The sequence below is a fragment of the Leucoraja erinacea genome, chromosome 3 (assembly GCF_028641065.1).
Source record: "Leucoraja erinacea ecotype New England chromosome 3, Leri_hhj_1, whole genome shotgun sequence".
Taxonomy (NCBI): domain Eukaryota; kingdom Metazoa; phylum Chordata; class Chondrichthyes; order Rajiformes; family Rajidae; genus Leucoraja; species Leucoraja erinaceus.
The window spans coordinates 3561429-3633517 of NC_073379.1; the positions used below are offsets into that span (position 1 = coordinate 3561429).

At 44.2% G+C, this 72089-nt stretch overlaps 1 protein-coding gene across 4 annotated transcripts; it reads right to left on the reverse strand.

Annotated features, from left to right (window-relative positions):
- Positions 1-1686: 1686 nt before the first annotated feature.
- On the reverse strand, positions 1687-39457 carry wdr41 (WD repeat domain 41). 4 transcript variants are annotated; one of them, XM_055631520.1, is made up of 14 exons: positions 39088-39457; positions 26000-26056; positions 25473-25510; positions 22045-22093; positions 20200-20331; positions 18433-18495; positions 14075-14186; positions 12635-12697; positions 12292-12399; positions 9569-9759; positions 9064-9185; positions 4842-4924; positions 2815-2948; positions 1687-2222 (listed from the first exon to the last, which is right to left on the reverse strand). In XM_055631520.1, the coding sequence occupies exons 2-14, from the start codon at positions 26045-26047 to the stop codon at positions 2085-2087; spliced, it is 1281 nt and encodes a 426-aa protein (XP_055487495.1). In that variant the 5' UTR covers positions 26048-26056; positions 39088-39457; the 3' UTR covers positions 1687-2084. The 4 variants fall into 4 exon arrangements, with proteins under 4 accessions (XP_055487495.1, XP_055487501.1, XP_055487509.1 ...); XM_055631526.1 differs by having other exon boundaries at positions 25473-25532; positions 39088-39456; XM_055631534.1 differs by having other exon boundaries at positions 25417-25510; positions 39088-39455.
- Positions 39458-72089: the final 32632 nt, after the last annotated feature.

Here is a 72089-nt window from a genome sequence, read left to right on the forward strand (position 1 = left end):
GTCCTGTTTATATCAGCAGGTCGATGGTGGAGAGGGTCAAGGGCTTCAAATTCCTGGCCGTGCATATTTCTGAAGATCTCTCCTGGTCCGAGAACACTGATGCAATTATAAAGAAAGCACATCAGTACTTCCTGAGAAGATTACGAGAGTCGGTATGTCAAGGAGGACTCTCTCTAACTTCTACAGGTGCACAGTAGAGAGCATGCTGACCGGTTGCATCGTGGCTTGGTTCGGCAACTTGAGAGCCCTGGAGAGGAAAAGACTACAAAAAGTAGTAAACACTGCCCAGTCCATCATCGGCTCTGACCTCCCTTCCATCGAGGGGATCTATCGCAGTCGCTGCCTCAAAAAGGCTGGCAGCATCATCAAAGACCCACACCATTCTGGCCACACACTCATCTCCCCGCTACCGTCAGGTAGAAGGTAAAGGAGCCTGAAGACTGCAACAACCAGGTTCAGGAATAGCTACTTCCCCACAGCCATCAGGCTATTGAGCTCAACTGGAACAAATCTCTGAACATTAAGACCATTATCTGTTTATTTGCACTTTATCTGCTTCTTTATTGATGTGTGTTTATATTTATATAATGGCATATGGACTCACTGATATCTTCTGTATTCATGCCTACTATATTGTGCTGAAGCAAAGCAAGAATTTCATTGTCCTATCTGCGATACATGACAATAAACTCTCTTGAACTTGAACTCAGAAGGCAGTGGAGGTCAATTCTCTGGATTTAAAAAACATTGCAACAGGTACATGGATAGGATAGGTTTAGAGGGTTATGAGCCAAATGCAGGCAGCGGCGTCCTGTGTAGATGGGACATGTTGGTTGGTGTAGGCGTTGGACCGAAGGTCCCGTTTCCACACTGTATCACTCTATAACCCCAATTTATAATTTACAGATGCCAATTAACCTACAAACCTGTATGTCTTTGAAGTGTGGGAGGAAACCAGAGCACCCGGAGATAACCCACGCGGTCAAAGGGAGAATGTACAAACTCCATACCTATAGTCAGGATAAACCCAGGTCTCTGGCACTGTAAGGCAAATCTACCGCTGTGCCACTGTGCCACAATAGGTGCAGGAGTAGGCTATTTGGCCCTTTGAGCCACCACCACCATTCAATGTGATCATGGCTGATCATCCCTAATCACTACCCCGTTCCTGCCTTCTCCCCATATCCCGACTGTTATTTTTAAGAGCCCTATCTAGCTCTCTTGAAAGCATCCCGAGAACCTACCCCCACCGCCCTCTGAGGCAGAGAATTCCACAGACTCACCACCCTGTGAGAAAAAGTGTTTCCTCGCCTCAGTTCTAAATGGCTTACTCCTTATTCTTAAACTGTGGCCCCTGGTTCTGGACTCCCCCAACATTGGAAACGTGTTTCCTGCCTCTAGCGTGTCCAAGCCCTTGACAATCTTATATGTTTCAATAAGATTCCCTCTCATCCTTCTAAACTCCAGAGTGTACAAGCCCAGCTGCTCCATTCGCTCAGCATATGACAGTCCCACCATCCCAGGGAATTAACCTTGTAATTCCCTTGTGCTGCCCTTTTCCCCCATTAAGAGCAAATGCTAACAATTGATTTATACACATCAGCATCAGATTAAGCACTCAAAAAAAATTGCTGTGGGGTGAATATTGTCACTGTGTGGAATTAGCAATTTTGAAAGAAAATGTTCTAATTTTGAAAGCACCTTTATTTAACATTATTTTACAATCTCAAATCAACAGAGACGGTGGGGGGAGGGGGCAGTGTCACAATAAGGTGTTTTTGACAAATGTTTAAAATACAAAAACTAATTTTATGATGAAAGCCTGGGTTTTATTGCCAGTTTCTTTCGATAAATAATTTTCATTCTGTGATGTTTGCAGTGCCAGGTTAATATAACGTAAAACGGGTAATCTTTGCAGAAAATGTACATACATTTATGGATATACATAACCAGTCAACAAGCAGCACATTGGGAGGTCCTTAAAACTATTAGCAATATCAGTAATTTACAGAAATATACGTTCCACAGGTCACTTAGAGACATCGTATAACATTCATTTCATCTGCTTCATAATTATCTCAAGATCACACATCATCTTGTTCTAATTTGTGGAATAATGCCTTGCTCCTTAACTGCGATTCCTTCTCTCCATCCTTCCATAAAATGATGAGATGGTCTGTCGAACAAGTTACTATTCCATGGTCTTTAGAATGTAGGAACATCTGGGCAATGACAAAACAAAAACTATTTATGAAGCGATAGATCAAACTGTTTGGATTGGAGCAAGTTAATGGGAGACAGCTATTCATTCCAACTGAATGGAGCAATTTAAAATCATGTCACAATAGAATTAAGTGCTTCTCTTCACTTCAGTATAAACATTGATATCCAGTTGGAATATACGCTCAGAATTACTGAATATATAGAGTGGTCCAGATCTTGCTGTTGTGAAGCGGTTAAATGGTTAAACTGACAATAACCTACGATTGCAACATATGCATAGTTTACTGCAGAACTGTCAATGATTCCTCACTCCAGTAGAAGTTACAAAGGGTTATGGTGATCTCATTGAATGGCAGAAGGGATTAGTTTAATTTGATACCATTTTTAATAAGGACATTATGGCTCAAAGGACCTGTTCCTGTGCTGTACTGTTCTTTGTTCTTGATTCTTACATTTGCTGTTCCTCAGCATCCCAACCCTCCCTCGGTATCAGTTCAGAGACAAACTGAACCATTATAAGCTTCATTTTCAAGATAGTATGGGCAATAGTTGGGATCAAAGAAGAAATGGTCACTCTGCACAGATACTCACTTGCACTGCTCCTGAATGACCGATCAAATCACCAGTTAACTCCAATGTCTTCAACACAGAACAGTCCAACTTGCGTTTTGCCATTTGGGTTTGCTGTTTGTTTGGCTTCCCAATTCCCCACATACTAAAAATCCCTAAAACCAAACAGATATGTTATCAATCTCATTATGCTATGAACTAAATCAATAAATGGATCATGAAAACTAACACAACTTTCTCTCACTTTATTGCCAGTTTCTTTCGATAAATAATTTTCATTCTGTGATGATTGATCTCATGCCCAGCTTCCCTTGATCTACTAAAGGCCCTGTCCCACCGTACAACGTAATTCAAGAATTGCCCTAAGTTTTCCCCCCCCCCGATTCAAACTTGGAGAATGTCCATAGCGGGTCCGTAGGAGTTCGTGGATGTCTCGTAGCGGCTCGTAATGCTAACGGTAGTTACTCAGGAAGTCCGGTAAACTCATGACGTTTTTTCAACACTACAAAAATGTCCACGAGCAAAAAAATACTTGTGATGAAAAAAATTGTTACTTTTTACTCGTACGAGCCGCTACGAGACATCCATGAACTCCTATGGACATTCTCCGAGTTCGAATCAGGGGAAAACTCGGGAGAACTCTTGAATTACAGTGGGGCAGGCCCTTTATTCTCTGCAAGCTTGATGTCATTCAAAACTAGGCTACCCTTATCCTATCTTGCACCGTCCTTTTCACCCATCAGTCCCACACTTGCTAACACAGGTTCTTGCAAACCCGCAAGTCAACTTTAAAATTCTTATCAAATTTGCCCCAATCTTGACTCACTTTTGCTTTCGACCTGTCTGGACCTTTAATCCTGAGCGATATCTCCAATCCTTCAAATATTGTCTATTGTTTATCTATGACCTCTTGGAAACTTAAAATTGCTCCACCATTGGCATTTGAATGTGAATTGTGTACATGGTGTAGCCTGGGACAATGTGATGGAGTCCCTACATTTGCATTCATACTAAATGGGAGCATCCTAAAGCAGCTCACCAATTAGACTTGCTTATTTTCAGGCAGGGAAGCAGCAGGGGATAAGTGCTGTCTGCAGCACGGATGGTATTGTCTGTTCTGTCATCATGTTAAATTAAAAAGTATAGAAAAATGTGTAGGAAGGAACTGCAGATGCTAGTTTTTACTGAAGATAGACACAAATTGCTGGAGTAACTCAGCGGGTCAGGCAGTATATCTGGAGTAAAAGGATGAGTGATGTTTTGAATTGGAATCCTTCAGACTGAAAGTAGAGGAAGAGGGGAAACTGGAGGTAGGAAAAGGTCCAAATAAGAAAAATATACATTTTGTTGGTAGGCACTTGCAATGTGCCTGGCAACAGTCAAGTCATCCCGAGAATTACAAGGTTAATTCCCGGGATGGTGGGACTGTCATATGCTGAGCGAATGGAGCAGCTGGGCTTGTACACTCGGGAGTTTAGAAGAATGAGAGGGGATCTCATTGAAACATATAAGATTGTTAAGGGCTTGGACACGCTAGAGGCAGGAAACATGTTCCCGATGTTGGGGAGTCCAGAACCAGGGGCCACAGTTTATGAATAAGGAGTAAGCCATTTAGAACGGAGACGAGGAAACACTTTTTCTCACAGAGAGTGGTGAGTCTGTGGAATTCTCAGTCTCAGAGGGTGGTGGAGGCGGGTTCTCTGGATGCTTTCAAGGGAGAGCTAGATAGGGCTCTTAAAAATATGGGGATATGGGGAGAAGGCAGGAACGAGGTACTGATTGGGGATGATCAGCCATGATCACATTGAATGGCGGTGCTGGCTCGAAGGGCCAAATGGCCTACTCCTGCACCCACTGTCGATTGTCAATCCCTTATGCAACAAGTATAACATTCAAGGAAACCTAGAGCTAAGCAGGACTACAAGCTCTCTCGGTGGACCAACTCTTGGAGAGGTGTTCCTGACCAGGCATTAATTATTAAGTCATGCTTGTATCCAGATAATTATTTCTTTATCTGATAATGTATACAAATGTTAAGGTGAACCAACCTGAAGTAGCAGGCTCTGCTGGAGGAAGTTCTTGCAATTCCCAGAGGCGAACACTGCCGTCAACAGAGCAGGAGACCAACTGTCTGCAAAATGTAGTGATATTCAGACATTATTTTCAGAATATAGACAACAAATAGCTGTGACCTGATCGCACAGAGAAAAAAAGACCTCATTGTTAATTGTGAAAAAACTAATAATTCCACTTAGGACAAGGCTTTGGTTTAACAAAATGTATATTAAATATAACACAAAATCCTGCTCAAAGCTTTTCTCAGTCAAAGAAAACACTTTGGTTGATAAAATATTTGAGATATTCATATTATTCATTGGTATAGTTTAAAATAGACGTCAATAGACAATAGGTACAGGAATAGGACATTCGGCCCCTTCGAGCCAGCACTGCCATTCAATGAGATCATGGCTGATCATCCCCAATCAGTACCCCGTTCCTGCCTTCTCCCAATATCCCCTAACTCCACTATCGTTAAGACCCCTATCTCTCTCTTGAAAGTATCCAGAGAAGCAGAGAATTCCAGACTCACAACTCTCTGTGAGAAAAAGTGTTTTCTTGTCTCCGTTCTAAATGGCTTACCCCTTATTCTTCAACTGTGGCCCCTGATTCTGGACTCCCCCAACATCGGGAACATGTTTCCTGCCTCTAGCATGTCCAAACCCTTAATAATCGTATATATTTCAATAAGGTGCCCTCTCATCCTTCTAAACTCCAGAGAATACAAGCACAGCCGCTCCATTCTCTCAGTAGGTATGTTGCAAAGCCTACCTGAAGCGTCGCTGAAAATCTGTCCCAGCCCGTGTGCGCGATTTTGGCCCCGTTTAGAGGGGGGCGGGTTTAAAACACGATTTTTCACTAGGCTGTTCAAATCGAGGATGTTCAGCCCAGTTAATTATTAACGAAAAATCGCTGGAAGATTCCGTAGCTGGAGCTATTTTTAGTTTTAGGGGCTTTCTATACTTGTTATAGTAAGTTAAAAATTAACCTCTAAACCCCCGACCGCCGGCAACTGGCCGGATCTCATACAGCGGACAACAGAAGGTAGGCTGTTTATTTTTACGTTAAAAAGGGCTTCTTAAGAACCCTTTATACAAAGTTTAATGTTGCTAGTAGCTAATTTTGGGCCCATTATATCCCGCAGTATTTTTCTGGGCATTTGAGGGTACAAATCTAGCGCAATGTGAACATTCTAAACCAGCGCGTTCACAGGATCCCAGTAGAAAGCTGATTTAAATGGACTTTACTTTACAGCAATTGAACACTAAATTCCTTCCATTTGGCATATAAATTAATGTAAATGAGATTTAAAAATCATGTTTTATTGTGAATTATTTGTGAATATTATTTGGACACTTAGGCTATTTAAAAATGTTAATCATTTATTAAGAAATGGATAGATGTTTAGATCTAGTAATTGAAGTCTGAAATTAGCTACAATTGGGTAACTAACTAATTATATGCTTTAATTTCAGGTCATCCAAGTAAGATTATTTTATATTTGTTTCAGAATGCTTCAATCTATGATAACTGAAAAATTCATTCAGTTCTCTTAATTTTTAAGAAAGTTATGGGCTTTTGACTGTCCACGATCACAGCTTTTTTGTTATGTCAATAGAAAATCAATAGGGAACAAGATGCTAATTTCCGAGTATGAAAATGGCCATAACTTTTTAAATATTTGAGATATGAAAGTGAATTAGGTGTCAAATTAAACTTATTTTTATGCTTTATCTGACGAGATAAACTGCAGACTTGATTTTTTAAATCTCAAAATTTTGTAACATTGCTACTCTCAGCATATGACAGTCCCGCCATGCCGGGAATTAACCTCGCTAAGCTACGCTGCACTCCCTCAATAGCAAGAATGTCCTTCCTCAAATTAGGGGACTAGAACTGCACACAATACTGCAGGTGTGGTCTCATAGGGCCCCATACAACTGTAGAAGGACCTCTTTGCTCCTATACTCAACTCCTCTTGTTATAAAGGCCAACATACCATTAGCTTTCTGCACTGCCTGCTAAACCAGCATGCTTACTTTCATTGAATGATGAACAAGGATCCCCAGATCCCGTTGTATTTTCCCATTTCCCAACTTGACACCATTTAGATAGTAATCTGCCTTCCTGTTTTTGCTACCAAAGTGGATAACCTCATACTTATCCACATTAAACTGCATCTGCCATGTATCTGCCCACTCACCCAACCTGTCCAAGTCACCCTGCATTCTCATAGCATCCTCCTCACAGTTCACACTGCCACCCAGCTTTGTGTCAAATGCAAGGATAAAATAAATAATTAATGGCAAGACCCTTAACAGCATCGATATGCAGAGGGATCTTGGAGTCTGTCCATAACTCGCTGGAAGTGGCAACATAAGTAGAGTGGTAAACACGGCATGAAATACACTGGTTAGGAAATTGAGTATAACAGTCAGGAAGTCATGAAGCCTTCAACACGATAGTCCCCACCAGACTTGCCGAGAAGCTGCTGGAATTGGGCTCAACACCCCACTGTGCGCCTGGGTCCTGGACTTTCTCACCGCCAGGCCCCAGATAATCAAGATGGGAGGAAATACATCAAAGTCCCTCACCCTCAGCACAGGATCCCTCCAGGATTGCGTCCTCAGCCCCATTCTGTACTCCCTGTACACACATGACTGTGTGGCTAGGTTCTGCTCCAATTCTATAATCAAGTTTGCTGACGACACTGTGGTGGTGGGCCTGATCTCCGATAACGATGAGAAGGCCTACCAGGAGGAGGTGGCTGATCTGGCACTCTGGTGTCAGGACAACAGCCTTCTATTGAATATCAAAAAAACCAAGGAGCTGATCGTGGACTTTAGGAGGGCACATCATCCGAGGACGTACACACCATTGAGGATAAATGGGGATACTGTGGATAGGGTGAGCTGCTTTAAATACCTGGGAGTTCACATCTCAGAGGATCTGACATGGACATCACACGCTGCAGCACTCGTGAGTAAGGCAAGGCAGTGCCTTTACCACCTCAGGCAATTGAGGAAATTCAGAGTGTCTCTGAGGATCCTCCAGTGCTTCTACTCAGCGGCTGTGGAAAGCATCTTGTCCGGAAACATCACAATTTGGTTTGGGAATTGCTCTGCGCAGGACAAGAAGGCTCTGCAGAGAGTGGTGCGTTCAGCCGAACGCACTATGGGAACTACACTCACCCCCCTGCAGGAACTATACATCAGAAGGTGCAACTCCAGAGCCAACAAGATCATGGGAGACCCCTTCCACCCCAACAATGGACTGTTCCAGCTGCTACGGTCAGGCAAACGCCTCCGTTGCCATGCTGTGAAAACAGAGAGGATGAGGAGTTTCTTCCCAGAGGCCATTAGGACTGTAAACTATCTCACCAGCAACTAACTTTACTGTACCATTTTACTGTTGTGTGGTGTCTTTTTTAAATTGTCTTTTTTTTTCTTTTTTTCCTCCCACAAATATGTAATATGTGAATATGTGTTTCTGTTTCATTCTGTTTTGTAGGGGGGGGGGTTTGCACAATCCGCGAGCATTGCCACTTTTCATTGCACTGCACATCTCGTATGTGTATGTGACGAATAAACTTGACTTGACTTGACGAAGCAGCTTATAGGACTTTGGTTAGGCCACATTTGGAAGCCTGTGTGCAGTTCTGGATGTCTCATTACAGGAAGGATGTGGAGGCTCATCAGCCTGGGAAGGCAGTCCGTCTAGGTGAGGGAAAACTCTGATTTAAAACCTCCACTGCCTTGTGGCCATATCCAGTTATGGAAAAGGCTCCTGGAGTAAACCTCAAGAAAATCCGGAGTCGGAGCCCCTAAGGCAGTTCGTTGTTGTCTACAACCTCGCTCTGGCAGCTCCTTCGACGGCGCTGGTGCCAAACTGTAATGGCCCTGCTGTTCCTTTGGATCGATCAGCGACGTGGAGAGGGAGGACGTGCTGCATGGTCCTCCATATGACATCACTCAGGCTTGCATCCGACCAGGATGCATCATCCATGGTCACTCATGACCGAGGGGGGCCTACTACTATTTTCTTTCACATGATACATGCCACAATTCAAGTTCATAGCTGTCTCTCTTCCACATTAGCATTGCAGATTTATTTTAATTGAAAATGGTTGTCGGTCTATCTTAAGAAACAGAACTCTATAATATTTAAGTCTCCCTATCTATAATAGATCAGCGTAAATTCAAACATGCATACCTGTTTGGCAACTTGGCAATATGCAACACTCGTGAATCATGTGCCACTTGTTGGTAGGCAATTACAGTCTTTGTCTGAAGATTATATACATAAATTCCTGTCCCAATGGCAGCAAAAATATTCTAGATAAGAAATGTAAGAATTTAAGTTCAACACACCATAACATTAACCCACAGCTCCCCCCCTGCTGTCTCCTCCCACCCTCCAGCCTTCTGGCTACTCCTCCTTTTCCCTTTCTTGTCCCCACCCACCCCCACCCCCGATCAGTCTGAAGAAGGGTTTCGGCCCGAAACGTTGCCTATTTCCTTCGCTCCATAGATGCTGCTGCACCCGCTGAGTTTCTCCAGCTTTTCTGTGTAACCCACACCATAACATTATTTAGTTTAATAGCAGAGCACTAACAAAAAAAGCATGGAATCTTTATGTAATTGTGAAATATATTTTCTGAATATTAAATGTACACAGGCATTATGTCTTGAGAGAAATATTATCTCTTCTACATTACCTCTCTATCTGCAGTCAGATGATGAATGCAGGCTTCATGCTGATACGGAGTCCGCGATATCTTTATCTCAGCTGGTTTGTCAGACTGTGAAGTAATATTCCAGAAATGGGATTCAAAACCCTTCACTGACCAGTCCAGCGCATCCCAAATTATCAGCTCACCCACATGGGATCCAGTTGCGAACGTATCATCTATTCACACATAAAATGCATCATGGTAAGGTCTCAGTGAAACCAGTGCACTAAATAATTTGGCCGCAAATTGTCTTAAGAACACTATATACATGATCTCAATTGAAACAACCAATTAAAGTAACATTTGGCCTACTTTATTTTTATTTTTATTATTCATGATGATGCACAGCAGTATTCCGACAGCACCAATGAATGGCCAACAATGGGAACACTAGCTCCACCACAGGAAATAAGGAATCTGACTTCTTCCCAAGATTCAAGCAAACAAAATTATTTCTATTTTAGTTTTGTTTAGTTTAGAGATATAGCGCGGAAACAGGCCTTCGATCCACCGAGACTGTGCCGACCCGCGATCACCCTGTACACTAACAATATCCTACACACTAGGGACAATTACTATTTTTTCATAAGGCAATTAACCTACAAACCTGTAAGTTTTTGGAATGTGGGAGGAAAACGGAGCATCCGAAGAAAACCCATGCGTTTACAGGGAGAACATACAAACTCGGTACAGACAGCACTTGTAGTCAGGATCGAACCCGGATCTCTGACACTGTAAGACAGCACTGTGCCACTGTGAAACCTCTCCAGACTACACCAGAACTCAACACTTGAATAAACACAATACCACCAGTAACATGGTAAGCTTGTAAAGACTCTTGACTAAACAAAATTAAAATGTCTTTTTTTTTTGTGGTTGATCATGACTACAAGCATTTACAAAAGTATTTCAGATATTGAGCCAGAATTCAATGGCAATCAAATCATCTTTCTAAACTGGTACACGACATGGACATGTCAAGTGATGACTATCATGTCAGTCACACCACGTTCAAAAACAGTTCTATTTGCCAGAAATGCAGCCCCACCCTACCACTGAGACTTTGCCTCTTGTTGCCTCCCCCCCCCCCTCCCTACACCAAGTTGCTAAAACTCTTAGAAGTGACTGGTAAATAGAATTCCATTTCACATTATCTGTGCACGCTCTGATAACCTCAGCTCATTAACTAGAAAAAAAGGAAAAGGATTGGGTTTTGTTTTTTTTTTAAATGCATACATTTAAATACCAAATCCTATTTTAACTCTCATGGCAAAATGCTTCGATTTCTATAGAAAGTTTTAGTTAAATGATAACATTGCGACTTGGCTTAGCTCACAAGAAGAATTGATGCACTTTATAGACACAAAGTGCTGGAGTAACTCAGTGGTCAGTTAACATCTCTGGTGAAAATGGATAGGTCTTCAGTCCCAACCCAAAACGTCACCTATCCATTTTATCCAGAGATGCTGCCTGATCCGATGAATTACTCCAGCACTTTGTGTCCATCTTTGGTATAAACCAGCATCTGCAGTTTCTTGTTATTATAATTGTTTCACTTTCATTTTTCTCTCCCTTGAAATTATCTTACTTTTTCAAGTTCTGGATGAAAGCCAAAAGAGAACAAGACAATTTTCCAGTTGCTTAACCTCATGCCAAATATTCATCTGTCATATGGATAAAGAGAGAGTTGGCAACCACATTTCTTCCTAACAGATGCTCAACAGGGGAAAGCTATAATACAGACATCATTGTAATAATGCTATTTTCCATAACTGTAGGCAAAATATAACCAACTACATCGTGAATTTGGAACATGCGACCTTGCAAGGTCAGCTGATTTCAATAACTAAAAGTCACCTGAGCATCTTTGATCTTGCAGAGGCCAATCTTGGAGGGAAAGTATGTATGTCAGAAATTTAGATTTAAAAGGTATGTATTTACAATAAGCGACTGAATAAGGAAAATTAGCCTTTATAAAAAGCTTCAATTATTGTGGATATTTGCTTGGCATTGGAGGTATCACCACAATTTAAAATGGATTCAGGTGGCCCTATGTGGGGTTAGAGGGAGCATCCTTAAAATGCAGAAGACAGCACTTCAGACAATTTAGCAATCACTTAATACAGCACTATCAAGTCAGCAAAGTCTCCACATTCTTTGTTATAATAGGACTCTTCTGGGTATTATTGAGAAAGCAGGGTTGCCCTGTGTATCCTGAAATCGGTTTGTCTCATAAGTACTTCTACCAGGACACACATCAGCCTCTGACATTCTAGAGAAAACAATTCAAATTTATTTAACCTCTCCTCATAACTAATATACTCCAATCCAGGCAACATCCCAAATGAATTTCTTCACCATCACCTCCAAACCCTACACATCTTTCTTATAGTGTGAAAACTAGAACTGTACACAATACTCCAAATGTGGCCTCACCAAAATCTTATTCAACTGCAACTCATCAACTTTCATACTCAAAGGCCCGACTGGTGAAGCAAGTATGTTGTATATTTTCAGTACTGCCCTATCCACTTGTGTTGCCACTTTCAGGAAACTATGGATTTGCAACCTAAGATCCCTCTATACACCAAGGTCTTGAGGCTCTGGGTTACATCCGGTATCCCAAATGGAGCATTGTTTGGTAGCTGAGAAAATAATCAGTGAAATCAGTCGTGATAACTCCAAATAAAATAATAAAATAAATTTACCATTTATAGAGATTAGTGCTCTAATATCATCTTCATGGTTTGATAGTCTTCGCATCTCAGTAATTTCCCAAGTGTGAGATTCTGATGATGTTACCAGTTTGAAGATAACTTAAAGAACATAGCAAAGTACAGTATTACATTAAGTAATTGAAGTAAGATTTTTGTTAATGCAGAGTAAAATCTAGTTTACACATGTATGCAGAACAAATTTTGAAATTGCTTTGATATCTTATCAATTAGTATGTCATAGAAACGTGGTTAACAGGCTGTTTTCATTGTTAATTCTTCCATTATTTGATGATTAAAATGAATGTGCTTATATAATTTCAGTAAAAAGTCATACTTAGCTCCTTCCTGATTACTGCAGCAATGTTGTTTTTTGGTAGTTCAATCATTAAACTCACATCTGTTTAAAATAAAACAGGATTTAGTCAACTTTAAACTTGTCAGGTGACAAATATAATACCGTTAACTTCATATGCACAAATCCCAACATGGCAAGAAGCAATATTCCTAGTATTCAGAAATAAATCAGAGCAGGTAGAAAAGTTAAGCTTGATAGATCATCTAGATTGGAATAGCAAACACAAAATTACATAATAAATGAGAGAACGATAGTACAAACATTAGAAGTAATAAAGTCTAATGGAGAAATGAAAGGCTAACTGCAAAGAAATAAAAGAACAGTGGCCAACAATTTTAATAAATTCAAAAAATGTCTTCACAACCAAAAACAAATTCAAATATGGGTCCAAATGTTAAGAGGAGATCTTTGTGATTGAGGCAGTGCTGCATAGGTTCACGAGATTGATCCCTGGGATGGCGGGACTGTCATATGAGGAAAGATTGAAAAGACTAGGCTTGTATTCACTGGAGTTTAGAAGGATATCAAATTATAAAAGGACTGGACAAGCTAGATGCAGGAAAAATGTTCCCAATGTTGGGCTAGTCCAGAACCAAGGTCCACAGACTTAGAATAAAGGGGAAGCCATTTAAGACTGAGGTGAGAAAAAACCTTTTCACCTAGAGTTGTGAATTTGTGGAATTCCCTGCCACATAGGGCAGTGGAGGCCAAATCACTGGATAGATTTAAGAGAGAGTTAGATAGAGCTCTAGGTGCTAGGGGAATCAAGGGATATGGGGAGAAGGCAGGCACGGGTTATTGATTGGGGACGATCTGCCATGATCACAATGAATGGCGGTGCTGGCTCGAAGGGCCGAATGGCCTCCTCCTGCCGAATATGGAAATGAAAGGGAGCCAAGTCTGGTTGAAGTGTTGATCATGCAGTGCTTAATCACATATTTCTGCATATCTTTTTGAATGTAACATGGCATTTGAAATCTCTGCAGTTGAATATTCTTGCTAATTTTAGGCCAGCAGCTGTGATGAAATTGTTCAAGAAGCCCAGTCCATCACAGGTCCTGACCTCTCCATCATCGAAGAGTCACTGCTTCAAAAAGGCAGCCAGCATTAGAGATCCACACCACCTTGGCCACGCTCTCATTTCACTCGCCATCGCAAAGGTGATAAAAGAGCATGAAAAATTTAACGTCCAGGTTCAGGAGCAGCTTCTTCCCTACAACCAACAGGCTATATTTCCCTTTTCTCTCTTTCCCTTTTCCTTGTGGGGCCCTTATTCCATGTGAAGATGACATATCTGAACTGGAAACAATTGAACTGGGAACTTCTAAAATAATCTGATCAGGAAAAGAACATAATTGTAATTTAAAAATTGGAACAAATGGAATGTCGTACAAAGTGCGGAATCTTGAAGCATAATACCTGCATCTTTAAAACAAGTTGTTTTGCAGAGCAATTCTGCACGATTATTCCAAACGCATATTTTGTCTGCTCCAGACAGCCATACATCAAGCCTTTCAATAACCTTCAGGCACTGACAAAAAACGGAAAGTTCGCAAGTACAATTAATTCATTGGCACATTGTGTATGGATCAACAGAATGTTAATCTTTTGTACAAATTCCCAGTCAAAAATATTGATATATACAAGTATTGTGGGGTACAGCAGTGTGCACATTTGTGCACAAATGTACAATGTACACAAGTAAATTCTCAACATGGAATGAACACGGTACTTGTTCAAAGAATATCTTTTTGAATCTTAATAATTTAAAATGAATGCATGGATGGATTAATATACAGATTAGAGTCATAGTGTGAAAGTATGGAAACAGGCCCTTCAGCCCAACTTTCCCACACCGGCCAACATGTCCCAACTCCACTAGGCTCACTGCCTGCGTTTTGTCTCTCCAAAACCTGTCCTACCCATGTATCTGTCCAACTGTTTCCTAAATATTGGGATAGTACCTGCCTCAACTACCTCCCCTGGCAGCTTGTTCGATACACCCACCACCCTTTGTGTGAGAAAGTCACCCCTCAGATTCCTATTAAATCTTTACCCCCAACTTAAACCTCCGTCTCTGGTCCTCAATTCACCTACTCTGGGCAAGAGCAGAATCTCTTCCCCAGAGTAGGTGAATCGAGGGCAAAAGCCATAGGTTTAAGGTGAAGGGGAAAAGATTTAATAAGAATGTGCATCTACCCGATCTATTCGTCATGATTTTATACACTTCTATAAGACCACCTGTCATCCTGCGCTCCAAGGAATAGAGGAATAGCCTACTCAACCTCTCCCTATAGCTCAGACCCTCTAGTCCTGGCAATGTCCTCATAAATATTTTCTGTACCCTTTCCAGCTTGACAACATCTTTCCTATAACGTGGTGCCTAGAACTGAATACATTATTCTAAATGCATCACCAACATTTTGTACAACCGCAACTTGACCTCCCAACTTCCATACTCAATACTCTGACTGATGAAGGCCATTGTACCAAAAGCCTTTTTGACCACCCTATCTACTTGTGACTACGCCTTCAAGGGACCACGCACCTGTACTCCTAGATCCCTCTGCTCTACACACTACCCAGAACCCTACCATTCACTGTGTAGGTATTGCCCATGTTAGACTTGCAACATCTCACATTTCTCTGTATTAAATTCCATCAACCATTCCTCAGCCCACTTGGCCCTGCTGCAATTTTTCACAACCATCTGCAAAACCACATAGTTTTGTATTATCTCCAAACTTGGTAATCTTGCCATGTATGTTCTCATCCAAATCAAAATTATCAAAACATTACAACTTTTTCACTATATATCTAGCTACACATTGTTGAAACTTTCATATTTTTCTTGACTAAATATTGACTTAAATCATCTTACAGGAGCACATTGAACAGTAACAATAGCCCATCTGTAATAATTTCCACTTTTAGCTTTACCACCAGGAAAAATTCTCATACAATTGAAATGTTTGTTGAAAAAAAAGGATCATCGTGTGATTTACACATACGAAACATAGAAAATAGGTGCAGGAAGAGGCCATTCAAAAAATGAATAAACCACTGGAAGATCTCAGCAGATCAAGCAATATCTGTGGAAGCTGGTGCAGGGTTTCGACCAGAAACGATGACCAAGCCTTTGCCTCTCCCTCTATGGCATTCGGCCCTTCGAGCCTGCACCGCCATTCAATATGATCATGGCTGATCATCCAACTCAGTATCCTGTACCTGCCTTCTCTCCATACCCCCTGATCCCTTTAGCCACAAGGGCCACATCTAACTCCCTCTTAAATATAGCCAATGAACTGGCCTCAACTACCTTCTGCGGGAGAGAATTCCAGAGATTCACCACTCTCTGTGTGAAAAAAGTTTTCCTCATCTCGGTCCTAAAAGATTTCCCCTTTATCCTTAAACTGTGACCCCTTGTTCTGGACTTCCCCAACATCGGGAACAATTTTCCTGCATCTAGTAGCAATGTTACAAAATTTTGAGATTTAAAAAATCAAGTCTGCAATTTATCCCATCAGATAAAGCATAACAATAAGTTTAATTTGACACCTAATTCACTTTCATATCTCAAGTAATAAATAAGTTATGGCCATTTTCATACTCGGAAATTAGCATTTTGTACTATTGATTTCTATAAGATCCCCCGTGGACAGTCAATCTTCTAAATTCTAGCGAGTTGAAATTCCAGTTAAAGGCTATGACCTAATCTAACTGGATGAGTCCTAGACTTTTACCCACTTGTGGCTAAACATCCTCTCCACATCCAAACTCTATCCAAGCCTTTCACTATTCTGTAAATGTTTCAATGCCCAGGTCCCCCACAAATAAAACATTCTTCTAAACATCCATTTATAGCGAGTACAGGCCCAGTGCTGTAAATTAAAGTCAATTTACTCGGCTTTCTTGGGTTCATTCTTGTAAACCTCACATCTGGACCCTCAAATCCAGAAAAATCACACGTCCGGAAGTGGCGGCGCTACCGCTATAGAAAACAGCAGGGGCTATATATGCCCATGCAAAAATAAGTCCATACCTTTAATTTTTTGCTTTATAAAACCCTTGTGTTGTTTGCGAGTTTTTTTTACTCTAACTATTTTACAAGGCCATAAAAACTAATAATACCTTTTGCGACGGGGTCTTTCACGATTTTTGGTTTTTTGCAACAGCCTTCGCGTTTTAAACCCGCCCCCTCTAAACAGCGCCAAAATCACACACAAGGGGGGGCAGATGGGGGGGGGGTTTTGAAACAGGGCTACATCTAGCCTGTCCCCCTTAAGAATTTTGTACGTTTCTATAAGATCCCCCCTCAATCTTCTAAATTCTAGCGAGTTCTTCCTTAAAGGCTATGACCTCTAGTCCTAGACTTTCCCACTTGTGGAAACATCCTCTCCACATCCTCTCTATCCAAGCCTTTCACTATTCTGCGCAATGAGGCCCCCCCTCATTCTTCTAATGGCGGAGCTGGCGAGTGCTCGAGACTCCATCGGCAGAGCCATTCAGGATCATTTGCCCCTGGGCCCTCTCTCAGCACATCCGTAAGTGGCGGTCTGGCTGGCAGGGCTGCTCGCCTGCAGCGCTTTTAGGTTGTGTTTATGTGTGGGGGGGGGGGGGGGGGGGTGACAGCTCCCTTCGGGGAGGGCGATTTTTTTTTTTGTCGTATCCCCCTTCTCTGCCTCCGTCTGCGCTGAGGCCTAATGGCGGAGCTGGCGACCTCGAGACTCCGGAGGCAGAGCCAGACAGGACTTGCCCTGGGCTCACTTCCGTAAGGGCGGTCTGGCTCAGGGCTGGAACGGCGCTCCCGTGAGGGGCTGTGACGCTCCCGTGAGGGCGACCTGGCGCGGGGCAGAGACTCTCCCGTGAAGGACTGTGGCGCTCCGTCGGGCGGCCCAGCCCGAGGGTGGAACGGCACTCCCGTCGGGGCGGCCCAGCTCGAGGGAGGAACCGCACTCACGTGAGGGCGATCCGGCTCGGGGCTGGAACGGTGCTCCGGTGGCTGGGACGGTGTTCTGGCGGCGGTGACCTGAGTCCGGGGTTCAGCCGCGGGCCAGCGGCTGCGTCCGCTGGACTGGAAGGCGGCAGCTTCGACCACCCCGGGCCGCGGTGTTTGAGCCGGCCCGCTTGCGGGGTTCGTTGAGCCGCGGGACTGTTTGTACCATCGCCCGGTGGAGTATCGCCTCAGCGCAGAGGGAGAAGAGGAGGGAAGAGACTGCAGCCCTAAGATATTTGCCTCCACCACAGTGAGGAGGTGCTTGGAGGACTCACTGTGGTGGATGTTAATTTGTGTTTATTGTTGTTTATTATTGTATTATTGTATGTATGACTGCTGGCACGAAATTTCATTCAGACCGTAAGGTCTGAATGACAATAAAGGAAATTCTGATTCTAATCCTTCCTCAAATATGGTGCCCATAATGGCTCACAATATTCCAAATGCCGCCTGACCAGCACCTTATAGAGCCTCAGCATTACTGTTTGCATTTTTGCTTCATTTCCCAGCATCTGCAGTCACTTGTGTCGCTGCTCAACTGTGTTATGTAGTGAAGTATGGTTTAATTCTCTGCGTTTTTAGGTGAAATATGGTGAAATTCTGATGATAAGATTTGCTGAATTAAAAAACAAATAAAAAGCTGGGTCTGGAATTTAAAGAATTACCAATTTTACTCAAAAATTTCATTTCAGAAAAAAATGTTAACTATTAGCAATCAACCAAAGGTAATTGGTGGAGCTTTACATCCATCAACATTAATCCAATGAAAGCTTTCCCTTACCTTAACAGAGGACTGAAAGTCTGCCAACAAATGGATTTGGCTGCCCGTGTCTAAATCCCAGATCTGGCTATATCAATAAAGGATAATCCATTTGGAATTAAAGTTCATCACCAAATTATTTGCCTTTGCCAAACAAATAGTAAATATCACATTCTTATCCTAGGGGCCCATGGATCAGATTTATTTCACCGCAAGCTACAACAGCATACTTGCAGAGTGAAACCCCAAAGAAATCTACGTCAGTGTGATCTGTCGGCACCAATGACATTGGTTTATACAAAGCTTTCCAGCACCAGAACAAAACATATAGGCATGGTTTTCATCCAATCCAGATAATAATATTTTGGATTAGCTAAAAACAAAACTACTGGAGTAACTCTGCAGGTCAGGCAGCATCTGTGGAGGGAATGGGTAGGCGACGTTTCAGCTCCGGAACTGTCATGACTAATTTGTTACAAATTCAATGTTTATAGCAAATTATTGAAGAATGCCAACAGTTTCAATGGAAGAATATTTTTTTAGATTATCTTTTCATAAACAAGCAGTACACACTACACATTTCCTCTTTTGTTAGTAGTCAGAAATGCTGGAGAAACTCAGTGGGTGAGGCAGCATCTATGCAGCGAAGGAAATAGGCAACGTTTCGGGTCGAAACCCTTCTTGCGAAATCTCCTCTTTTGTTAAGTGTGTTGCTCACACTTAATAGTGCAGAGTTACAAAAGCAGAAAGGGAATTAGCTTAAATTTGCATAGGACAATACAGAAACAAACTGCTTGGATCATCTGGTACACACTTATGCTTCCTAATATGTGCCTATATCATATGCAGGCTTTACATTTGCTTTTATTTTCTCTATTTTCTTCAAGGAGCTGTATAATTAACTTCTGGTACCTGCTCCTCCAACTGTCCATGTCTCTCTCCTTCTGGTTTACCCAAGTGCTCTCATTCACCTTCTTTCCAACCCTCCTTCCTTCCCCCACAGTCCCTATCACCTAGTTTCTTTCCCCACCCCAATCTACACATCATGCACCCGTTCCTCCCACTCGGCCCCCTGACCCCTCCCTCCACAGTTCCCATCTGACCACCATCCTTTCCATATGTAATTCAATCCTTTCTTCTCAAATTCCATCATCGGCAATCCTTTGATGTCTCCACTTATCCCCTCCTAGCCTCTCTCACGATTTCCACCCATTACTCCCCCATTGAACTCCAGCTGCCAATCAACCCCTCATCACCTGCATCCACCTATCACTTTCTAACTGTTGCCCCACCCCTCCCCACATCCTTATGCAGGTCATCTCCTCACTAATTCTTCAGTCCAGATGAACAGTCTCAACTTGAATTGTCGACTGCCCATTTGCCTCCAAGGGTGCTGTCTGGCCCGCTGGGTTCCTCCAGCAGTTAGTTTTTTTTAATCCAATCTTCTTACTACTTAAGCTATGTCTTCAGTTCGACTTCTTTCATCTCCTTCTCCTATAAACAAAATCTAACCTCCTCTCCCTCCGCTAAGACTATCCTGCTCTTGATAAACATCTGTAATATTATCATGGAACCCAAATTGAACATCAAACAATTTTATTGAAAAAATAGGTCTTAACAAATTAATGAAATATTACAATCTGGGTATGGCTCAGAGAATGAAAATCTCCTCTGCCAAGCTAGATGAACAATCAAGTCAAGTCAACTTGACTTGACTTGATTGTTCATCTAGCTTGGCAGAGGAGATTTTCACAATCATGTATTTTCCAGACCACGTTGAAAGGATACCATAACTGTCCTATCAGAAGCAGCAGTAAGAAGATGACAACTTTCTGACTGTGAATGATACGTCAATGGAATAAGAGCAATTCCTGTGATGGGTCTAGAATGGCCACGCAGCTCATGAAGTCTCTCTCCAGTCTGCAAGCACAAGATATAATCTTGGTTTATAAAATCAATTTGTGAAACCTCACTATCATTTACACAACTTTAACAATATCTCAACAATTTTAAACTGTTTAAAAAAGTTTTTTTTAAGTAATTGCTAGAAGGAGTTTATCCCGCCTGCTAAAATGAATGTCAAATGCTTAATTTTTCCCATTCACCTAAAAATTTTGATACCGGGTTTCCGAATAACTTTTGTGTTTTCCCAATAATCCAATAGCCTTTTTTTGGGGTGGGTGAACGTTTACATTCATAAATTAAGGTGAGATTTTGCCTTAAGATGTCTAAATTGCTATTTTCAAAAATTTACCTACAGGAATTTGAACAAGTATGATGTGTCTCATAATCGTATAAATATAGAGTTACATTGTAATGTTTTTTATAATCACATATTTCTCAAACTTAATGTACAAAAGGGTAATTATTTTTTGTCCTAATTTGACTTGTGGACCAAGTATTTGCCCCTGGTAACAAATACTTATTTAATAATGGTTGAAATCTTTCTAAAATTGTATATCTTTGGTACTTATGCCTAATGGCCATATTCCAAGCCCTTACTGCTGGTTAATTCACTTTTAAAGAAAAATAAATCAAAATTGACAAGATGTTAAATATAAGCAACATCTATATTTTAGAAAAAAATAAAATTTTCTAAGAAAAGTTGCTTCTCAGCCATTCCAAACTTAAGTAAGAAAACAGAATGGCAGAGAACTGCTAGCAGAATTAATCAATTAAGTGATCACAAAGCCCTTAATGTAAAGATTTAGATTAATGTAATTTACCCCAATTGCAGACACTAATTATTTTTTTTAAACAAAATATACAATAAAATAATTAAAATGTATAGCAGTCAGTTCACAACAGAAATATAAATAAGACAAAAACAAATCATTTTTTAAAAGATGCTAACATTGATTTGAAACATATCTGACCACATAGCTTAACCAAATGGCAAGTAATGAGTAAAACACACCACCTTCTGGATGCCTGTTGTATTGTGAGCTGCATGCCCCAATGTTTGCCATTAGGAATTATTCTAATACATTTCTACATCAACAACCAAGGCGTATGTAGAAATTTAACTAAGATCATAGTTTTAAATTTTCTTAAACTTGGAAGTATTTAACTTTAAGAGATGCGTAGAAAAGAACTGCAGATGCAGGTTTAAATCGAACGTAGACAAAATGCTGGAGTAACTCAGTGGGCCAGGCAGCATCTCTGGAGAGAAGAAATGGGTGACGCTTCGGGTCAAGACCCTTCTTCAGACTGACATAACAGATAATGGAGTTAAAACATTTTCTACACCCATTTTCTCACCTATTCTCTCTTGCAAATGTCATCTTACCACAGCACTGCCGCTTAGGTCTGTGATATATTGTTCCAATGACCATTATACACGTTAATGTTATCAAACTGCATCAAAAATCATTAAATTACACGTGGCAATAAACAAAATTCACACCATTAATATCTGCATATTTCACAGCTCACTGTACACCAATTTTAGGGACATATCTAATTTTCCTGGGATTTGATTTTTTTTTAATAGAAATGTTGGCTGTAACTGATAACCCCAACAAAAAAAAACTAAAATCACCAGGCCTTATTTTGTAGCTACCCGTTAAGTAAATGTTACTGCAAAATCTAAACAATATCTTGCATAACAAGATTAGTTCAGTAAATACTTACCTGAACATTCCATAAAAGCACAACTCCATCATCCCCTGCTGAGGCAAATCTGCATAAATAAAAAATAACAACATTTATTCACCTTCAATTTAATGGAAACATTTGAATAAGATAATAGAAAAATGATTACCTCTGCTAACATTACCATTCCTTCAGACTACTTTTCCGACATAGCATTTTTTATGAATAAACTTTAGGCCAAGGCAATTCACCAGGCCAAGCATCTGGGTACAGATAGGAAATGTTAAACTGGGTCCAGGATTTAGGGAAGGAAACAACATGTATTTCCCTTCCTTTTCTGGGAGATAAAAATTAAGAGTTCAGACTCAAAGAAGACACATATTTAAAGGAGAACCTTACCAGCATCAAGAACAGATTATACACATAACTGACATGAAACAGATGGATAATCTGAAGATGATAAATTGCTGGAGGAACTCAGGAGGTAAAGCAGTATCTGTGGAGGTAGAGGGATGGCCAATGTTTCGGGTCATTATGTTGCAACAGGAGTGAAAGTGTAAAAGGGTGGTAGTCACTATAAAGTAGGAGAGAGGGGGCAAGGCCAGGGCTGGCAACTGATTGAACTGGGAGAGGTGGGGGTTGATTGCCAGAGAAATGGGGGGAGTGGATGGGGTGGAGTTGGAGACAGCAACGGGTGGTTGATAGGTAGAGATAAATAACGAAGAGAGAAAAAGAGGGAGCAGATGGAGCCAGGTGGGGAGAAGGAAGGTGGAGGTAGATAGGTGCAGACAAACATGGCTGCAGATACTGAATTTTGATAAGTGAGAAAGATAATACATAGAACCAGATAAGTGATAAATGATGGGCAGATATAATAAGTTGGGCAGGTGTAGAAGACCTAGATTGTGAAGTGTGCAAGTAAATAGGCCAGGTAGGAGAGGGTAACGAGACTGGGTGAATCAGAAGGGAAGAGAAAGGAGCACATGTGATGCAGGTTATAAAAACAAATTGGAAAACTCAACCTTCATGCCACTGGCTTGCAGAAAACCCAGTCAGAATATGAAGGAGTGGTTTCTCTAGCTTGTGTTTGGCCTCATTCTGGCAGTAGAAAAGACTGAGAACAGGTCAGTGGGGAATGGAATGGAGGTTTGAAGTGGCATGCAACCAGGACCTCAAGGTGGCCATAGTAAACAGAGCACAGGTGTTATACAAAACAGCCCGTCACTCGGTCTCTGCTTCATCTCACCAATGTATAGGAAGCCACATGAGAGTGCCAAATGCAGTTGGAGGTCAGAAGAGAAGCATGTGAATATTTGCTTGGCCTGCGTGGGCTGTTTAGGTTCATGGATGGCGGTACAGGGGATAGTGCCAGGAGACACAGAGTGGTGGGTGGTAGTGATGTGAACCAGGAAGTCACACAGAGAGTAGCCCTTGCGGAAAGCAATAAAGGGTTGTGACCGAGAGGGAGGGGCACGGAGATGTGACTGGTGGTGGGATCCCATTGCTGCTGAAGGATAGTGCAGAGGTGACCATTTTGCTGCACATCTGCGCTCTGGCCATATTGACCATTGTGCTCCCGGTGGCAGGCCATTTCAACTCCTTTTCTCATTCCCACAGCAACCTGTCACCTATCCGCTCCTGCTTGACCTGATGAGTTACTCTAGTACTTTACGTTTTACTCAAGATTCCAACATCTGCAGTTCCATGTGTCTCTCTTCTGTCCTCAGCCTTTGTCAGTGCCAAGGAGTGAAGGTTGAGGATTTCAAAACAGAGGAAAAGCACTTCGTACTTGGCCTGAATAGTTTACAACCCAAATGGTATGACACTTCATTTTCCAGTTTCAGCTAACCCGAACCCTCCATGTTCCTTTTCCTCTCCTGATTCAGCTAAGTTCTCACTTTTGCAACCACTTCCCTAGTCCCTGTTCACCCAGTTTTGTTACCCTCCATCATCTGCCTATCACCCACAAAGGAGTACATTTTACCTACTGGGTCTCCTATTTCCTCTCCCAACTGATGTCGCCTAGCCCACTGAGTTCTACCAGCAGTTTGCATTTTGTTCCAGATTACACATCTTGCACTCTCTTGCCTCTCCAACAAACAGCAGAGAATCACTTGAAACACTTAACTGTCGAGCTTTTCCAGTTTTTCTCAACCAAGTGAAAGATAAATCTTCCAAATGGTCATTCCACTTTATATTGTGAAATACACCGAAATGTTGGCCACACATTGAGTAAACATTTTCCTTTTTAGTATAAAACACATGAGCATAACTCATTTTTTAATGTTTTTAGAACGAAATATTAAAGCAAATCATGTGAAACTTGATTAAAATTGCCAGATTACCCAAAATATGTTCAGAATTAAATTCTTTCATGATTTTATCCATAATTCACATCATCCTAAATATTTCTGGCACATACAGGCTCGTTGAATTATCAGTGCGTTTACTGGTGCTTCCACAGAATTATTTTCTGAACGTGTTAATGGATTTCCAAAGACGGAAGACTAAGAAACATATTACCAAAGCTTGCCCATCAGCTCAAGCTTAGTTTGCTCGCACTGGCCTTTCACCTTCATTACTTCTGACTTCATATCAGAAAGCAAATACAGGAAGAAGAAAACAGCAACTTGTTATGAAGGCTGAGACCAGATCAATTTAACTTTCCCAAAAGCAATCTGAGAAAATGGTCCGCCTGCTGATTGTGACTAGACCTAAAAGGGCAACAGAATCCACCTGTACAGTACGGTATAAATGAAGGGATCACAGAGGAACTCAAAGCATGAAACCCAGCTCGCCACAAGTTATAGTGAAGGACAGTCCCTGAAATTTACTTTCATGATATAAGTCTAATATTTCTAACAACATTTTATTTCAACTAATCTAACTTTTGGTCATGATAGTTTATGAAATTTCAAGAGCACATTAAGGTTACTCTTTTTTTTATCGGACTATTTTTGATCGGACTTTACTGGCTTTTTCTTGCACTGAACGTTTTTCCCTTATCATGTATCTGTGCACTGTGAATTGTTTGATTGTAATCATGTATTGTCTTTTAGCTGGTAGACACAAAATGCTTGAGTAAACCAGCGGGACAGGCATCATCTCTGGAGAGAAGGAATGGGTGACCTCTTTTCCCTGACTGGTTAGCACGCTTTTCACTGAACATGACAATAAATTAAAGAAATGCACCCATGTCAAATATGAAATAGCTGCAATGCCTTACATGCATTCACATATACATTACAAATCTTAACAGGTAGCAGTTACATACTTTCCCTATGATGATATTGATCCATATGTAAATTAGAAATACTAAGATTTTTCAAAGCCAATTGGAAAGATTCCAAAACTGCATTGTTTGGAAATTTCTTAACATGTACAAAAGAAACAAAGGTAATTAAATCTAACCTGGTATCATCAATCCAGACCATGAAGCGAACAATATCATTGTGACCTTTTAGTACCTGGAGCTCCGTGTAGGGATTCTGTGGTTGGTCATCTCCTAAGCATAGAATCAGTGACTTCTAAAACATTTAAAAGATAAGAATGTTTGAAAGAAAATGCTGAAATTGTAGGGCATTGTAACATTAGAATAATACATTATCAGTCTGCAGCGATATTTTGAAAAATACACAACCACAGCATAAATAGAAGATACCCAATCTTGCCAATGAAATATGTAAGCCAGAACCAAATATTAGGGAATATTCTGTTCTATATTCAAAGGGTAGAGTCAAAGAAGTCAATAAAATAAAAACCAAGATCATGGAATGATTATGCTGCCCTGACCAGTCACTTGCAATTATTTCAGGAACAGTTTTAATCAATGTAAAATGGCAGAAAATACCTTAAGGTTGAATATATTGTCCCTGTTTACGTAAAAACATGGTCAGATAAGGAATTGTAAAAATATTTTGGTTTGTAAGATATTTCTACCAATGGTCGCCTTCACGAATTTAAATTAATAATAAAGACAATGAGGAAACCTCACCTCCACTGGTTCTTGCACATCCCTTCCTCCCAGCAACCACCGCAACATATTTCAACACTGCAAGTAAAAGGGCTTTTGTTAAATAAAACCAGTTAAGGATCAACCCTCCATAGTTTCAATTAATCTCAGGCAAATTAAGAATTTCATTTGTCTGAAGAAGGGTTTCGGCCCGAAACGTCGCCTATTTCCTTCGCTCCATAGATGCTGCTGCACCCGCTGAATTTCTCCAGCTTTTTTGTGTACCTTCGATTCTCCAGCATCTGCAGTTCCTTCTTAAACACTAAGAATTTCATTGGACTGTTTTCAGTATTTATGACAATTAAACACTCACGATTCTCATGTTCAATATTCTGGTAATAGGAGAGGGATCTTAATTCAGTCATATAACCATATAACAATTACAGCACAGAAAACAGGCCATCTCGGCCCTTCAAGTCCATGCCAAACATTTATTTTTCCCTGGTCCCATCTACCTGCACTCAGACCATAACCCTCCATTCCTTTCCCATCCATATGCCTATCCAATTTATTTGTAAATGATAAAATCAAACCTGCCTCCACCACTTCCACTGGAAGCTCATTCCACACAGCTACCACTCTCTGAGAAAAGATGTTCCCCCTCATGTTACCCCTAAACTTCTGTCCCTTAATTCTCAAGTCATGTCCTCTTGTTTGAACCTTCCCTACTCTCAATGGAAAAAGCTTATCCACGTCAACTCTGTCTATCCCTCTCATCATTTTAAAGACCTCTATCAAGTCCCCCATTAACTTTCTGCGCTCCAAAGAATAAAGACCTAACTTGTTCAACCTTTCTCCGTAACGTAGTTGCTGAAACCCAGGCAACATTCTAGTAAATCTCCTCTGTACTCTCTTTATTTTGTTGACATCCTTCCTATAATTAGGCGACCAAAATTGTACACCATACTCCAGAATTGGCCTCACCAATGCCTTGTACAATTTTAACATTACATCCCAACTTCTATACTCAATGCTCTGATTTATAAAGGCCAGCACACCAAAAGCTTCTTTACCACCCTATCTACATGAGATTCCGCCTTCAGGGAACTGTGCACAGTTATTCCTAGATCCCTCTGTTCAACTGCATTCCTCAACTCACTACCATTTACCATGTACGTACTATTTTGATTTGTCCTGCCAAGATGTAGCACCTCACACTTATCAGCATTAAACTCCATCTGCCATCTTTCAGCCCACTCTTCCAAATGGCCTAAATCTCTCTGTAGACTTTGAAAATCTACTTCATTATCCACAACACCACATATCTTAGTATCATCTGCATACTTACTAATCCAATTTACCACACCATCATCCAGATCATTGATGTACATGACAAACAACATTGGACCCAACACAGATTCCTGAGGCACCCCACTAGTCACACCGGACTCCAACCTGACAAACAGCCATCCACCATTACTCTCTAGCACCTCGCATTCAGCCACTGTTGAATCCATCTTGCTACTCCACCATTAATACCCAACACTTGAACCTTCTTAACCAACCTTCCATGAGGAACCTTCTCAAAGGCCTTACTGAAGTCCATATAGACAACATCCACTGCTTTACCCTTATCAATTTCCCGAGTAACCTCTTCAAAAAATTCAAGAAGATTAGTTAAACATGACCTTCCAGGCACAAATCCATGTTGACTGTTCCTAATCAGACCCTGTTTATCCAGATGCTTATATATATTATCTCCAATTATCCTTTCCAATAATTTGCCCACCACTGACGTCAAACGAACAGGTTTATAATTGCTAGGTTTACTCTTAGAACCCTTTTGAAACAATGGAACAACATGCACATTACGCCAATCCTCCGGCACTATTCCCGTTTCTAATGACATTTGAAATATTTCTGTCATAGCCCCTGCTATTTCTACACTAACTTCCCTTAATGTCCTAGGGAATATCCTGTCAGGACCTGGAGACTTATCCACTTTTATATTTTTCAAAAGTGTCAGTAGTTCCTCTTCTTTGAATCTCATAGTTTCCATAGCTACTCTACTTGTTTCCCTTACCTCACGTAATTCAATATCCTTCTCCTTGGTGAATACCGAAGAAAATAAATTGTTCAATATCTCCCCCTCTCATTACCTCTCCAAAGTCTGTAATCTTCAAATATCAGCAACTACTGTCCGACTGATCTTGTTTGTGAATCAATGGTGGCTTTGGAAAGGCCACCAGCATAATCAAGGATGAGTCTAACCCCGGTCACTCGCTCTTCTCCCCTCTCCCATCAGACAAGAAGTTCAGAAGTTTAAAACCTCATATCTCCAGATTCAAGGACAGCTGCTTCCCAGCGGTTATTAGGCAACGGAACAGTCCTATCCAACAAAGGGCGGTCCTGACCTGCCATCTACCTCATTGGAGAACTTCGAATTATCTTTAATCGGACCTTAACTTATACTAGACGTTATTCCCTTTATCCTGTATCTGTACACTGTGGATGACTTGATTGTAACCATGTATAGTATTTTTGCTGACTAGATAGCATTCAACAAAAGAAGCTTTTCACTGTACCTCAATACACGTGACAATAATAAACTGACTAAACTAAATATTCTGTGAATACATCAGACAAAAAGAACACAATTGCCATTTCAAACCAAAGCTGATTGCAGGAAGGATTGCGATAACAAAAATAAAGATTTGTTTGCAAGACATTTTTGCAGAAGCAATATGGAAATACTCATTCTTTGCAGTGACAACAAGCAACAAGGGCTCTCTCCTTTAACATATGCCCCAGAATTGATGCTAGATGCAGCATATCAAAGGAATCTGCAAACCACACAAAATTCCCCACATGAAATTCCATCTATTAATTTTAATCATGAGACAATTGAGGGCATCCCAGACTTCAAAATACTTGCTTTAAGAAAACGAGGCTCTATATACAAGGTACTTATGCTTGGGAATTAATGAAGACGTTTAGGTAAGGGGTGGGATGGGGAATGTTCAAAAATTGAAAAATCATCCATTTACAGCCTGATACTAATAGTACATTTCCAAATTCTTTTTTTAACATTTAAAATCCACAGGTATTAATGTGAATACCTCCTGCAGAAAATCAGGAATAAGGCTAACAGAAAGAGTTTGAATTTACATATCCACTTTTCTCAGCCATCTTCTCTGGATGGAAATGGGCAGATGACATTTCAGGATTCTTCCTCAGATGTCATCTGTCTATTTCCCTCCACAGATGCAGCCTGACAAGAGATTGCAGATGCCGAAATCTTGAGTAAAAAAAAAAAAATAGCTGAGTTCCTCTAGCAGTTTAATGTAGAAACATGGAACTCCAATATGTATTATCCATGTTTTTCATTTCCATCGAGACTATTGATACACAAAGTTATATCAGTTGCAGTTTAAAACAAAGCAGTAACTGACCTAATATTAATTGTTTGCAGAAGAGAATTCCAAATTGCTGTCATCCTCTATGTTAGAATCATAGTTAGACAGCACAGAAACAGGCTCTTTGGTGGTCTGGTACCAAACAAAGAGTAATTATGCTTTGATTACATGTTTAAGAAAGAACTGCAGATGCTGGAAAAATCGAAGATAGACAAAAACCTGGAGAAACTTAGCGGGTGTGGCAGAATCTATGGAATGAAGGAATGGGAATCATGCTTTGATTACAGTTAAATTCAGGTAACTAAAACATTTTAATCAATAAAAATTCAATGTGGTGGGCAGCTTAAGAAAATGTAATATTCCTTCTTCAACGTTATGAATATTTGGACAGAGGAACAGCTCTTTAAAATGGCCTTTTAATAACACAACACCTATTTTCATTTGTAGGAAAAGACTTAGATACTTATTTAATGTTTGCTCTCTCGGTGCTCTCGTACATTATCTAAAATACTGACTTCTATTTTCTGAAAGAATTCAGGTCCATTTCGCAATATAAGGCCTGAAAGTTTCAATTCCTATTGGTTATGGACCAGCAGCTGCAAATAAATTATCCAAGTTCCAGATATACACTGAAAACTGTAACAAGAGAGGCAAAACAACAAACCACCGTTTTATTTCTTATTGAAGCAGGCATCAAAAAAAGCACAAAAAGCATTAGAGCTGAACGGTAGGTCAGCAGACCAGATAAAACAGGCTTGCTGAAAAAGAATGTATTAAACCTCTCAGGACCTTTTGTGAAAAAGAACAGGAATTGCTATCTCCTGCATCATTACAACGGAACTGCTGAAAAGTAAAGCAGAAGTATACTACGTTTCTATTCACATACTTGTTATTGATAAATCCAAAAATATGCATTTAGGAAATGCAAGCCAAACGAAACGTTCAAAATTGAGTAGACCAAAGAGGATCGCAGGATTTGCCCAATGGTTCAGTGGGTTTATCAAGTGAGCAGCTGAAGCATAAGTACAGGGAAGATCTGTGCTGTAACCAATCATACAGTCAGAGTGATTCGTTCTGAAGGAGGCCATTCACCCCATCAAATTCACAACAGTCCCATTTCTCTGCTCTATCCCAACAAGTTTATTTTACTTCCGTCAATCCAATTTCCTGCAAAATCATTGTCTCTGCTGTCCACAAGGATGTTGAAAGCAAGTCCAGGACATTATCACTCTCAGTATAAAGAGCTCTTCCTCACACACAAAACATTAAACCGGTCATCCCTGGTCCTTCTGCCAACAAATAATGGGAAATTATTTTCTGTCCTCCTCATCTTGACACTTCACAAATAGATACCACTCAATCAAATTTTACCCCACATGACACCCCCCCCCCCCCCCACCCCCCCCCCAAGAAGAACCTTGGTTTTCCGCGAGCCTAGCCCAGCATTTGCACCCCTAACCTGTGGTCCAAAATTCAAGAACCTTGGTTTTCTCTTTATCACGAACCACTGTTGATAGCCCCTTTGATTATTATTTCTTAACCCTTGCCTACCCCAGCATTTGCATTTCATGTGGTAAAATACTTCTAACCAAGTCGAATTGGCCTACTCCTGCACCTATTGTCTATTGTCATAGCTATCAAGCTGAAACATTAATTCGGCTGCTCTTTCCTTCAATGCTCTCCGACCCAAATACAGGTGCACCACCTTTTATCCGAAAGCCTTGGGACCAGACACTTCTCGGATTTCGGAATTTTTCGGATTTCCGAATGGAAGATTTTTAGCGTAGATTAGGTAGGTAGTGGTTGGAGCTCCGACCCTGGAAACTCTACCCTTGGCTGCGCGGCGCTCCAAATCCAGCGCCGCCCGCGGCCGGACGCCCGCAGCCCCAGCTCCGCGATGTTGGGAGTCGGCGGCGTCGCAGCGCTGGGATACCAGCGGGGAGCGGGCAATGCCTTACCGGGTCGCCGTGCGGTAAGCTCTGGAGCGCTGTGGCCGACGACACACATCGCGGAGCTGGGGCTGCCCGCGTCAGGCCGCGGGCCGCGCTGGATTTATAGTGCCGCGCAGCAAGGGGTAGAGTTGCCGGGGTCGGAGCTACAACCGGCGCCGCCCGCGGCCGGACGCCCGCAGCCCCAGCTCCGCGATGTTGGGAGTCGGCGGCCACAGCGCTCCGGAGCTTACTGCACGGCGACCCGGTAAGGCATTTCCCGCTCCCCGCCTCTCCGACCAGGTAGGGGACTAAGAATTAAAGTTTCCCCCTTCACCCCACTCCCCCCTCACATAAAATCCCTCCAAACTAACTGACTAACATTTAAGCAATGATTTACAGATGTTTAAGTGTCTCCCCGGTCTCTGGGGAGGAGGCAGCCGCTACAGTAGTACAGACCTGGGTTGACCGTGGGTCGTTTCGGGTCAAGTTTGGCGCCAAACTCGAGCTTTGGTGTGCAGACGATATCCTGGGAAAAATGTCCGGTTTTCGGAGCTTTTCAGTTTCAGGAACTCCGGATAAAAGGTTGTGCACCTGTACTTCCATCATTCCTAATATTTCATTTTTATACTTGCACCAATTCTTTTAGGAACAATAAAATTCAATTACAATTGAACAGATCTCTTACGTAAAGAATATTGCTATTAATTTCAGATTACCTCTTAGTGGGGGTTTCACCTATTTTTTCTTGATGAAAAGGAATGAGCCAGATACTTTTTTTCTAAAAAAAGCAAGCAATTTACTCAAGAAAGTTCCTTTAAATACGTTAAGGAAACAAAAATAAAATAATGATCACGCTGCAATCCAGACCAATGCTGCAATCAATTTGCTCACAATAAGATCTCACAATGAAAAGTTGCAGCAGTTGAAGTGAATGGTAGTTTAACAAAAGCGATTGGAACAGAGGGATGTGTGTGAGATTAGAGAAGGTACAGACATGAATAGCTTACTTCCATGGAGTAACTATTCTGGGAGTTTGTGACGTTCTTGTAAGTGAAATTGTTGTGGATAAAACGGAAAGAGATCAGGGATTCTTAGCACACTTGATGTCAAGGTAATGAAGAGCAACAACGAACCAAACTCAAAGACAAACAAACCATTTGAACACAAATCAAAGAAAGCAATGATCAAACTTTGTAGTTCTTTGGTCCGACACAGATTAAATACTGCATTCTGTTCTCTTTGTCAATAAAGTAGCGGCGCTGTGTTACAGCTGCGGCCCGCCTGCAGTCCGTCTGTCTTTTGTTTTCATCTTTGTCTTATTGTTAATATTAGATTATGCTATAGTCTATCTTTAGTTGTATATTATGTGGGGGGTGGGGGAAACTTTTTTAATCTCTTCCTTCAACGGCGATGCAACCCTTTTCCGTGTTGTATCTCCGTTCGCACTGTGGCCTAACAATGAGGAGACGGCGGCCTCCAACTGGAATCAACCTTGAGGGCTCCAGTCGCACAGCCTGTGGACTTACCATTGTGAAGCTGGCAGACTTCGGATGCTGTGGTAGCGCTGTGGCTGCGACCTGACTTCGGAGGCTTCGGCCGCGAGCCCTGTGGACTGTGACATCGGGAGCTCGCAGGTCCCTGGGTGGCGACCGATTTTCGGGAGCTCTAGCAACAGCAGCTTCATCTGCCCCGAATCGGGAGGCTTGGATCAGCCCGTTCGCAGGGCCTTTCATCTCTCAGCGGTGCTAAAAATCAGCCGCAGGATAGACAATAGGTGCAGGAGTAGGTCATTTGGCCCTTCGAGCCAGCACTGTCATTCAATGTGATCATGGCTGATCATCCCCAATCAGTACCCCGTTCCTGCCTTCTCCTTATATCCCCCGACTCCACTATCTTTAAGAGCCCTGTCTAGCTCTCTCTTGAAAGTATCTAGAGAACCGGCCTCCACTGCCCTCTGAGACAGCGAATTCCACAGACTCACAACTCTGTGAGAAAAAGTGTTTCCTCATCTTCGTTCTAAATGGCTTATCCTTTATTCTTAAACTGTGGCCCCTGGTTCTGGACTCCCCAACACCGGGAACATGTTTCAAGACAAGACAAGTCAAGTCAAGGGAGTTAATTGTCCGCTAGAGTTTATTGTCATGTGTCCCAGATAGGACAATGAAATTCTTGCTTTGCTTCAGCACAACAGAATATAGTAGGCATGAATACAGAGTGTCCATATACCATTATATAAATATACACACATGAATAAATAAACAGATAGGGTGCAAATAAACAGATAATGGTTTATTAATGTTCAGAGTTTTGCTTCAGTTGAGTTTAATAGCCTGATGGCTGTGGGGAAGTAGCTATTCCTGAACCTGGACGTTGCCGTCCTCAAGCTCATGTACCTTCTACCTGAAGGTAGCAGGGAGATGAGTAGTCTTTTCCGTTCCTGGGCGCTCAAGTTGCCGAATCAAGCCACAATGCAACCGGTCAGCATGCTCTCTACTGTGCACCTGTAGAAGTTAGAGATAGTCCTCCTTGACATACCAACTCTCCGTAATCTTCTCAGGAAGTAGAGACGCTGATGTACTTTCTTTATAATTGCATCAGTGTTCTTGTGCCAGGAGAGATCTTCAGAAATGTGCACGGCCAGGAATTTGAAGCTCTTGACCCTCTCCACCATCGACCCGTTGATATAAACGGGACTGTGGGTCCACATCATACCCCTTCCAAAGTCCACAATAAGTTCCTTGGTTTTGTTGGTGTTGAGGGCCAGGTTATTGTGCTGGCACCATTTGGTCAGTCGGTCGATCTCTCTTCTATACTCTGACTCGTCCCAATCAGTGCCTCTAGCATGTCCAAACCCTTAATAATCATATGTTTCAATAATATCCTCTCTCATCCTTTTAAACTCCACAGTATCTTCCATCGCCCAGCGGGGACTTCAACATCAGGACGCAGCAGTTTGGCTGCCTGACCACGGGAGAAGAAGCAAGGAAGAGATAAGACTTTTTTTACCTTCCATCATAGTGAGGAGGTGCCTGGAGGAGAGTCACTGTGATGGATGTTTGCGTTAAATTGTGTTTAGTTGTGTGTTTTGTTGCTTTTTTTTTACTGTTATGACTGCATGGCAACAAAATTTCGTTCAAACAATTTTTTGAATTACAAATAAAAAAATTCAATTCAATGATGGTTAAGCTACTGGAGACATTACAGAGAATAATCATCACACCGCTCCCTTGTGTCACGGTCTACGTTCTGAAGAAAGATTGAAGAGTCCATTTTAGAAAGAATCAAGTGTTTAATTGCCACATGTACCAAAATGGAACAATGAAGTTCTTACTTACTGCAGCACAAGTTTGTAAACACACTCAATATATATCATAATAAACAAAAAAAAGTTCAATAAATAAAAATACAATATAGTACATAACAAAATATCCCAAAGTCCCTAGTGCAGTAAGGCAGTTCAAAGCATTTGAGAGTTAACTTTTTGAAATGTTGATAAGGCCACAGGAATAAACAAAATTATCACTATGATAGAAAATTGGTTAAGTGCAACCCTTTTTATTCTTCAGTCTTGCGGCCGCGCGACTCACTGTTGCAGCGGCCCCTACAGCCTGTCTGTCTTTTTTTTAATTTTTGTCTAGTTAAATGTAGTTGTTTGTGTTTTTTAATAGTGTTTTTAACTGTGTAAAGGGGGAAACTTTTTAAAATCTCTTCCCTGTATGGGAGACCCGACCTTTTCCTTGTCGGGTCTCCGTTGTCGTTGGGGCCTAGCACCGTGGAGCGGCCTCCAGCCTGAACGACCCGGGGGCTCCAGTCACGGAGCCTGCAGAGCTGCAGACTTACCATCGGAGCGTGGGGAGGGGTGGTGACTCGCTGCTGCGACTCGACTCCTGGGGCTCGGAGGCTCCAGCTGCAGGTCCGGTGGACTGGGACATCGGGAGCTCGCGGGTCCGGGGGGAGAGACCGCTTTCCGGAGCTCCCGCAACGCGACTTCTCCAGCCCGTGTCGCGGGGTTGGAACGACCCAGAGCGGGGCCGTACATCGCCCCGCGCGGCTTCATGGCCGTGGGACACAACAGCACCCGCCGGGGGCTCCAACTTTGTGACTTTTAGACCGGGAGCGGGGCCGTAAATCGCCCGGCACGGCCTAAAATGGCCGTGGGACTTAGCATCGCCCGCCTGGGGCTTGGACATCGGGAGAGAAATGGAGAACAGGGAAGAGAAAAGACTTTGCCTTCCATCACACTGGGTTCACTGTGATGGATGTTTTTGTAAATGGAATTGTGTGTATGTCTGTAGGATATTGTCTTTGTTTGTATGGCTGTGGAAACGGAGTTTCGTTTGAGCCTCACTGAGGTTCAAATGACATGTAATAAATATTGTATTGAATTGCTGTCATTTTATCAGTCTGAAAAAGGGACCCAACCCACAATGGTGTTGATCCTTGCTCTCCAGAGATTCTGCATGACCCAATGAGTTTAATTTAAAGATACCGTATGGAAATAGGCCCTTCGGGCGTCTATGTCGAGTGTGTGCCAACCATCGATCACCCAAACACTAGTTCTATGTTATCCCAGTTACAAGTCCTACACGCTAGGGGCAATTTACAGAGCCAATTAACCTAGAAACCTGCATATCTTTATAATCTGGGAGGAAACCGGAGCATCCAGAGAAAACCCACACAGGGAGAACGTGCAAGCTCCGTAACGAGAGCACCCGTACTCGGGAACAAATCTGGGTCTCTGGCACTGTGAGGCAGCAACTTCACTGTTATGTCACTGTGCTGTCCTTGGAGTTCCCCCAGCACTATGTGTATTATTAACATGCTGGTTAGGATCTGCTCTTGTCCACTTCAACCTTAAACTACCAACATATAAAGAAGAACATATTCAGTTTGTTCAATATCTGCCCAAAGTCCATTCTCAATCAAAAGCAATCACCAGCTTACCATGTGCTCATTTGGGGCTCTGCCAGATACTCTTAGCTCCAGGCGCTAGCTCAAGAAGGACAAAAATGCTAAGTGATAAGTTCAAAATGTCAGACCTTATCATTAAGTGCAACTTCACCATGGAGCCCCAGCAATACTGCTGAATATGGAATTAAATCGAAAACTATCCTCTGACTAGTTTTGCCGAACACAAAGAAAAGATTTGCTGTTGTTTGAGGCTTATCACCTCAGACTCAATATTCAATGATCTTCATGCTAGGCAAAATCCAAGTTTTAACCAAAGCTACTTCAACAATCGCTTTTTTTTCCTTAAGTACTTCCTAAACCCACAACCTCAGCCACTTAAAGGACAGTGCATAAAATACAAACTTTATCTCCTCCAAAATATGATGGCGCTGAATTTATACTCTGGAATTCGCCAACAACAATGATTCAAGTAGATGAAATGAGCAACAGTTTAATAAGAAGGAATATTGCACCGGATCATCTCCTTATCATAAATTAGAAAGTAATACCTAGATCATGTTAACACCAGCACGAATATCATGAGTATACCAGCATTCAATAATATATACTGATTTCAGAATGGATAGGTGGACTCTGTAAAACAGCAGATAGACACAAAAAGATGGAATAACTCAGTGGAACAGGCAGCATCGCTGCCCGACCCAAAAGGTAATTTGTCTATTCCTTCCCCAGATGCTGCCTGACCCATTTAGTCTGTGGACCTTCTGCTGTTGGTCATGATTGAGGGGCTGAGTGGGCTCTGAGCGGCAGAGGATGCTCCTCAACAAGGGAAGGGATATCACCCCTGGGGGCCACATGAGTGGTAAAAGTGTGTTATGTAAAGATAGGTGCTAACACTACTAGGTATTACATTATTGAATGTATGCGCATTGAGAATGCAGTTGTTTTTTTTGCACGGGCTTTGTATTGTACATATTTTAAAATTCTAAATAAAGTTTATTTTTGAAATGGAAAAAACCTATACAAGGATGGCATCTTTTCGTCTTTTGCGGAGCTCTCGTCCAACAATAGCCTCCCAAACTCCCACCTTTTTCGTTTTTCCAGATTAGGGATTTTGTGAAGAAGACATTCCCCCATTTCCCAAATCGCCCCCCTGAAACCCTGACCGATACCATCTTAGCTCTAGATCCCAACCGGAAGAAATGCATCTCTGTTTTGAATAACTTGTTAGGGTCGGTTATATTGAAACCTCATACCTCATTAAAAGCTGCGTGGGAGGGCGAGCTGAATACGAAACTAACAGACCAGCAATGGGACTCTGCCTTGGATTTGATCCATTCTTCCTCCATATGTGCCCGTCATGGCCTAATCCAATGCAAAGTCATTCACAAAGTCCACTACACAAATGCAAGATTATCTAGAATTTACCCCGCTGTTAGGGACACCTGCAACAGATGTAATCAATCTCCTACCAACCATAGCCATATGTTTTGGTCTTGCCCTAAGCTAGCAGCCTTTTGGAGGAGTGCTTTCGACTTGATAAGCAGAGCCTACGGCCAGACTATTCCTCCAAACCCACTGTCAGCCATTTTCGGTACCCCTCCCAACACCAACCTCTCTGTTGCGGTGAAACGGGTTCTAGCTTTCACAACCTTTTTAGCCCGGAGACTGATCTTGCTTAACTGGAAGCTCACCTGTCCCCCAACACACACCCGCTGGATTAAGGAGGTGCTTTACAATTTAAAGCTTGAAAAACTTAGGTTCTCTCTCAAAGGCTCTACCAAGACATTCCTAGATACATGGAACCCTTTCTTGGAACTTGTTAACTCGTCAACTTGTCCCCGGACTTGGAAGAGGACTGAGTGCTCTCCACCATTGTTCTGCTCTACTGCAGCTGCTCTCCCCTTAACCACAACCCCCCCCCTCCCCCTCCCCAAACTTATTTATTTAATTACTTACTTATTTACTGTTATTAGTGACCCCCTTTTTTTTCTTTAGTACTTTTTGTTTTGTTTATCTTACCATATTTGTGTGGATGTGTATGTATGTGAGTGTTGTTTGTCCCCATTTGGTTCCGATCTGATTCGGGTGGGTTGAAGGTGTATTGTATTGTATTGTATATCTTTATTGTCATTTCCTGAGTATTCACATACCCAGAGGAAACAAAAAAACGTTGCTCAACCAGTGTCCATTCAGTGTGCATGAAAAATAAATAGAAATAAAAATACATATATCATGAACAAATTTAACACTCTACTAAACATTCAACAGGCGTTCCGATCGGCAGCGGCACGGCAGTGGTTCTGCTGCAGTGTGTCCAGGTTGGTGGTTGGTGCGCGATACTTTGGCAGGGGGCAAAGTCCATTTAGCAGTCTTATAGCCTGTGGGAAGAAGCTGAGGAGCATCCTGCTGGTTTTGCAGCTAATGCTCCTGTACCTCTTCCCAGATGGCAGGATGGAGAATATGTGATGCGATGGGTGGTAGGGGTCTTTGATGATGGAGATGGCTCTGCTGATACATCTCTTCCTGTATATGTGGGTAAGGGTAAGGGCTTTGAGGGTCGCTTACATACTATTGCACAATTATGCCTTGACTGTCACTGTCTGTTATCATTGTATGTATGCAAATTGCTGTGAAATTCAAATAAAAAGATTTAAATCGAAATGGAAAAATCCATTCCCTCTCCAGATGTTCCCTGCCCCGCTGATTTCCTCAGCACTTTGTTTTGATCAAGATTCCAGCATCTGCGGTTCCTCTCTCTGCATTGAAGTGTCGGGCAGAGCTGTTCCAAAACCAGGCTGTGATACAACCCAACAGCGCGCTTGCCATTATCTCCTAAGTCACAAAGTTACTCCAGCATTCTGTGACTCACCTGGCGGTGTTTGCAGGGTCACGGTGAAGGCTGACGACAACAACAACAACAACAACAACAGCAGTAGTAGCTGCAGCAGGCGGCGAGTCCCGAGTCCCGGCTCGGCCACCCAGGGCCGGCGAGGATGTTATTTGTTATCGCGCTTGTCAGGGCCCCCGTTAGCCCGGCTCTGCACTTGTACTTGTACTTGCACAAGGCGCGGCGCTGGTCGATGCCTGGGCTGGGCTGCCCCGGGCGGCAGCAACAGCCTCCGCCTGCACGAGCGGTGACTGCAGTCAACGGCCGCCGCGCGCGACCAGCTCGAGCCGGGCACGAGCAGCTCGACAGGCCGGCGGAGCGGAGCGACCGGTGACGCGACGCGACGTGCCGCCCTCGCAGTCGGAGAACGTCACCACGCCGGGGCTCTCGGGCTGTGTGACGTCACCACGCCGGGGCTCTCGGGCTGTGTGACGTCACCACGCCGGGGCTCTCGGGCTGTGTGACGTCACCACGCCGGGGCTCTCGGGCTGTGTGACGTCACCGCGCCGGGGCTCTCGGGCTGTGTGGCGTCACCACGCCGGGGCTCTCGGGCTGTGTGACGTCACCGCGGCGGGTTTCATGTTGCGTATGCACAGGCGGAGATGAATTGATCCTTCACGTGCACAGCGCAGTGAGTCCACTGACAAAGTTTGTGACCCTGTCTGTACCTAATGTTGTTTTAGTATCTACCTCAACAACTTACACTGGTAGCTGGTAACCCATATGTCAAAAGGTTCATCATTGATAGGAGTAGAATGAGGCCATTCGGCCCATCAGGTCCACTACGCCATTCAATCATGGCTGCTCTATCTCCCTCCTAACCCCATTCTCCTGCCTTCTCCCCATAAACCCTGACACCCATACTAATCAAGAATCTATCCATCTCTGGCTTAAAAATATCAATTGACGTGGCCGCCACAGCCCTCTGTGGCAAATAATTCCACAGATTCACCAATCTCTGACTAAATAAATTCCTCCTCATCTCCTTTCAAACGGTGTGTCCTTTTATTCTGACCCCTAGTCCTAAACTCTCCCATTAATGGAAACATCCTCTCCACATCCACTGTATCTAGGCCTTTCACTATTCGGTAAGTTTCAATGAGGCACCCCCTCATCCTTTTAAACTGCAACGAGTACAAGCCCAGTGCCATCAAACGCTCATCATACAGTGTCCTCCATAATGTTTGGGACAAAGACCCATTATTTATTTATTTGCCTCAGTACTCCACAATTTGAGATTTGTAATAGAAAAAAATCACATGTGGCTAAAGTGCACATTGTCAGATTTATTAAAGGCCATTTTTATACATTTAGTTTTCACCATGTAGAAATCAAAGAGGTCCCATTTTCCTGCATTAGCCCATATCTTTCCAAACCTTTGCTATCAATGATCAAATTCAAATATATTTTAAACAATGTCATTCCACTCCCTTTCTACCACTTCCTCCGTCAGCTGGCTCCTTGTACTCACCATGTAATGTGTGAAAAACATGCCTATCAGGACCCCTTTAAATTTTTCCCTCTCACTTTAAACCTACGCCGTCTGGTTTTGGACTGCCCTGCGCTGGGGAAAAGACTGTGGCCATCCACCTTATCTGTGCCCCTCATGATTCTATAAACCTCTCAGGTCATCCGTCAGCCTCCATTGATCCACTCTCTCGTATCACAAGTCTCAACATCATCCTTACGAAATGTTTCTGTACACTCTTGCTTAAGCACAACCTTCCCCATAGTATAGTGACCAGAACTGCAATCAATACTCTGCAATCTCAACAATGTCTTGTATTTGCAGGAAACTATTGTAAATGGGTCAGGAAACTCATTCTAAGTAGCTCATTCTAAGCTTCACCCAGTCTAGTTTCAATCAATAAAATACTGAATCAAGAACGTGAGCAACTAAATTTTATTTTGGATAACATAAAACAAATCCCCGAAACAATAACTAACCACCGCAGGTTTGATCCTTGTATCTTCTGGGCCAAGCCCTTCTAGCCTCGTGCAAGTAGAGACACTCCAAAAAGTCAAGCAGTCCCAAGCGTTCTTCCAGAAGATCGACATCGGACCTCGTGGGAGCTACCTTTTATAGGTCCCCGAACCCCGAGGGGCCTAACCACATGGAGGTGGTCTCTTTATTAACCAATTAAACATATTGATAATAACAGTACATAATTGACAGTTCCCTAATCCAAAAATACAATCTTGAATAGATTGTATTTGAAAGATGCTTCTAGAAGGAAGCAAACACAAATGGATAGTGCAACATGTGCCCTGGGATTCAAACAATTCTTCCAAGGTTCAACAGTTCAACCAATCATCAATTAACAGGATGACCGTCTCGCAACATTATTTATACTATTTGCAATGCCCTTGCAGTGATCCAATCGGAATAATGCATTTAAGGTTCGTTTGCAAAAGTGCTACACATTTTATCAATTTAGGAGAAACAAAGAGAACACCTGGATCCCTCACCATCCTGCATACCAGTCTGAGCCTAGACTGGCTGCATATCACCATAGGCTGCTCTCACTCTACAATGTAAATCCCTTACGGCTCTGGTCAAGGCTAAGATGTAGTGGGTCATCTCTGCAGTCATATGGTGGAAATTAACTATTTTCATCGCATTCTGGTTCCAAGGGTTTTTTAAAGGTCCACCATCACTAATTTCAGCTGGGCTCAATCTAGATTTCTCTGCAGGCGTGACTCTAAAATAGGGCTATTGGGAGTAATTGAATCCATCCAAGTCCAGTCTCCGCCTTTAATTTGGCTAATTTAGTTTTAAGGGTCTGATATGCCCTTTCTACAAGTCCAGCAGCCTGCAGTCGATAAGCACAGTGTAATTGGTGCTGGATTCCCCAGCTGTAGACAAAATTATTTATAGATTTGTACAATAAAGTGTGGACTGTTATCTGAGCTAACTCGAATGGGGATACCAAATCTAGGGACAATTTCTCTCATTAGCACCTTGACAACAGTAGCCGCTTTATTGTCAATGGTTGGATATGCTTAGATCCACCTGCTGAATACATCGACTATGACAAGAACATATTTATATCCCTGGCACCTCTCTAGTTCGATATAGTCCATTTGCAATGTCTCAAAAGGACCAATAGGCAATGGTGTTTTCCCTCCTTCACACCCTATTCCTTTCCCTGGATTGCATTTCTGGCAGACCAGATAATTACTGCTTACCTTCTGAGCAAAAGATTGTAATTTTGGATGCCACCAAGTAGACAATAGAGTATCCCCTACTGCCCTTGCACCACAATAGGTTCCCCCATCCCCGAACACCACCCCCCCCCCCCCCCCCCACACCTTCCCGTCCACACACACCCCTCCTCCTCCCCCCCCCACCCCCCTCCACACCCCCCACACCCCCACCACACACCACACTTCCCTCCCCCCTCCCTTCCTCCCCTCTCACAGATGAAGAGGAGGGGGAGGGAATGCACGGGTATGAGGGGAAATGAGCTATGCCTGTGCAGTTAGGGGCTATAGGTGAGTGATGGAAAATTGCGTTGGGGGAACGGGTTGCATTGGGGGAACGGGTGAGTGGTGGAATATTGCGTTGGGGAATAAGTTGCATTCTGTGTCCTACTTAGGCTAGTACATAACATACGTGCTGTTCCGGTTTGCACGGTTTTTCTATTTGCGCAAAAACGCTATGCGATAGCGCTACGTCTTTTTCGGCAGGTTATTCACCGTTCTCCTGTGCTGCGAATGCAACAAGTTTTGGTCCAATCAGTGGTGTATTGTAAAAGGTATCGAGGTTTAAAAATCTTAAAAACTGCGCGTGCGCAGATTCCTTCAGTCAAGGCCACGCAGATTGGTCTCTTCTGTCAGTCAATGCCATGGCTGGGATGGCAACGCCCCTTCCTGCCTCACCAGCGGCGGCCTCTCCTGCCTCGCTCACAAACTCCTCTCTCCCCTCATAGTATCTTGCCTATCATCTCCCCCACCACAGGCAGCAGCTGCGGGGAGGGAGGGGAGGAGGGGGGGGGGATTCAGTGGAGGCCCAGTGGAGACCTTGTCTCTCTCTCCCTCATCACCCACCCCTCTCCCCTGCCCGCCCTCTGCTGCAATGGCGGTCCCATCCACCCATCCCCCTGGATCTCTCTCCACTGCCGCCGCCGTTGCGGTAACTCACCCTCGCGGCCTTCTTGGAAGATATCTTCTCCACCAGCTCATCAAAACTCATGGTGCTCACCGTGACGAACACTGACTTCATCCCACTCCACTCGCGGTGGCAGCAAGCAGGCAGGCAGGTAGGCGGGTGGGCAGGGCGGGGATGGGCCGAGTGGCAGCAGCAGGCTCCAGTGGCAGCAACAGCAAGTACACATTCCTGCTAGCTCTAAAGGTGCAACTGCATTTTTCTTAAAGTCACACTACACTGAATTTGCTTAAAAGTTTGAAATGAGGGAGGGTGAATAAAGCGAAATGAGCAGCCCCTGCACAGTTGGGGGCTTTAGGTGAGTGGCCGAATATTGCGTTGGTGGAACGGGTTGCGTTGAACGTTCCATCGTGTGATGTCACAATGCCCGATGCTCACAGATGGCCAATCGGAATGGATTCATTTACATATGCCTTTGCAGGAGCCACAGCCCCGGTGAACGTTCCATCGTGTGATGTCACAATGCCCAATGCTCAAATACATTGTTGCCATAGAGAACGCTCAGCGATTATTCAAATTCTTCACTAACTGTCATTCTGTCAGAGTTTTGTCCGAGCCAGGCTTAATAGCCTGATGGCTGTGGGGAAGTAGGTATTCCTGAACCTGGTTGTTGCAGTCTTCAGGCTCCTGTACCTTCTACCTGAAGGTAGCAGGGAGATGAATGTGTGGCCAGGATGGTGTGGGTCTTTGATGATAAGGGGGAAATCCTTTAAAACCGAGATGAGAAGAACATTTTTCACACAGAGAGTGGTGAATCTCTGGAACTCTCTGCCACAGAAGGTAGTTGAGGCCAGTTCATTGGCTATATTTAAGAGGGAGTTAGATGTGGCCCTTGTGGCTAAAGGGATCAGGGGGTATGGAGAGAAGGCAGGTACAGGATACTGAGTTGGATGATCAGCCGTGATCATATTGAATGGCGGTGCAGGCTCGAAGGGCCGAATGGCCTACTCCTGCACTTAATTTCTATGTTTCTATGTTTCTATGTGTCCCTCTCTCTCTCCCTCTGCCACCCATCTCTCTCTCCCCCACCCCCTTCCCTCTCTACCCCACCCCCTTCCCCTACCACTCTGTCCCTCTTCCACCAGTCTCTCTACCCCTTCCTCCCCACTCTCCCACTTCTCTCCTCTTACATGGTAAATGGTAGGGAATTACATGGTAAATGGTAGGGAATTGAAGAATGCAGGTGAACAGAGGGATCTGGGAATAACTGCACAGTTCCCTGAAAGTGGAATCTCATGTAGATAGGGTGGTAAAGAAAGCTTTTGGTGTGCTGGCCTTTATAAATCAGAGCATTGAGTATAGAAGTTGGGATGTACTGTTAAAATTGTACAAGGCATTGGTGAGGCCAATTCTGGAGTATGGTGTACAATTTTGGTCGCCTAATTATAGGAAGGATGTCAACAAAATAGAGAGAGTACAGAGGAGATTTACTAGAATGTTGCCTGGGTTTCAGCAACTAAGTTACAGAGAGAGGTTGAACAAGTTAGGGCTTTATTCTTTGGAGCGCAGAAGGTTAAGGGGGGACTTGATAGAGGTCTTTAAAATGATGAGAGGGATAGACAGAGTTGACGTGGATAAGCTTTTCCCACTGAGAGTAGGGAAGATTCAAACAAGGGGACATGACATGAGAATTAAGGGACAGAAGTTTAGGTGTAACATGAGGGGGAACTTCTTTACTCAGAGAGTGGTGGCTGTGTGGAATGAGCTTCCAGTGAAGGTGGTGGAGGCAGGTTCGTTTTTATAATTTAAAAATAAATTGGATAGTTATATGGACGGGAAAGGAATGGAAGGTTATGGTCTGAGTGCAGGTATATGGGACTAGGGGAGAATACGTGTTCGGCACGGACTAGAAGGGTCGAGATGGCCTGTTTCCGTGCTGTAATTGTTATATGGTTATATGGTTAAGGTTCACCAGACTGATTCCTGGGATGTCAGGACTTTCATATGAAGAAAGACTGGATAGACTCGGCTTGTACTCGCTAGATTTTAGAAGATTGAGGGAGGATCTTATAGAAACTCCTGATTACATTTTGTCGTATTTATGTAGACATTTTTAATCAAATCCTTATTCCCCCCCCCCCTCCCAATATTTCAAAAAAAAAAACTGGCATCTCACCCATAGAATCAGCAATGTCAGGCAGTGACTAGTGGGGTACCGCAAGGCTCAGTGCTGGGACCCCAGCTATTTTCAATATATATTAATGATCTGGATGAGGGAATTGAAGGCAATATCTCCAAGTTTGCGGATGACACTAAGCTGGGGGGCAGTGTTAGCTGTGAGGAGGATGCTAGGAGACTGCAAGGTGACTTGGATAGGCTGGGTGAGTGGGCAAATGTTTGGCAGATGCAGTATAATGTGGATAAATGTGAGGTTATCCATTTTGGTGGCAAAACGGGAAAGCAGACTATTATCTAAATGGTGGCCGATTGGGAAAGGGGGAGATGCAGCGAGACCTGGGTGTCATGGTACACCAGTCATTGAGGGTAGGCATGCAGGTGCAGCAGGCAGTAAAGAAAGCGAATGGTATGTTAGCTTTCATTGCAAAAGGATTTGAGTATAGGAGCAGGGAGGTTCTACTGCAGTTTGTACAGGGTCTTGGTGAGACCACACCTGGAGTATTGCGTACAGTTTTGGTCTCCAAATCTGAGGAAGGACATTATTGCCATAGAGGGAGTGCAGAGACGGTTCACCAGACTGATTCCTGGGATGTCAGGACTGTCTTATGAAGAAAGACTGGATAGACTTGGTTTATACTCTCTAGAATTTAGGAGACTGAGAGGGGATCTTATAGAAACTTACAAAATTCTTAAGGGGTTGGACAGGCTAGATGCAGGAAGATTGTTCCCGATGTTAGGGAAGTCCAGGCCAAGGGGTCACAGCTTAAGGATAAGGGGGAAATCCTTTAAAACCGAGATGAGAAGAACTTTTTTCACACAGAGAGTGGTGAATCTCTGGAACTCTCTGCCACAGAGGGTAGTTGAGGCCAGTTCATTGGCTAAATTTAAGAGGGAGTTAGATGTGGCCCTTGTGGCTAAGGGGATCAGGGGGTATGGAGAGAAGGCAGGTACGGGATACTGAGTTGGCTGATCAGCCATGATCATATTGAATGGCGGTGCAAGCTCGAAGGGCCGAATGGCCTATTCCTGCACCTAATTTCTATGTTTCTATGTTTCTATCAGCCGTGATCATATTGATTGGAGAATGGTGCAGGCCCGAAGGGCCGAATGGCCTACTACTGCACTTAATTTCTATGTTTCTATGTGTCCCTCTCCTCACCCCTCTCCCTCTGCCACCCATCTCTCTCTCCCCCCCCCCCCCCTTCCCTCTCTACCACCACCCCCTTCCCTCTCTACCACCACCCCCTTCCCCCTACCCCTCTGTCCCTCTTCTACCACTCCCGCTACCCCTCTACCCCTCCCTCCCTCCCCACTCTTCCACTTCTCTCCCACTCTCTCCTCCCCCTCTCCTCACCCCTCTCCCATCCCTCTCTCCCCCACCCCCTCCCTCTCTACCCCACCCCCTACCTACCTCTCTCCCCCCACACACTTCCCCTATCCCTCTGTCCCTCTTCCATCACTCCCCCCCGCTACCCTCTCCTCCTCCCTCCACACTCTTTCCCCTCTTTCCCCCCACCCCCCTCTCCCCATCCCACCCTGCTCCCCTTCCTCCCCATCCCCCCTCCCCCAAAGCTCTCTCCCCATCCCTCACCCCCTACCCCGCTCTCCTTTCCCTCCCAAATCTATCCCGTTTCCTCCTCCTCCCTCCCCTCTTCTCACCCCCCCCGCAAACGCCGTTGGGGAAACAGACCATAGAGGGAGTACAGAGAAGGTTCAACAGACTGATTCCTGGGATGTCAGGACTTTCAAATGAAGAAAGACTGGATAGACTTGGCTTGTACTCGCTAGATTTTAGAAGATTGAGGGGGGATCTTATAGAAACTTACAAAATTCTTAAGGGGTTGGACAGGCTTGATGCAGGAAGATTGTTCCAGATGTTGGGGAAGTCCAGAACAGGGGGTCACAGTTTAAGGATAAGGGGGAAATCCTTTATGACCGAGATGAGAAAAACATTTTTCACACAGAGAGTGGTGAATCTCTGGAATTCTCTGCCACAGAAGGTAGTTGAGGCCAGTTCATTGGCTATATTTAAGAGGGAGTTAGATGTGGCCCTTGTGGCTAAAGGGATCAGGGGGTATGGAGAGAAGGCAAGTACAGGATACTGAGTTGGATGATCATCCTTGATCATATTGAATGGTGGTGCAGGCTCGAAGGGCCGAATGGCCTACTACTGCACTTAATTTCTATGTTTCCCTCTCCTCACCCCTCTCCCTCCCCTCACCCCTCTCCCTCACCCCTCTCTCCCTCTCTCCCCTCACCCCCCTTCCCTCTCTACTACCCCCCCCCCCCCTCCCTCCTCTCTCCACCCGCCCCCTTCTCCATACCCCTCTCCTCCTCCCTCTCACTCCCCACTCTTTCCCGTCTCTCCCCCCCACCCCTCTCCCCCCTCCTCCCCATCTCCCCTCTCCCCCACATCTCTCTCCCCCACATCTCTCTCCCCATCCGCCTCTCTCAGTTCCTACCCCGCTCTCCTTTCCCTCCCAAATCTGTCCCGTTTCCTCCTCCTCCTCTCCCCTCCCTCCCCTCTTCTCACCCACCCCCCCCCCCCCCCCCCCCCCACCTGTGAGTTTGGGGGGGTGGTTAATTTGAGTGTGATGCCGCGGCCCCTACTCCCCCCCCCCCCCCCACCCCCTTTCCCCCCCCCACAAACGCTGTTGGGGAAACAGACCCAACGGGTCTGCACTTGGTCTAATCTATATATCTATAAAACTCTGGGGCCATCCGACCGACTGCCGACCGGCGCCCTTCCTGCCTTTCGATTCGTGCCCGATACTCGCAGATGTCCAATCGGAATGGCCGATGCTCGCAGATGTCCAATCGGAATGGATTCATTTGCATGTACGGCTGCCGGCTGCATTTCTTCCTTTGATTCATTGCCACGCCCAATCCAGACGCTCAATCTCCGAGATATTTTCCATTTCGGTAGAGATTTCGCTTTTCTTTCTAAGTATCCACTCCTCATTTCATTTCGTCGTGTTGAAGTACACGTTTTTAATCAAATCCTTCTCCCCCACCCCCCACCCCCAAGTATTTCAAAAAGAAACTGGCTTCTCCATTTACATGCCAGCTTCCAACACACTTCGAAACAAAGTTGCAAGACAGGAACATTCTGAACTTTTCACTGCTGCAGCAGGCAGGGGAGGTGCCATTGGATTTTTTTTTTAATCCACTGCTGAGGGAGGCAGGGCAATGCTGGAATCTTACTTTTGGGAACGGCTTCAGTTCCATTGGAGGAGACGGGTGCATGGTGGAATATTGGGTTGGGGGATCACACCATTGGGGGAGCAGACCCAACGGGTCTGCACTTGGTCTAGTATATTACTAAAACTCTCATCTTGTTTGTATTATGTCTATTATTCCGTCTGTCTATCTCTCTGTCAGATCCTGACATTACGCCACAATAGTACACGATAGCACTAAATGATTTGGCCCACCATATCCACCATTGTTGTGGGATGTGGTGTATCATGTTTCATTCAGATTTATGGTATATTTTACAAGTTATTCACATTTTAATCTTTACCAAAACCACTGACAAATCACTTGCACTTGCACTGGTAGTTAGCAGCGTATGACATCACAAAGGGATCACATTTTAAAAAACTCAGTTTTCACAAACACAGCAGCGTCCATTCAGATTGATGTTATATTTTACGTTATTCAAAGTAACATTAGCAAATTTGCAGATTCAAAGTAACATTAGCAAATTAGCAAATTTGCAGATGACACAAAGCTGGGTGGCAGTGTGAATAGACAATAGACAATAGGTGCAGGACTAGGCCATTTGGCCCTTCGAGTCAGCACCGCCATTCAATGTGATCATGGCTGATCATCCCCAATCAGTACCCCGTTCCTGACTTCTCCCTATATCCCCTGACTCCGCTATTTTTAAGAGCCCTATCTAACTCTCTCTTGAAAGTATCCAGAGAACCCGCCTCCACCGCCCTCTGGGGCAGAGAATTCCATGGACTCACCACTCGCTGTGAGAAAAAGTGTTTCCTCGTCTCCGTTCTAAATGGCTTACTCCTTATTCTTATTCCTGGTTCTGGACTCCACCAACATCGGGAACATGTTTCCTGCCTCTAGTGGGACCCCCAGATCCCGTTGTACTTCTCCTTTTCCCAACTTTTACAACAAGTAGTAGTAAATGCCTACTATGTTCCGTGTGCTGAAGCAAAGCAAGAATTTCATTGTCCTATCAGGGACACATGACAATAAACTCACTTGAACTTGAACTTGACGCCATTTAGATCTGCCTTCCTGTTTTTGCTACCAAAGTGGATAACCTCACATTTATCCGCATTAAACTTCATCTGCCATGCATCTGCCCACTCCCCCAACCTGTTCAAGTCACCCTGCATTCTCATAGCATCCTCCTCACAGTTCACACTGCCACCCAGCCTTGTGTCATCTGCAAATTTGCTAATGTTACTTTGAACATGTGAACTGTGAGGAGGATGCTATGAGAATGGAAACATGTTCCCGATGTTGGGGGAGTCCAGAACCAGGGGCCACAGTTTAAGAATAAGAAGTAAGCCATTTAGAACGGAGACGAGGAAACACTTTTTCTAACAGAGAGTGGTGAGTCTGTGGAATTCTCTGCCTCAGAAGGCAGTGGAGGCAGGTTCTCTGGATGCTTTCAAGAGAGAGCTAGATAGGGCTCTTAAAAATAGCAGAGTCAGGGGATATGGGGAGAAGGCAGGAATGGGGTACTGATTGGGGATGATCAGCCGTGATCACATTGAATGACGGTGCTGGCTCGAAGGGCCAAATGACCTACTCCTGCATCTTTTATCTATTGTCTTTTGTCTGTTCACATTTTAAACTTTAAAAAATCTAACTTTTCACTTTAAAACTTGCCCTCCCCGTTACAATGTTAACAAATGACAGGACTCCCAGTGCAATGAGAGATTTGGTACATTGTTGTAAGGAGAGGGAGGGAATGGGGGAGGGGAGAAGAAGACATTTTATTTAAACACTGTGTTTATTGGGGTGGTGGGATATGGGAGAGGTGAGGAGTGGGGGAGCAGGGAGAGAGAGGGAGAGGAGGGGATAGGGAGGGGAGAGGGTTATGGAGGGCGGGGAAATGAGACGTGCCTGTGCAGTTGGGGGCTATGGGTGAGTGGCAGAATATTGCTTTGGGGGAATTGGTTGCGTTGGGGGAACGGGTGAGTGGTAGAATATTGCGTTGGGGGAACGGGGCCAAACGGGTCCCACTTGGTCTATATATTACTAAAACCCATCTTGTTCATTTGTTTATTTGCGTGCGTGCATGTTCTCCAAATTTTGCCAAAACGGTACACGATAGCGCTACAATATTTGGCCCACCTTACTCACCATTGTTCTGTGATGTGCTGAAGCAAGTTCCCTTCAGATTGATGTTATATTTTACGTTATTGACATTTTAAACTTTACAAAAAACACTTTTCCACTTGCCCTGCCCGTCAGCTGCGTTCGACGTCACAATGACGTCACAATGGGATACCGAATGCCATCTATCTATCTTCTATCTATATTTAAAACTCTGGCCCCATCCGACCGACTGCCGACCGGCACCCTTCCTGCCTTTCGATTCGTGCCCGATACTCGCAGATGTCCAATCGGAATGGCCGATGCTCGCAGATGTCCAATCGGAATGGATTCATTTGCATGTACGGCTGCCGGCTGCATTTCTGCCTTTGATTCATTGCCACGCTCAATCCAGACGCTCAATCTCCGAGAGATTTTCCATTTCGGTAGAGATTTCGCTTTGCTTTCTAAGTATCCGCTCCTCGTTTCATTTTGTCGTGTTGAAGTACAAGTTTTTAATCAAATCCTTCTCCCCCCCCCCCCCTCCACACCCAAGTATTTCAAAATTAACTGGCTTCTCCATTTACATGTCAGCTTCCAACACACTTCGAAACAAAGTTGCAAGACAGGAACACTGAACTTTTCCCTGCTGCAGCAGGCAGGGGAGGTGCCATTGGATTTTTTTTTAAAGAGGCAGGGCAGTGCTGGAATCTTACTTTTGAGAACGGCTTCAGTTCCATTGGAGACGGGTGCATGGAATATTGGGTTGGGGGATCGCACCATTGGGGGAGCAGATCTGCACTTGGTCTAGTTTTCATTAAAAATTGCGATTTTCATTGACTAAAAAAAAACCTCAATTTTAATCGTTCTTCCATTTTCATTAACAACTAATACTGTATTTAGATTATTTTAAAGACAAAACATGATTTTTCATTGAGAATTTCATTTAAAACAAATCGCAATTTTCAATGTAGGGGGGTGGAATAAGGGGGAGGTGAGAAGTGGGGGAGCAGGGGATAGAGGGAGAGGAGGGGGGGTAGGGAGGGGGAGGGCAGTAGGAGATGTGAGGAGGGAGAGTGGTGGAGGAGGGGGGGATAGAGAGGGGAGTGGGGGAGCAAGGGTTTGTGGGATTGAGGAGGGCAGTGGGGGATGTGAGGAGGGACAGTGGGGGGTGGGATAGGGGGGAGGCGAGGAGTGGGAGGAGGCGGGGGATAGAGGGAAATGAGCGGGTTAGGGAGGGGAGTGGGATTATGGAGGATGGGAAGGAGGGAGGGAGGGAGTGACTAAGGGTAGGGGAAAGGAGAGGGAGGGAGAGGAGGAGAGAGGAAAGAAGAAGGAGTGCTGGGGGATGAGGTGCATGGAGGAGGATAGGGGTAGGAAGAGGATGGTGAGGTAAGGGAGGAGGGGAGGGGAAGAGGGTGGAGGGGAGGGAAGGTGTGAGGGGAGGAGGCAGAGGAGGGTTGGTGGAGGGTGGAGGATAATGGAGGAGGGGAATGGAGGAGTGGAATAAGTGACTGAAATTGAGAATGAGATGCGTTCACATTGATCTTATATTTTACAGGTTATTGTCATTTTGAACTTTAAAAACGTCGCAGTCGCGCTCCCACTTGCCGACCGGGCCTGCGCAGTTGGGGGAGGGTTGCCATGGCTCGCGTCACAACGGGGATCTCCGGAGTCACGACGGGAACCTGTCGGCCGCGCCTGCACAGTTGGGGGCTATGGGTCAGTGGTGGAATATTGCCTAGGGTGACAGGCCCAACGGGTCCGCAACTGGTCGAGTAACCTATAAGCCCACATGTCTTTGGGATGTGGGAGGAAACCAGAGCACTGGGAGGAGACCCACGCGGTGGCAGGGAGAAGACGCAGACTCCACAGAGGCAGCAGTCAAGGTCAGGTTCGAACCCGGGTGTCTGGTGCTGTGAGTCAGCGACTCTACCAGCTGGGCCACTTTGCCGCCCCTATATATCAGCCACAGATTGGTGTAAGAAGGAACTACAGATGCTGGTTTAAAATGAACCTGGAGTAACATCCTTTCGGTTCGTTAGTTGAAAATGATAAGTACAAAGTATTTAGAAGGCTGCAGAGATGCATACGACTATATCGAAAACTAAAACGTGCCAATCAGCTAATAGATACAGCGTGTGTCGGAAGGAACTGCAGGTGCTGGTTTACACCGAAGATAGACACAAAATGCTGGAGTAACTCAGCGGGACAGGCAGCATCTCTGGATAGAAGGAATGGGTGACATTTTGGGTTGAGACCCTTCTTAAGTCTGCAGAAAGGACTCGTCCCGAAACGTCACCCATTCCTTCCATCCAAATATACTGCCTGTCACAGATTAGTAATCTATTACGCTTCGATAAATATACATCTGAATGGAAAAACATATTGAGGAGACATTTGGTGGAATCAATTGAAAATGGTGGAGGATGACAACAAATCTGCCAGACCCGAAGTTTAAAAAACAAATTTCATAGACAAAAATCTTTGAAGAATTATTGTGAATTCCCACTAGATGGAGGTATTTCATAATGCATGAAGATCCAGGTAAACAGTAGCTCTCTAACCTTGGAACATATACAGTGTCACATATTTTTTTTACAAGCCCATTATGATCCATTCTAATTTGTTGACTTTTTGCGGACATTACAAATATTTGTACAGTTGTGCATTTTGTAAAATAAAAATAATGTACAAGAAATAAGAACATTGATATATAAGAACAGAACATTCAACCTCTCAAGCGTTTCTAAAAGGACATTGGATGTTTTGTAGCTGTTATATTTATCGGCCTTAATTACTTTACTGACTGTGAAAAATTATATTAATCCAGCATGGATATTAAAAGGGAAATGGGGATTTTCTCTGTCCTTTGTGTGTAAAATATTGCTTCAGGAATGGCATGGCTCATATTTTAAAATTATATTCACTTGTTCTGAATCACCCCAGCAAGTGAAATAGTTTCTCTGTTCCTATTCTGACATCCATTTATACCTTGAACACCTCATTTCTATTGCCACTTAGCCACATAAATTCAAAGAAATACACACAAGGATTATGCAGCCTGCCCTGATTTTACAAAGGTGAAACTGAGCAGTTTTCATTCCAAACCAATATATCTTTTATAAGATTCAGTACATGAAATAGAACGATACTCCATTTGGGGTCTGACCATAGTTCCCCTGGGCTAAGGTGTTACACCTCTGCTAATCCTCGGCATTTTCCACTTCCAGAATCTGAAATCATTTACTTTTGGATCACATTTTCACTTCTGAATCCCATCCATCATTAGTTCCTCCTTAAATCTCTCACATTGAAACATTGTGATAGCAGTATATAGAATTATGAGAGGCATGGATAGCCAGAAGCTTTTTCCCAGGAAGGAAATATCAAATACTAGAGGGCATAGCTTTAAGGTGAGAGGGGCAATATATAAAGGAGCTGCACGGGCAAGTTTTTTACACAGCGGGCGGTTTAGTTTTAGTTTTAGAGATACAGTGTGGAAACAGGCCCTTCAGTCCATGCTGAAAAGCAATTACCCATGCACTAGTTCTATCCTACACACTAGGGACAATTTACAGAAGCCAGATTAACGTGCAAACCTGCACGTCTTTGGAATGTGGGAGGAAGAGGGAGCACCAGGAGGAAAGCCATGCAGTCACAGGGAGACCGTGCAAACTCCGTACAGTGAGTGCTTTGAACGTGTTGCAGGGGGTGGTCGATGAGGAAGGTACAATGGGATTGGCACATGGATAAGCAGGCAATGGAGGGATATGGATTATGTGCAGGTCGATAAGAGTCGTTCTTGGCTTCAAATATGGCACGAACATTATGGGTCAAAGGGCCTGCTTTTGTGCTTTTCTGTTGTATGTCTGGGTCTAAATGTGTCTTTCTCAGGTGTAAACGAGGTGGGTAGGTACTTGCCAGCATTGAACTGCGGCTGCCATTTTTGTGCATTCACATAACCTACCTATGTACCTGTTAAATCTGAAAAAAAGATCCCAACCCCAAAGTGGCACCTGCCCATTCCCTCCTCAGATGCCGAGTTCCTCCAGCGCTTTGATTTTTTCCTCTAGATTCCAGCATCTGCAGTTTTTTATGTTGCCTCCATTAAAACCTTCTGCTCTAACTTAAACATTGACGGTAGCTTCACACAATGCCATCCGACTGAATAGCACGCAGCAGAAGCTTTTGATGCACACTTGGTACACGGGACAATAAACTAAACTGAAATTTAGTTTGGTTTAGAGATACAGCGGGAAACAGACCCTTTGGCCCACCGAGTCCGCACCAACCAGCAATCCCACACACTAACACTATCCTACACACACTAGGGACAATTTTACACTTGTACCAAGCTAATTAACCTACAAATCTGTACATCTTTAGAGTGTGGGAGGAAACCAAAGATCTCGGAGAAAACCCACCCAGTACATGGGGAGTACGTACAAACTCCTTACAGACAGCACCCGTAGTCAGGATCGAACCTGGGTCTCTACCAGTAGCTCCACCACTGTGCCTCTGTTCCTCCCTATCTCTGAAATAAGATACATCAATCACTGGTTCTTCAACAAAATCATTCATATATACAGTATTGTTAAAAGCACGTTGCAATGTTTATGTGGTCTCCAAATCAAAAATAAAAGCCCTTTATCCTATGTTTTTAGGTTTAGATTTATTATTGTCACATGTACAAATCTATCGTGAAAAGCTTTGTCTTGCATGCTATCCAATCAGATCAGATAATACTATACATAAATACAATTGTCAAACTCAAGTTCAATAGGTAGAGCAAAGGGAAGGTACAAAGTGCAGAATATAATTCTCAGCATTGTGTCACCTCAGTTCCATAGACAATGTCCAATGTCCGCAATGGGGTAGAGGTGATTGGGACATTACCCTAGCTTATGGAAGGACCATTCAAAAACATAGAAAATAGGTGCAGGAGTAGGCCATTCAGTCCAATTTACTTTCTGGAAAATCTTGCATAAGAAAGAAAATAATCAATAGTGCTTTATTTATTAGTATATTTATTAGTTCATTATTAAATAATTAGAAAAAGTAAAATTTCAAAGGTTTGTGAACCCAACAAAATGGTAAAGACATACAAAGCAATGTAATGATGCAAGAGGAAACTAAGAAAAGCTGCAAGCAATACAAATATTGATAAATATTGTGAAATCGCAGATCAAAAGGAAATGTATCTTTCAAAGATAGCTGTAGGTGAGACTGTAGTAAACGGTGGAGAAACTGGACTGGGCTACATCGACAAACCCTGCAAATTCTTGCAGTCTTGGGCAGAGCTGTTCCGAAACCAAGCCATGGTATCACCCAACAGTATGCTTTCTATGTTGCATTTGTAAAAGTTTGTAAGAGTCCTTGAAGACATGCTGAATTTTTTCAGTCTCCTGAGGAAGGCGAGGCATTGATGTGCCTTCTTGGCTGTCGCCGACAGATCATTGTCACGATTAACCTCAAGTTCCATAACCAAGCTCTTAACCATTTTCACTTCGGCACCATTGATGCAGATTGGGGCATGTACTCCATCACACTTCCTGAAGTATATTTCCAGTTCCTTCAAAAAGATCAGCTCCTCATTTTTGTCGATATTGAGATAAAGTGTGTGTAAATGTATGACATAAGTGGAGTGGAGTACATTGCAATGTTACTTCTTTGTTCTGGTTGTGAGGTTTAGTTTAGAGATACAGCACGGAAACAGGTACGCACCGACCAGCGGTCCCTGCACTTTTACACTATCCTACACACACTACGGACAATTTACATGTATACCAAGTCAATTCACCTACAAAGCTGTACGTCTTTGGAGTGTGGGAAGAAATCGGAGATCCTGGAGAAAACCCACGCGGCCACGGGAACAACTTACAAACTCCGTACAGAGAGCACCCATAGTCAGGATCGAACCCTGGTCTCTGGCACTGTAAGCGCTACAAACGCTGTAAAGGGCCTGTCCCACTTGGGCGTCACTTGCGCCTAATTTATGCGTCATCATTTACGCGTCATGACACGCGCGTTGTGCCACGCACGTGATGCGTGCATGGCGCGCATAATGTGTGCATAGTGTGTGGTGAAGTAGACAATGACGCACGGTCGCGCGCGGCACCCCAGGAATTTGGTATGTACAAAATCTTGCGCAAATGACGCCCAAGTGGGACAGGCCCTTTAGGCAGCAACTTAACCACTGCGCCACCATGCTGAACGTGTGTAGGTCAGAAATCTATCTATATACTTTTAAAACTCTGTGTGGGTGTATGTCATTTTGCCTTTGAAAGGTATCTCCTCGAAAACCAGATGCAAAAACGCGGAGATTTTTTACATATTTCGGTAGGGATTTATCTTATGATTTCAGAAATCCACTCCTCTCTAGATTTGGTCAATTATTTTCCCAGATTGTGAATAAAATTGTTCACAAGACATCAAAACATTTAAAAATCAAACGGCTGCATGAGTCACACTGCCACCTCACAGATGTCCAATCACAATGGATCTCATTTACATATGATATGACATCATGATGGGACAGGGCTGTGAGATTGGAACCTCCACGTGGTTCCACTAAAATCAAACGGCTGCTTGAGTCACACTGCCATTCACAGATGTCCAATCACAATGGATCTCATTTACATATGACATCACAATGTGACAGTTGTGGGAGATCTCTCCCCCTCCCTCCCTCCCTTCCACCCCCCGTGCCTTTCCCCCACCACTCCCCCCTTCTCTCCCCACTTCTCTCTCCCCCCCCCCTCCTCTCTCCCTCCCCTTTCTCTCTCTCTCTCTCCCTCTCTCTATCTCTCTCCCCTCCCCTCTCTCCCCCTCCACTCCCTCTCCCCCTATATTTCCCCCCCCCCCCCCTCTCCCCCCCCCTACCTCTCTCTCCCTCCCCCTCTCCCCCTCTATCTCCCTCCCACTCCGCTCCCCCCCCTCTCCCCCCCTCTCCCCCCTCCCTCCCCCTCCTCCCCCCTCTCCTCCCCAACCCTCTCCTCCCACCTCCCCCTCTTCCCATCTCCTCTGTCCTCCCCTTCCCCCACCCCTCTCCACCCCCTCACCCACCCTTCCCCCTCTATCACCCCCTTCCCCCTACCCCTGCCTCCCCCTTCATCCTCCCCGCTCTCCTCCTCTCCCCCCATCCTCATCGCCCTCTCTCTCTCCCCCCCCTCCCCTCTCCTCCCCCTCCCCCCTCTCTCCTCTCTCTCCCCCTCTCCCCTTCCCCCCTCTCTCCCCATCCATCCCCCTCACCTACCCCCCCCTCCCCTCCACCCTCCTCTCCCTCTGTCTCTTGCCCTTCTCTCTGCCCCTCTCTCTCTGTCTCTCCACATTCTCTCTCTACCCTCACTCTCTACCCTCCACCCCCGTCTAGACACGCCTGTGAGTTGGGGCTATGTGTCAGTGGATAGGGTGGTTATGGGGTAAATGGAACAAATTAATAATTTTAATATAATATCAGTAGGTAATTTAATATAATAGGTAATTAGTGTGCGTGGTGGTAGTTAGTGTGTGTGCTGCCACCCCCTCACAACCGCACGTTGGGGGAGCAGACCCAACGGGTCTGCACTTGGTCTAATACTCTTTAAATCTTTAGCCCAGACAATTTATTTTTTGAGTTGCTGTGTGTTTTTGCTCCTTGTGCTATCAAGCAGTTTAGTGTACACTAAAATATAAACGTTTCATTACTTACATATTATACTTGGAGATTCAATGAGCATTTGTTTTTGGCTCACAAATTCTATATAAATGTAGATAGAAGCAGGAGAAGCAATACCATTCCAACCACGTCCTCCAATACCATCTCCAAAGTCATCATCAAAGAAAGAAAATGCATAAATATATATATTATTAAATGTCTTTCTTTGTAGACAGTTGTTCGATATAAATAATAGAAGAAATAGCTCAACAATGGTGGTTTCTCTCTTTATAGACCGTGGTTCTTTAAAAATGATGAAAGAAATAGTTCAGAATCCTTCATTTATTAAAGCGTAAGGAGATAAATGTTTATTTACAATTAGATCGTTTGTTCATGCTCGTTGAGATGAAAGATCACGTGAGGTAAAGATAGCAGACAATGGGCCGAATGGCCTAATTCTGCTCCCATGTCTTATGGTCTGAATCAAATGGGAAAACTGCAAGTTCAGGATATCTGAAATATAAGCTGAATATGCCATAAATATGCAAAGATCAATCTGCAAATGTTGAGAGGAAATGCAGGTTAATATTAAAAAGTTCACACCTGAAGTTTCATAATGTCTGTTGTCTATTTACATTAAGGGGCGGCACAGTGATGCACGGTAGAGCTTTTTCCATCATAGCGCCAGAGGCTTGGGTTCGATCCTGACTGCGGGAGCTGATTGTGCGGAGGTTGTACCTTCTTTCTCCCTGTGACCGCGTGGCGTTTGTCTGGGTGCTCCGGTTTCCTCCCACACTCCAAAGACTTGTAGGTTAATTTGCTTCTCTAAAATGCTCCTGGTGTGTAGGATAGAACTGGTGTACGGGTGATCATTGGCCAGCGCGTGTGGGCACATCTCAGCCAGTGGGCCGAAGGGGCCTGTTCCCACGCTATGCCCCTTAACTAAAGATGCTGACAATCTTCCCCTTTGTTTCCAGCACCTTGTCTCTTTGTGCCGGGGACAACAGTGCTTACAAACAGAGGCAAGACACCGTGCATGCCGAGCTTTATTTGGAAAAGTCAGGAAGTCGGTAAAGAGCTCAATCCATTCTACTACTGGGATTCCGTCATAACACAGCTGACGAAATGACAGCATCAAACGCACTCTCCAATAAATAGATTGTCAATTTGCAGAAGGGAAATTAGGAAGGACGGCCAAATCTGAAGAGCATACAACGGCACCTTAAAGGGCAGAGGTTTATGTGTTTGGAATGAGTACAAGCAGCACTTTAGACTAAAAGGCATCTTGTGTGCTGAACCTTACAGCAATAGCTGTATTAAAGTACCAAGCCTTTAAGTCCTCTTACCCACAAAACAACTGCCATAAAACTGTCTCGCAAACCTCTATATTGAGCCTTCTCCAACTGGAGCAAGAAAATCTTTGTTTCCAAGGCAAAATAACACATTTACCATCCCGTGCTTGAGGAGCACTGAGAGACTGCAATTGTTGCAGTAGCTTTTCAGGAGACAAAGGCAACATTGTAAAAATGGTGCAAATAAACTGGATCCCTGTGCGGTTCCGAATCAATTTCAAGATCCTTCTTTATCTTTACAAAGCCCTTAACGGGCTTGCCCCCACCTACATCAAAAGCCTGCTTACCCACCACACCACCTCCAGGTCCCTCAGAGCCGACTTGGTGTTACTGACCATCCCGCGGTCTAGGCATAAGCTCAGGGGCGACCACGCCTCTGCGGTTGCAGCTCCTAGACTGTGGAACGGCATCCGTCTTCCCATCAGAACTGCCCCCTCCATCAATTAAAACTCATGTCTTAAAACTCATCTTTACTCTCAAGCCTTTCTTGACATCCTCTGAGGGAGGGCTATATGCATGTATTTATGTATGTATTAAATCTATGAACCACTGTTGTATAACGTTAGTACCTCCACCAATGTAAAGCACTTTGGTCAACGAGAGTTGTGTTTTAAATGTGCTATAGAAATAAAAGTGACTTGAGTTGACTTAACTAGAAAATAGCAGGAGCAGGTTCATTGGCTTCTCAAGCCTGTTCTGCCTTTCTTTTTAATTGTGTTGTGTTCTTTCAATAGTATGGGTGCATGGTAACTCAAATATCACTGTGCCTTAATTGGTGCATGTTACAGTAAATGTGAATCTGAATCTGAATCATTCAACAAGATCATGGCTAATCTACCTCCACACCATTTCAATGGTTCAATGGAGCTTTGTATGCCACATATGCAACTGCACAGTGAAATTCAGTTTGCATATATTACACGTGCAGGCGTCATTCCCAAAGTCCAAAAGAGCCCACGCGGTCATAGGAAGAATGTACAAACTCCGTACAGACATCTTCAGTAGTCAGGATCAGACCCGGGTCTTTGGCGCTGCAGGATAGCAATTCTACCGCTGCGCCACCGTGCTGCCTCTATGTTGAAGTACTTCTCTTTTTCTCTTTGCAAATGTAAAATGAAGTAACTTATAGCCATGTAAAGAATTGGCTTTTAATTTTGCAAATTATATGCGTGATTTTTCACATTCTTATCAAAATATGCAAATCAAAATGTATAATTAAAAGGAGTATTATTATCCGTGAAGTGCAAACAGTGAGGTGTAAAAGGATCATAAAATAGACTGCCCTGTGCAACATTCATGCATAAATTCATTATTTCTAATTAGCCCAGCCTAATAGTTGGAGTCTTGATTCCACTCTGCTTTGCTTTCCACAGACAAATTGCTAAGAGTGTGCAGGTGAAGACTGACTCATCTTCAGACTTCTGAGAATATACCTCACCTAATGCAGTTAGCACTAATGGATAGGTTTGGACAGTGCACACTGCCTTACACATTCCTGTTAGTGATGTGCATCAGGTGTGTGACCTCAGACACAAGTCCTTTGCAGCAGAAGGTATATGCAATTGAACTTCCGCATTACACAATGAGCCCTTGTTAAATATTGCTAGTCTTTATATCAAGCCAGATAGACCTTGAGTTTCAATGTTCGCTTGCATTTTCGGGATAAAGGTATTCGTATTTATATGCCTCAGCTATTCAACGGCTCGTGTGCACACACTTCGTAAATGCTGTGACAATCTCTGCCTCCACCAACAATGCATTCCAGGTTTCAATCCGGACGGCACAGAGCTGGTGCCTCACAGCGCCAGAGATCCGTGTTCAATCCTGACCACAGATGCTGTATGTGTGGCGTTTACACGCTCTCCCTGTGACCGCCTGGGTTTCCTCCGGCAGCGTCGGTTTCCTCCCACGTCCCGAAGACGTGCTGGTTTGTAGGTTAACTAGATGCTGTAAAATTGTTCCCAATCTGTAGGGAATGGACAAGAAAGTGGGATAATATAGAACCTGTGAGAATAGGTTATCAAACTAAATCCAAATTAATAACATCCACTGACTCTCTGTCTATCCCGCATGTTACCTCCTCAAAAAAACTCCCAACAGATTTGTCCGCAAGACCGCCCCTTAACAAAATCATGCCGACATCAGCATATTTTATCGTGCGTTTCCAAGTACTACAAAACCTCATCCCTAATAATGGACTCTAAAATTTTACACAACACAGAAGACCAACTAACTGGCCTATAATTTCCTTTATTTTGCCTTGCTGCCTTTTTAAACAGTGGAGTCACATTTGCGATTTTCCAGTCCTCTGGAATAATTCCTGAATCTCGCGATTTTTGAAAGATCACTACTAATGCCTCCACAATCTCTACAGCTACCTCTTTCAAAATCCTAGGGTGTAGTCCATCAGGTACAGGTGACTTATCCACCTTCATCTTCTCATCTGTAATAGCAACTGCACCCACTTCCGCCCCCTGACTCGCTTTTCCGCTCGAATTTCTGGCACATTGTTGGTGCCAGGAAGAAAGTACAGGAGCTTGAGAAACGTTATTTCAGGTTCAAGAACTGTTTCTTCCCCTCAACCATCAGGCTCTTGAACCAGCTGCACAACCCTAACCCAGCACCAAACTACTATGGACTTTGTATAAAGGTTACACCACACACTGCACGAGGACGTTGTACTTCCGGTGGCGCTGGTGCCAGCAGCCTCCACCTACAGCCCGGTATCTTTTTGTTTTTTTGTTTATTTAGTTATGTAAAAGTGTGTTTTTTTGTGTTTTTTTGGTGTTTTTATGTGGGGGAAGAGGGCACGGTGCGGGGGATACCGTCCTTCAGCCGCTTCCTGGTGAGGACGCGACTATTATTCGAGTCGCGTCCTCGCCCCTCCCCCTCCCCCCACAGCGGCCTACCTACCTGGATTGGCGCAGCCTTTCCTGCCGGGATCGACCGGAGCTCCAGCAGCGGCGAGACAGCGCTGGAACATCGCAGGGCTGGCGATGCCTTACCGGGGGTCGCCGTCTGGAGCCCGGAGTGCTGGACCTGCTGCACCGACATCCTGGAGCTACGGTTTGCGGAGCTCCCAACGCGGGCGGCGCTGATGGACAGCGCGGGGTCCTGTGACTCTGCCCGGCTCGGCCTGTGGACTCAGGAGCTGCGGACTCCGGCTGCGGGAGGCGGCTGATCGGGAGGTCGGGGCCGCTGAGGAGGAGGATGCTCACCGTCGGGGTTCGGCGTCGGCGTTCCACCAGCCCGGCGTGAGGGCCTGAACATCGAGCCACCCGGGGCGGCGACTGCGGGTGCTCGGAAGGCCCCGACCACGGATGAACACGGAGTGGAGGCTGGCTGGACTATGGTGCCATCCTCACCTTGGTGCCATATATGTTATGTTGTGTCGTGGACTTTCTGTGTTTGTGCTTTTTTTTTAAAATTCAATTTCAATTTTATTTTTAATATGTTTTATTATTTATTTATTTTTTAATGATTTTTTTTATGATACTGCCTGTAAGGGAAATTCATTTCGTTGTCTCAAATTGAGACAATGACTATAAATTTGAATACAATACAATACAATACAAAAGTCACTCAAGGTTCTGAAGTGTGAAAGCGCACACCTCCAGATTCAGAGACAGTTTCTTCCCAGCTGTTATCAGGCAACTGAACCATCCTCCCAATAGCAAGAGAGCGTTCCTGATCTACCATCTATCTCATTGAAGACCCACGGACTATCTTTAATCGGACATTACTGGACATTGTCATGCACTAAACATTATACTCTTTGTCATGTATGTGTACACTGTGGACGGCTCGATTGTAATCATGTATTGACTTTCTGTTGACTGGTTAGCACGCAACAAAAAGCTTTTCACTGTACCTCGGTACAGGTGACAATAAGCTAAACAAAACCATGCACTGTTAACTTATCATATACTTATTATTGTTATTGCATATATATGTGTTGTGTTGTTACATTAAATGTGCCTGTAAAAGTTGCAGCAAAAGTTTTAGAATTATTACGTTCTTGCTACTTACAACAATTAAAAAAACACTTGGTGCCTCTATTGGGCCAGGCATTAAGATGAGTAGCTGTGAAAAGTTATATGCCAATAAATATTGCTCAAATCCAACATGGAATTGACATTAATGAGGGGGGTCCTGATTCAAACTTCCTGATTAGTGAAAGGCCTGGATAGAGTGAATGTGGAGAGGATGTTTCCACTAGTGACTGTCACTGTTTGTCATGTTGTTACTTGTAGGTGGAGCAACAAGGCAAATTCCTTGTATGTGAATACTTGGCCAATAAACTTACTTATTTACTTAGTGGGAGAGTCCATGACTAACAGTCATACCCTCAGAATAAAAGGACATACCTTTGGAAAGGAGATGAGGAGGAATTTCTTTAGTCAGAGGGTGGTGAATCTGTGAAATTCTTTGCCACAGACGGCTGTGGAGTCCAAGTCAATTGATGTTTTTAAGGTGGAGAATTAATAAGGGTGTCAGGGGTTATGGGGAGAAGGCAGGAGAATGAGGTTGAGAGGGAGAGGGAGAGGGAGAGATCGATCTGCCATGATTGAATGGCGGAGTAGACTTGATGGGCAGAATGGCCTATTTTTGCTCCTAGAACATGAACATGTGTCTAAAATGACACATGTTCATAAGTTCTAGGAGCAGAAATAGGTAAAATGAGCGGTCAGAAGGGAGAGAGTTATGAAAGTGCAGATTAGAGGTGATGAATATATGAAAGTTTCAGCACCAAACAATCGGCGTGGTGTCAGAGCAAGCAACGTTTCTGAGGTAGAGGAGCAGATGAGAAATAGTGAGAGCACACATTGAAATGAAATCAAGATGGTGAGCATAACTGAGCAGAAGATTAAATAGGGTACCAGGATTAGAGTGTTAGGTACAAATCAGGAATAAATGGGGATGGAATTAATGACAAACAGCAGATTTAGTGCAGACTGACTTAAGATGACATAGAAACATAGAAATTAGGTGCAGGAGTAGGCCATTCGGCCCTTCGAGCCAGCACCGCCATTCAATATGATCATGGCTGATCATCCAACTCAGTATCCCGTACCTGCCTTCTCTCCATACCCCCTGATCCCCTTAGCCACAAGGGTCACATCTAACTCCCTCTTAAATATAGCCAATGAACTGGCCTCAACTACCCTCTGTGGCAGAGGGTTCCAGAGATTCACCACTCGATGTGTGAAAAACGTTTTTCTCATCTCGGTATTAAAGGATTTCCCCCTTATCCTTAAGCTGTGACCCCTTGTCCTGGACTTCCCCAACATCATCTAAATCTAAATGTTATTAGTTATTATGTTATGACATCTTCTGTCGTCACAATGATAGCTTGAAGCTAAGAATTGTCCAAGACTGCATGTGAAATCAGAAATGTGACAGACTGTGCTGAGCTTTACATTCAGTGTAATGGGTTGAATTATAGGGTGGCAGAGGAGACCAAGCTGCAGAATATTCTTAGAAGGGCACAAAATACTGGAGTAACTTAGCAGGACAGGCAGCATCTCGGGAGAGAAGGAATGGGTGACGGCTTCTTCAGACACTTTAACTGGAGTGAAGGAAACTGGAGATTATGGATGGGTACAAAGTGAATGTTAGGTGTAAAAACGGCATGTCAAAGCAGACGATGACCAAGGAATTGTAGAATGGTTCATTGTTGAGGGGAAGGTGACAACGATGCATGCGAACGGTTACATTAATCGGGGGGACAGTGAAACTGGTTGGAGGACTAGGAAGGGGGAGGATGGAGAGAGAAAAAGCAAAGGTTACTTGAAGTTAGAGAAAACAAGAGGAGAGGAGAGCTCTTCAGCGCGTCGTCCACAGAGCGCAGAAGATCATTGGGACACAGCTACCAGCCTTGGAGGGCATCTATCACACACGGTGCCTCAGGAAGGCCGTCAGCATCCATAAAGACTCCTCACACCCTTGTAATGGACTGTTCGAACTACTTCCCTCCGGCAGACGTTACAAGGCCTTCTACGCCCGAACCTCCAAACTCAGGAACAGCTTCATTCCCAGAGCTATAGCGGCTCTGAAAAGACCCCATCCACACTGGACTGTCTCCCTCAGATGGCCATGTTGCACAGACACATCTGCACTTTAGTCTGTTTGAACTGTTTTGCTTGAATTGGCGGCGCGACTTACCCGTTGCAGCGGCCCCTACAGCCTGTCTGTCTTTTTTTTTATTTTTTGTCTAGTTAAATGTAGTGTTTGCTGTTTTTTAATAGTATTTTTAAATGTGTAAATGTGGGGGCGGGGGGGGGGGGGGGAGGGGGAAAACTGTTTTAAATCTCTTCCCTGTCGGGAGACCCGACTTTTTCCCTGTCGGGTCTCGGCTGTCGTTGGGGCCTAGCACCGTGGAGCGGCCTCCAGCCTGAACGACCCGGGGGCTCGGGAGACTGCGGAGCTGCGGATCTGCGGACTCACCATCGTCGGGGTGGCCGGCCTCGGAGCGTGGGGAACGGCGGTGACTCGCTGCTGCGACTCGACCCCTGGGGCTCGGAGGCTCCAGCAACGCAGCCGCAGGTCCGGTGGACCGCGACATCGGAGCTCGCGGGTCTGGGAGGAGAGAGAGAGAGAGAGACCGCTTCCCGGAGCACCCGCAACGCGACTTCTCCCAGCCGGTGTTAACACCCGGACCGGGACGAACATCACCCGTTCATGGCCGTGACATTCCAGCGCCCGCGCGGGGGGCTCCAACATTGTGACTTTCAGACCGGGAGCGGGGCCGTAAATCGCCCCGCGCGGCCTAAAATGGCCGTGGGACTCATCATCGCCCGCCTGGGGCTTGGACATCGGGAGAGACACGGAGATCAGGGGAGAGAAAAGACTTGCCTTCCATCACAGTGGCTTCACTGTGATGGATGTTTGTGTGAATTTAATTATGTGTATGTCTGTAAGACAGTGTCTTTGTTTGTATGGCTGTGGAAACAACATTTCGTTTGAGTCTCACTGGGGCTCAAATGATAATAAATTTGTATTGTATTGTATTGTATTGTATTGTATTGTTTTGACTATTTTACCGTTCTTTTTACAATCCATGTTCTCGGGGTATCTAAATCTAAATGTTATTAGTTATTTATGTTATGACATCGGATGGAAGCTGCAGACCAAATCTCGTTGCGCTTATGTGCAATGACAATAAAATATATTATTATTATTATTATTATTATTATAACAAATTCATACCACTGGATTGTAAGCTGCCTAAGCGAAATATGAGGTGCTGTTCCTCCAATTTGCGTTCGGCCTCACTCTGACGGTGGAGGGGGCCCAGAACAGAATGGTCAGTGTGGGAATGTGAAGGGGAGTTAAGGTGTTTATATTCTTGTCGAAGCTTTTAGAAGGAGCTACCCAGCTAGTCTCTTCCTTGTTCCTTGCTCCCATAGTTCTACAACGCATCGTAGTTCTTTCATTTCCATTTGTTATTATTGTCTCTATCACCGCCACTTTATAAGCAGCACATTCCTGATAATAAAACATTCCAGTTGTTCGCTGAGTAGGGTTTAATAAAACATAGGAAATAAAATGGCACATCACAGGACCAAGCCCTTCGGCCCACAATGTCTGTGCCAAACACGATGACAAGCTAAACTAATCTTGTCTGCTTGCACACTGTGTTTGGGTTTATGTTTATTATTGTCACGTGCAAGATCGGAACTCACTATCAAAACATGGAGGGGACGGGGGACACAATATTTTGGCGGCCGCGCGCGCATGCGCACACTCACACACGCGCGCGAGGCTTCAGAGGCTCAATCCAGCGCTAAATGCAGCTCAACTCTGCCTGTCTCACCGGGTTAACCAACAGCCCTGTCTGGACTGACGGGACATCAGCGCTGCTTCTCCATATTTCCCGCAAGCCCAGGCAGTTTAACCTGGCAGGGATGTCGCCCACCTCTCAAAACATGGGGGGACGTGTCCCCTCTGGCCCCCCCGAGTTTTCCACCCCTGGTCACCTGTACTGAGATGCAGTGTCAGAGATGGTGGTGGTGGCAGACACGATTGTGATGTTTAAACAATCTTTAGATAGACATATGGAGATGCAGGAAGTAAAGGGATTTATATCCATGAGTTTACCCAATGGCCTCTTAAACACCACTATCGTATCTACCCCAGGCAACATGTACCAGGCACCCACTGCTCTCTGTGTAAAAAACTTCCCCCAATAACTTTAAACTTTGCCCCTCATATCATAAAGCTATGCCCTCTAGTTTTTAATTAATATATATGTAAAAACTGGAACTATTTTTTCAGTTGAAGAGCTAGAGTAAATGGAGAAGAGGTGAGAGCACGGCCTTCCTTCCAATTGCCTTATTATAAAGTATACGGTTCGAGCTTTCAAGACAGCTTTGACTTTTGACTTCCTACAATAGGGTGGCATGGTGGCGCAGTGGTAGAGCTGCTCTCTTGCAAAGCCAGAGACCCGGGTTCAATCCTGACTACGGGTGCTGTCTGTATGGAGTTGGCATGTTCTCCCTGTGACCGCGTGGGTTTTTCTCCGGGTGCTCCGGTTTCCTCCCACAATCCAAAGACATACAGGTTTGTAGGTTCATTGGTAAAATTATAAATTGTCTACAGTTAATAGTGCGATTATAAGTTGTCTCTACTAACACAGTGGGATAGTGTAAGGGGTGACCGCTGGTCGGCACCAACTCGATGGGCCGAAGGACCTGGTTCTCTGAAGTCTAAAGTCCAAAATAAAATTAACCAATCAAAAAAATCTGAAACGTAAAATTGCACTATTTCCATTTTTGGGAATCTTTGATCAAGTTAAACTCATCTCATAGATAATAATGCGCATATCATTATGCAGATATTGAACGCAGTAAAAGTCATTGACAATTTTGGTAGAATCATTAACTTTAAACTCTGAGATGCACTGCACATGATCAACGCAAATGGCAGTCAGAATCTCTTCCCAGGATGGAGAAATCACATACCAGAGGGCATATATGGCTTTTAAGGTGTGAGGGGCAAGGTTTAACATAGACCTGTGGGGTACGATTTTCATGAATGCATGGAATATGCTGCCAGGGGTGGTGGTGGGGGAAGATACTATAGTGGCATTTAAGAGAATTTTGGATAGGCAATCTGGATATGCGGGGAGTGGAGGGACATGGATTATATGTAGGCAGATAAGTGTAGGCATAGCGGCGCATCGGTAGCGTTACTGCCTTACAGTGCTGGAGACCCGGGTTCGATCCTGACCACGGGTGCTGTCTGTACGAAGTCTACGTTCTCCCCGTGGCCTGAGTGGGTTTTCTCCGAGATCCTCGGTTTCCTCCCACACTCCAAAGACGTACAGGTTTGTAGGTTGAAGATAGACACAAAATGCTGGAGTAACTCAGCGGGCCAGGCAGCATTTCCGGAGAGAAGGAATGGTTCGAGAATCGCTCCGAAACATCACCCATTTCCTTCTGTCCCACTGAGTTACTCCAGCATTTCGTGTCTATCTTCGGTTTAAACTAGCATCTGCAGTTCCTTCATACTGGTTTGTAGGTTAATTGATTAAATTGGTTAAATGTAAAATTGTCCCTAGTGTGTGTAGGACAGATAGTGTTAGTGTGCGGGGATCGCTGTCGTTTGGGACTCGGTGGGACAATGGGCCTGTTTCCGCACTGTATCTCTGGACTAAATTAAACCAAACTAAACTAACCAAGACTTGGCATCATGTTCGGAACTGACAATGTGGGCTGAAGGCCCTGTCCTTGTGCTGCAGTGTTCTATGTCCTATGTCAATAGCAAGCGTGAATTTCATTGACGGGCGAAACCTCACTCGAATAAGAGTTTTGTTCACACTGTGATGCCAAAGCTGTTCATAGCAACAACATTGCAGCAAAGTGACTTTTGCACTTTCTGAAATACGCTGCATTGTTTATTATCGGAAAGCATCATGAATTATGAACAGAGGTATAAGCAGAATGTGCTGGATGTTCTCGGCTTTTGTGGTCATTAATATTTCATATCATATCTACACTAAGGGTCGAATGGATTCTTCCTGTATGGACCTGACTTTCACCATTCATCAATCAAATTGAATGTTGCTTAAAATCAATGAAAGTAACAAATAGGGGCTGTTATTATGTTGTTCCCTTGACAAGCCTACACAGGATGTATATTCGGTCGAGACAGCTTCTCCCTGCACAGAAACCTGCCTGTTTTTTTTGTCTGGAAGATAGGGTCGATAAGAGGTCTTATTCTGTTAAGAAAAATATGTTGTATCTCCACGGTGATTGACATAAGACTGATTCTTGTGCAGTCCATCATTAAGTGGGTTCCCCACTTTTTTTGCAGCGCTGGTTGTTGTATTTTTCCTCCAACGGTCGAACACTATTGTTTTTCAAAGAACCCTTGGCATTTCTCGTCCAAAATAAAACCAAGAGAAACAGCCGAGTTTCTGCAAACTTTATCCGTGATACTTAATCACATCTGCCAACATTGCCAAATTTTAGCGGCTTAATGGATTTTTTTTCCCTACTCCAATAACCAATTCAAAATTAATATAAAAATATTTTTATTGGCTGTGTTACGGCAGGAAAAACTTGTGAAGAATCGAATTTTCTAAAACTCCAAGAAGTATATTCCTGTTTACTAGCAAATTGACCTTTTTCACTTTTTCACCCAGAGAGTTAAGAATCTGTGGAATTCTCTGCCACAGAAGGCAGTGGAGGCCAATTCACTGGATGCTTTCGAGAGAGAGTTAGATATCGCTCTTAGGGCTAATGGAATCAAGGGATATGGGGAGAAAGCAGGAACGGGGTAATGATTTTGGATTTCAGCCATGATCAAATTGAATCATATCTGCAGTTCCCTCTTTCCTTCGCTCCATAGATGCTGCTGCACCCGCTGAGTTTCTCCAGCTTTTTTGTGTAACCTTCGATTCTCCAGCATCTGCAGTTCCCTCTTAAACAACATCAAATTGAATGGTGGTGCTGGCTCGAAGGGCCAAATGGCCTATTCCAGCACTTATTTTCGATGTTTCTATGGTTCTATGACCTCGTATTGATTCAGTTGATAGTTTTATTTCATGTAATATTTTATTTTTCCCTCCTCTACGGCCTCAAATAACCTTTTTTCACTACCTCAAGTGACGTTGATATTATTATATGAGGTACTCCTTTTTAATTAGCCTGAAGAAGGATCCTGACCTGAAACATCATCTGTCCACCCCTCTCACCCTCCCCCCTCACCAAGATGCTGCCTGACCTGCCGAGTTCCTCCAGCACTTTGTGTTTTGCTCAAGGTTCCTGTACCTGCAGTTTCTTGTGACCCTTTGAAGCACTTTGTTAATAGTCTGCGGATCTTTGGGCTGGGTAATAAAAGTTCTATGGTTGTGAACTTTACATTAAACTATCATGACTTTCAGTGTCAACGGTTTTAAGAATGGGCTTTGGAACTATGACCTTTTCTAATATCTATATTACTAAAAGTCTGTTCTTGACCGGTTTTGGCGATCTGTGCTGCGATTTCTGAGAGAACGCCGCCACCTACGGCCGTCATTTTTTGGCCACCTCGCTCAGAGCCCCCCTCCGCCGCATGTGTGCCGAGGATTTTTCCAGTCGATGAAAAATGACAGAGATATTAATTATTTTACAAAATTCCCCATTCTCTCTGCTGCCCCTGCTGGCGGCAGGGGGGATGGACTATAAAAGCAGGAAGTGGTGTGCCTCAATTAGTCTGCAAGCTGGAGGAAGGCAGAGGGTCACGTTTCTCTGAGCTGTGAATAACACTGAACACATGTCCACACAACTGTGAGTAAGTACCCTTAATGTGGTTTGAAAATGAAAATATGGTTAAAATAAAAAAGCACTGCCTGCAAATGGTTGTTTGGAGGGTTTGGGTTGAAATAAAAAGGCACTCTCCCCCCCCCCCCCCCCCCCCCCCCCCCCCCCCCCTCCTCCCCCCTCCTCTCCCCCCCCCTCCCCCCCCCCCCTCTCCCCTCCCCCCCCCCCCCCTCTCCCCCCCCCTCCCCCCCCCTCCCGAACCCTCTCCTCCCCCTCTCCCCCCCCCCCTCTCCCCTCCCCCTCCCCCCCTCTCCTCCCCTCCTCCCCCCTCCCCCTCCCCCCCCCCCTCCTCTCCCCCTCTCCTCTCCATCCTCCCTCTCCCCTCTCCTCTCCCCCTCTCCTCCCCCCTCCCTCTCCCTCCTCTCCCCCTCTCCCTCCTCTCCTCCCCCCCCCCTCCCCCCTCTCTCTCTCCCCCCTCTCCCTCCCCTCTCTCTCCCCATCTCTCTCCACCCCTCTATCTCCCCTCACCTCCTCTCTCCCCCCTCCCCTCCCTCCCTCTCTCTCCCCCCCTCTCTCTCTCCCCTCCCCTCTCTCCCCCCCTCTCTCCCCCCTCTCCTCCCTCTCCTCCCCCTCTCCCCCCCCCCTCCTCCCCTCTCCTCCCCCCCTCTCCT

Excerpts from the sequence above, each read along its gene's own strand:
- wdr41 (XM_055631514.1), bottom strand. The coding sequence starts at position 26,047 with ATGTTGCGGTGGTTGCTGGGAGGAAGGGATGTGCAAGAACCAGTGGAG. Across the intron at positions 9,186-9,568 it reads ATCTGACTGCAGATAGAGAG|AATATTTTTGCTGCCATTGG; the intron begins GTAATGTAGAAG and ends TTTCTTATCTAG. Across the intron at positions 2,223-2,814 it reads GTCATTCAGGAGCAGTGCAA|ATGTTCCTACATTCTAAAGA; the intron begins GTGAGTATCTGT and ends GTCATTGCCCAG.